Genomic DNA, 72089 nt, shown 5'->3' with positions numbered 1-72089 from the left:
CGTCACGAAACGACGGCTTCTGGAGAGCCATGATTTTAACCAAGAGCTGCAAGTACTGGACTCAAAGTGTCCAACACCTGTAGTGCGCTTTGCGCAGACGAAGACTTCATGTTGGTAAGTATAACGCGAATGGCACTCATGAGCGACCGCAGAATGTTGATGACCTGGAGATCATCAGCCAGCGTCGCTTCAACAGTCGCAGAAGGCGTTGCAGTCGGTGCGTTTTGAGGTAACTTAGCAGGGAGTAGTGCCCTCGGTAGCTCAGGCCATTCTTCAGGGCGGGCGAGCCTCTCCTCTTTGTTCGCTTTCCTTGTATCTGTCTTGGTGGCGCAGTGTGGAGATGCGGCAGCCCTTCTGACTGTAGCTGGCGTGTACCTATCTGCAGTTGCGGAATTTCTTGAACGTTTTCGGTGTCGATGCCGACGTCGCCGAACAGCGGTAGCAGCCTCTCGATGCGTTGAATTGTCCCGCACCATGCGTTTTAGAATCGTGAATTCCTTCCGCATCCGCGGGCAATCCTTTGATGAGGCCTTGTGAGGACCACTGCAGTTAGGGCACTTTAGAACATGTGCGCTGCAGGCGTCTTCTGAATGGGACTCGGAGCACCGCGGGCACACTACGCTGTTCACGCAGACGCCCTTCACGTGGCCAATCTTGCAACACTTGAAACACTGGAGGGGCTTCGGTACGAATGGTCGTACTGGATGGCGGACATGTCCTACTTTGACGTGGGAAGGAAGGCTGTCTCCTTCAAACAAAATCTTCACACAGCGTGTGTTTCCCAATCTGGAAATCCTTGTAATGAAATTGCCTTCTGTCGTTGGCTTTATCAGCGTTGGCAAGTCGTCATTAGGAATGGCAACGTCGACGTCATAAATGACGCCCGCAGTACCATCGCCGCCTGTAGGGATCATTGATCGCACCTTTACCTTGTCGATATCAGTTATATTACGTAGGTGTTGTAGGGCACTGCGATGTAGCACATCAACTGCCAGGACATTTTTCCGCGAGTTTATTCGCACGTCTTTAATCTCATTTGGTGCGATTCTCTCGAGTAAGGAAGAGAGGACCTGCCTGTTGAGGAGCCGCAAATTGGTCGTTGGGTCCACGGGCATAAAGAGCACAGTGTGCGGCCAGCGCAGCGGTGCACTCTTCACGGTAGAAGCACTTGGCGACGAAGATGCCTGCAGTAGTCTTCTTTTCGCTGATCTACTCATCACGACCTGGAAGTCATCGCCCGATGAGTCGTAGCTGTCCGAACATATCTCAGTGGCCTCGCTGTCTGTATCGCTTGACGCACTTCCACGTTTCCTGGACGCTAGCCGACCTGACGGCTGCACATCAGGAAAGTCCTCGGAGATTTCTTCATCCATTGCCGCAAGGAGGGAGCGGCAGCTCCCAGAAATGCAGGGAAACAAAGCGAAAAAGCGGAGACAAAAGCACAAGCGTTCTATCAAAGAATCACTTCGTCTTCCTCCCCATCCCTATTAAAAGATCCATATACCCCACAATTTTCATATCAATAATTCGATATTAAGCATATAAGATCCCACACAATAACCCATTTTTTCTTATATGGCATATGATCTTACTGGATATAGGAGTTATGGGGAATACGGGATTATTTAAGTAGCGATAGCTGAATAACTCAAGCAGGCTATGTGACTGTGTGAACAACCCGTACTGTATGGGATAGCAAAATATCATCATTATGATTATCCCGGAAGCAGTCACATCATATAGTTAACGTTCCGCGGAATTTCGCTGCTTGTCACACAAAGAAATCCATTGGGTACCTTCCTAGAATCTCTTTACGCCACTTAAGGTCATCTTGATTTGACGTCTTGACAATTATAAACAACAGCTCAAAGACTAAGCTAATTCTGTCTTTCCGCAAATTGAATGCCAGTGACTAAAAAAATTACTAGTGGTTTCTCAACCAGTCCTAAACCATGCGATTGCGGTTATTTGCCTAGCATAATTCGTAATAAAAAAAAACATTTTACATGACAGCTAGAACGAGATTAGTGAAATCATTTGCGCCACCATAATCTAATTATTAGGCACACCATAACGGAGGGCGGCAAAAAAATTTTGATCATCGTGGTGCATCAGCGCATGGTACGCGAGCATTTTCGCTTTGCCAACCTATTTGAAATAGAGTACCCGACCATGCGGTTTGAAATGTAGCGCTATAGCGGCTAAGCCAGCGTGGTGGCACAGAAGAACGGACACCATATATATATATATATATATATATATATATATATATATATATATATATATATATACAGGAACAATGGCGAGTAGTACAACAAAAGTATTTTTGCTGACGCAACGCGGAGGGTGTGTGCCTCAGCTCCGACCCTGACCTGCAGGCCAAGGTCATTCAGAAAGCTGAAGAAGCCGCCCAGGTCCAGGCGCTCGTGGCTGCCTAAGAACAAGGTCATCCGTCAATACCTTGTTTTCAAATAAAGTCTTTACTCACAAACTCTTTGCTAACGCACGCAATTTGTGAAACTACCCAAGCTGTTACCGGCGAGGCTGCATATATGTTTGTTCCTGCCAAATTCAATGTCGTGACTTCGATGAGCAAATTGGGATGAATGAGTAAAACATATAATTAATGAACCAATTTAAATAACACTGCACATGTGACAGTTTTTACTGCAAATCTTCTTCGCTTCCTTCAAAAAGTTTAGGTTGTCAATTTTTTATTAAAAATGGGCAAAAATTGAAAATTTCCCAAAAATGAAACTGTCAAGTTTACAACTCTGTAACTCAACAACAAGAAATGATAATATAATTCTGTGAATTGCGTCTAATAGCACATCTCAAGCGGACAAAATTATTATGTTACAAATGAATACCAAAAAATTTAGTAACATGGAAATACAGCTTTTGCAGAAACCTTGTAAACAACGTAACAATTTTGCGTGAGATGTAAAATGGCTTATCGAATTTGTCCGATTTGAATGATCTAATGGATGCCTTCTAGAGAACCGCGATATTTGTTCTTGATGCCGAGCTATGAATTCGTAACCTTCGTGCTTCTAGTTTTTTCAAACTTCCGAATTTTCGAAAAGTTTTTAACAAAATTCAGGACCTAAATCGAAATTCCGCTTGCAACGGTCACTAGAATTTAACTTTCTCTCTCAACTGCAACAAATTTCATTAAAATGGGACCACGGGTTATCTCAGATAACCGTTTTTGCGTTTTACATATTTTTCATTTTTACATAGACATTAGGATTATGAACAGTGTCTGTGCAAATTCTCTCGCTGCAATAAACTGTCTGTCCACCACAGCTTAGGTTCTCCTCATGACGGTGCAGAAACGACAAAGGAGTGCCCAGCTGATGGCGGTACCATAATGAGCAAACAAGCCGCTGGCGTAATCCGACCACGGTATTCAGAATGTAGCAAACAAGCCATCAAAGCCTACGTGACGTAAGCCTTCCCGCCTTTTTGATGTGAAATTCTGTAGAGCAGTGATTTACCAAATGATTAACGTTTGTCATTAGGACCGCTCAACAATACAAAGTGCCTCCACATCTTAATACATGCAATTGATACAGTGCCTAATGCTTGTGTTTCGGGAGTCTCTTAGCGTTCTTGACCACGTGTTTGGAGACGCACTGACCGTGAAAATGTGTAGCATGTGTTGGGTAAAACGTGTTAGCTCCCGGAACGAATTACGTATCAGGCAGATAAAGAGGGAAATGAATTGGGCTTAAAATGCATCCGCCATTAAATGGGCCCTCGATTACAAAGGTTTGCGAGGTGGCGTCTGCAACAACGAAAGAATAAAATAAACTACAGGCACATGAACGCTTTGCAAAGATATTTTTTTAATATTCATTATTGGCCAGAGAGGTGTTGCTTTGAATACGAAGGAATCATCAAAGCATGCAAATTGGCTTGTTGACATCCCCGGATAAGAGAGTTTTAGCATGAAATGGTAAAAGATAAAGAATCTAACGAGATAGTCCTAATAAAAAGTTACTACGGTTTATTCTGATTGTATGAAGATGTCGTATCAGAGGACAGTGATGGGGCGTGAGAATAGTTTTACTAGGAGATATTACTCCGGGAGGCGTACTGGTGAGGTAGTCCATCAAGGATGAGCTCGGGCCTTTAATACGCCGAAAGAATTGCACCTCGCTTCTTTGTTTGTTGCCCTGCGTTATAGCGAAGTGAGGAGGAGAGAGAGAGAGACAAAAGGGAAGGAGAGACAGGAAGGTTAGCCAGTGTAAGTACCGGCTGGCTACCTTGTGCTGGGGAAAGGTGTAAAGGGAATAAAAGGGGAAAGAAGAGAGAAAAACTTCACGCAGTAACGCGATGTTGCGTGCAACAACAGTCAAAGGCGGTCGCACAACTCACAGGCCCTTGAAAACTTCAGGGACTGGGAAATCATGCCGTTATTTTTCCTGCCGCCAATTTTCCAACAAGTGTCACACAGTCGTTTCTTTCTTATGGCCACGCAGGACACGTGCTAAGTGCTTGTTTGAACAAAGTTATCCCACAGACAATGAGACAGACACAGAGGTTGAGACCACCACAGAGGTTCCGACCACAGCACCCGATCCAGTGCAGGAAAAAAGAAAAAGGAGAAAGTGCCAAAGTTTCCTAACAAACGATCAATACCTTCTGAAAGCTGAGGTGCGTAATTTTTTGCTCCAGAAAGAGAGCGATCATTACATTTAGTATATCAATAGCATGTACGGAAAATGTTCATTTCTTTAGAAGAATCATGATCCTAAAATTAGGTGGCCAAGGATACCCTTAGCCCCCTTTCAATTGTACCAGATTGATAAATATTGGCTACCTGCTTCATCGAAAAACCTGTTATGAAGTTCTGGTATTTCTGATGTCCGTGTGATGCAATCTTTCAAAGTATATTTAGAATCACATTACCTGACCACCATTGAATAAAGCACCGAGATTCGAAAGTATGAACTAAATCTTAGTGTACTTCAAAATTATGGAACTACTAATTTTAAATAATGTAGTATTTACCTCTTAACGATGAATAGCGAGGTTGCATGCATACACACTAGTTTGGAGCAAGACGTTTTATGGAAGTTTAAAGTCCTAAGTTCAATTCGTTCTTGCTTAAGTGCGGAATACACTCACCCTGATTGTGTTGGTTTTTCAAGTCGAAATCCTGACATGCTATAATGCTTTCCCTTCACATTATAGCGAGATAGAGTATACAATTTTATATTGCAAGAAAATGTGCGAGAACGTTTGTACACAAAGAAATCCTAGAGTACTTGGAAAAAATATTGCACTTACGTCTTGCAGCACTCTCACTAAATAAATTGTTGGTGCAAATTAATTTCGACAGCATAATTTCAGCAAAAGAAGAACGCACGCATTCCTCGCACATGTTTCAGTATAAATGAAGCTCTTGCGTAGTAGTTCTATAAATGCTTCCAGCTGAATTTTATTCATAGCACTATCTTCATTTTCATCTCGTGTAATTTGCCTGTCTACCATACTGTTCACATGCTATGCTTGAGTGCATAAAAAAGCTGGGTAGGAGTATGCTAACTGTCAAACATCATGTAGTGTCGTAAAAATAACGAATGCTATGTTGGTGTTTGTCGGGCAAATAGGAGTGAGGACAAGACAACACGAAGAGTAGTACAATACACATGTACAGTACAGTTTGCCTTTAGGGCTTCGACGCACACTGTCACAGTTGAATGGCAAAAGACAAATTTGCCATGCCATAAATACTGAGCTGTACAAATATAAAAAATCATATCCCAAGACGCATTTGAAAATAATGCGCTATTTCACGAAGAAGTCCTTCCGCTTCAAACGTATGTACCATTTAACATTTATTGTACTTAGAGTTCTGATGCAGTATTTTGTGGTTTCATTACGCAGAAGAGAGGTGCACTAAGCGGAACTACAACTCTCGTTGAAATCATTTGTCGTTTCAGACGAAGCGTCCAGTGGCACATAATAAAATGCTAAAGAACGGGGTAAAACATGAAGCGTTCTATTGAAAAACATTTTCAATCGCATGCGCTAGTCAAGTAGGAGGCGTGGGTGCGTTAGGAACACGTACGAGCGCATATGTGGATAGTGGGCATCCAGAGTCGTTCGAAAACAAAGGTAGGCGTGGTTACAGTGGATCGGAGCCACTAGGCCCAAATGTCTTCTACGCCAGCACTTGCGCCATAAGGAAACTTATGTGGATTCGGCTTGTTTGCGCAGAAATATACGGAGCGACACCCCAATTGAAGACTGAAGAATTATGCGTTTAGTAACTACACCATCACACATAGCTGGTAGTCGTCATAGACATCGCGTTACCCCGAAGAAGGCCCTGTGCTGCGTTGAAAACCAGGCTGCCTAGTTTAACAGAAATGTAGCTGCCGGGGAGAGATTGAGTCGTCTTGAACTTCGCTTTCTACAGCTTAACATTCACTTGGTCGATTGTGTACGCTACAGTATGCCAGTGATCAGAAATACGGTTCGTGCCTACCTGCTTAGAAGATGAGTTCTTCTGCCACAAGTGCTACGTTTACTGCACACCACATCAACGATCTGCACAATACCCGCAGCATGCACGTGGTTTTGCTTCATTGAAGCTTACGCGGTGCGTGGTCCGCTTCATGCATACCTGCCTCTGCTTACCGGGCACATCTGCCATCAGTTGTCCTGATTTCAAAACCACAGCAGTGAACTCAGCGTCTCAGTAGCTGCATTACTTCATGACAGACTGATACGCTTAAGGTTCCCTCCAGCGGATTCCCGATAACACCTGCGTGGGTCCTGCCTTGCCAGTGTGCACATACGCAGGTACCCGGCATCAAAAAATTATGCAGCTTGCATAGACTGTGGTAACTAGTTAAAGCGAAATTTTTTCTACTGTTCTCTTTATTGTAGATAAATGGTAGTGGCGTTGACGGTAACCGTGTAAGTTGTTCAACGCTTGGTGCAATGCAATAGTGGCAAGGTCATGACCGTTCGCTTGAGTTCACTACTTGTGTTTATCGACGTATAGTACATAAAACACACAGCGAGAGGTGTTTGCTTGAGGCGTTCATCTTCGCCATTATTCGTAGCCAACGAGAACGTTGGCAGGTTCATTGGCGCACATGGAGCAGCCCACTGTGGCAGAAGTGTGGATTGACAGAAGTGCCGTATTGATGCTGCGACGTTACAGCACCCCAGAGGGCATTGTTGCTATAACGAGGGAGATCACGTTGAAAAGGTTTCATAAACCCTAAAACAGGCATGCTTTCTTTCGTCGCCTATTCTCTCTTAGAGCCCCGCTTTGTGAATTTAGCATAGAATAAAATACGGTACGCGTCACACTCAAGCGAGAACTTGCAAGTGTAAAGCTTGCATAAAAGAAATAGAAAAAAACTAAACTCCGCTCATATACATTAAATGAATTAAAACCTGACAGTTTTTTTTGCGATCTAATTCAGTGCGCCAGTGCAGTAAGTTAGTTATGAGATTCACTCGTCCGGGTCCTTTTATTGCGAAGTTGTGCAGAAAACAAATCCGGGCAAATCAAATTTTTATTATCTTACTACAAAATCTTCCTTTGTGACCCGGTTTAATAATAACACATTTTATCTCCTTTGAGATATATACTTGTCACTTTTAACGCTCATGAATAGTTGCGTGAAACAGTTTTCAATTACCAACAGCAATCGACCACCTTTCAATGCAGCAAATGGTCCATAACAACCCCACCTGTAAAATACTCTGCACTGTTGGCTCAGAGACGTCAGATGAACTCACCGTTTACGCTGTGGTTGCGCCAGATGGGACGCCCTGCGACAAGCCTGACAGCTCCAAGGTGAGGGATCTGTGCTTCAGGGGCCCTTATTTCTATCAGTCTTATTTCTTTTAAAGCAATGTCCATCACAGCTTCCGCAGCAACAAATTTTTCTGACACTCATTTATGGAAATTATAAGGTTGCACGGTTGATAGTGATCCTCGCGAGCATCGGGTCTAAAGACAAGGAGACTAAAATAAAAAAAAGCAATTGCAGGACATCTGAAGCACAAGTTTGGCGGCTGCCCCTTTTCTTTCAGTATCCATAACGATGCAGTTCAGAATGAAATATTCATTGGTTAAGCTAATGCGCAATTTGGCCTAATCACAAACGCCTGTCAACAGTTCGAACAACTTCACATGCAGGAGAAGCCCTTTCTTGTATATCTCAACGCTTCACTAGAGTTGGGCTAAAGAACAAAAAAGGCACGTCCTGACACTTTGAGGCATATGTCATAAAGTTGCCAAAGGTAACGTGAAGCTTCGGTTGCAGCAGCACGAACTATCAAAGGCATGTAGGTGTGGTACTTTAGTATATCTAAGGGTAAAGTGAACATCGCTCCTCTTGTAAAATGTGTTACCGCATCTTCCTTTTTAAATGTGGCAAAACATCGAAACGGCTGTGAAGGATATTTGAACCTGCTTGAAAGGCCAGCCTGGTTCAGCCACAAAACAATAGCTGATATAAAGCAAGAGCACTAGCTTTCAATGATAATGCTGAAATCAGATGTGCTTGTAGTATAGGGGTTATTGAACTGTATTTTGTCTCATTGGGAAATATATAATGTTAGAGACTGCAAAAACCACCGGTGACAAACGTGGTGTTGTCAAAGCGGTTGACCTTTCGATGGGTTAAGAAGACCTGCACGGAAAAGGTTAAACATAGACCTCTCTATCGACAGTGAGCTTTCTGTTGAGTTCTTTCTAATAACATTTCGCGACGGCAGACGCCCTGTATTACTCACAAAGACGCCTGAAGAATTTGGCACACTCAGTAAAACATGAGTTTGTGCGTTAGAACTCGAGATAAGGTGAGAAAGCTAAATACTTTCTTAAGCCATTGTAACGTTGCCAGACACCTGCATGCTTTTAGCAGTTGACCAAAGCAGCGACAAATGCAAGTACGAAAAAATTCAGCGCCAAAGCAATTCCGCTTCGCACATCGGTGAACTACCCGTTTTGCTCGTATTTCTCAATCTGAAACTCTTAGTGACCACCTGGAAACGTACAAAGCAATATCTTACAAATTTTTCAATGATTCATTACGAATGCTACTAAAAAGAGAAGTCACGCGATAAAATTATTGGCGGAGCAGTGCCGGTCAACGTATATAGCCGATGGCGGCAAGCGTGGGTTTGGTCCTTTCCGGCATTACCATTTCACTTCTACGCTGGAGAAGAGGTTTCCTAAACAATGAAGTGATTACGAAATGCTCATGGAAGAGGCACTGAACATTGTGCGTGGCAAGTTTTTTTTTTTTTTTTTCACACAGCAGCAAGATGTATTGACTTCACAAACGTCAGTAATGGAGTCTGTGCCGCCTTTTTTCTTCATATTGTGGTGAAGGCGCTGCTGGAGATGACGAGGTTCCTTGTCCAGGACCAAAAAAAAGAATGTATTTGTTCTGTGTTGTCCATTATCGCAAGACTCATCGTCAATGTAAAATCATGGCTCTAAACGGTTGTCGCAGTAAAAGGTGGTACAGTCACCGTAAGCTTTGAAAAAGAAGACAAAAATTTCATGGTAGGAGCAACAATGCTTGTGATTCAAAATGAAATAAAAGATTGCTAGGCGAATCTTACAAATCCACTCTTGGTGATCCCCAGCACATCCCGTCCACACCTTATGATGAAAATTGCAACCGTTCCTTTTTTACTGTATCCTATTGTCTTACCAGCATTCTGATCTCTGCTTCCTGTCTTCTTAATTTTCAGATCTGCAAAAGAGGGTTATGCATACAAAAAATAAATCCTGTACTCAAAACAGATTCTACGTAACCAACCTGGTATTAATTAAACGTCGTACAAAACATGAACTACTGAGCGTAAATTGCGCTTTATGTTTTAATGTGTGATGACGCATTTTTGTCACTGATGTGGATTTTTACAACGTAAACTGTAATGGGCATATTCCAATAGCCGTTACGGGTTGGCAATCATGTCCGCCGCCACCGCCTCCGCCACCAGTGCCCAGTGTACGTAGCAGGTATCGCCGGGGAGCGAAACAAAAATACCCAGTTCCCGCCTGGATTGAACCCGGGCCCGCAGCGTTGGAGTCAGCTACTCTACCACTCAGCCACGCCGGTTTTTTTTTTCTTTATTTCCTCGCTCGACACAGAGTTTGCGAGCTCAGAAGAACAGAATAACAAGATGATTGTACTTAGTGCCGTCAGCAGTTTGCCGACTACAAGCCATCAGTATTTCGGCACGTGCAACAACACTTACAATCTTGGAACCCACTCCGGTGCATACGTCTGCACCTTCTGCACTTCGACAAAATGGGACACAGATTCGCAAAAACATTCGCGAACTGGTCTAGCGTCAATATCTGCATTGCGTACCGCAGTCCGAGTTCGCCATATGCTGTGTAGGTAACGGAGCATAACCAGACCAAAAGACACACCATCGTTGTTTTCGACCGTGAGATAACGGAGGCCATGCGGACTTAATGGCAACCCTTTTTTTCAAGGTTCTCTTGAACCTTGAAAAACAACCCACTCCAGCATTCTAAAACGCATGCTCAATTGTCTCTGTTTCATTTTGCATAATAAACAATGTGTACCCCACGGAGCAAATCAACTTTTTTCTTCTAACCATGTTTTAACGGGTAAGGTTCCTGTGTGCAGCTTTAAAAAGAAGGTTTTAACCCCTGGCGTATACACCCCTCAGCCACGTCGGTGCTTGCTATCATTCCACGGAAAAGCGCCTTATAAACGCTTCCATGAGCTCGAGGAGACACGCGATGTCACAAGCGCATTGCGTCGCGTCGATGCGTGCGCATTTTGCATAGAAGTAGCATATGATTACACGAAGTAGAATCCCATGTAGCAGTTGCACAGGTAGTGCGAGGTGGATGACCACAGAAACTGTGCAGCGCACGACACAGACGTGACCCAGAATATGAAAAAAAGGTACGAACATATTTATTGTCCTAATCTGTGATCATCGTGGCGATGTAGGTACGCACACATTCGCGTCTCTCCTCTGTTATCAAACGGGCCCGTCAAGTTAGAGAATGAACGGCTCACACACCCGTAAATGTGGCCTCCTCATTACGACGACAAAAGTGAAATTGTACCTTAGAATGACGAGCGCCAACGATGCCAGTTGTGGTAGACGACGGCGCTCAAGTCATTGCTGATTATAATTTTTTTTGCACAATGGAGTCAGCTGTGAAAGAAGACGACGACAAACGCGCGAGCAGAAGCACTAGCGCTTTGCTCCAGACGGCCCACGCGAGCCTGTGGAAGGGTAACGAGGTGGAGTGCATAAAGAAGCCTTGACGTAGCCAAAGCGGCTTATAGGCAGGTGCTCCATTGTGTTGTGCATCATCTGCCGCGGAGCAGCGAACGGGCTACCGCCTTTTGGACCTTCGTTACTTGAGTGATGAGCGTCTTGGCAGCTGGGCCCACGAGAGCGGGTGGTCTATGTATAGGCCCAAGCAGGTCATTTCCCGTCAGGCGGCACGTCAGCTCGGACCAAAGTTAGATACGTGTTGGCAGTGCCGGGCCCAATGATGGCTTAAGGTAAACAGTGCAATTACAATATTTGCTGTGCCATTGTGTTTCCCGGCCCAGTGATAGCCTAAGATAAACAGCATGGAGCGAGTAATGATTTGGCTATTCTAATAGAGATCCAATGCTGGTCGTGTTTGCACATATAGCGAACAATACTAATACTGCCGTTCAACAAGGCGGGAATTAGCAGACCGACCATTCTGTGGATTTCCTATCATGAGTTACACAGGGTGTGCAGTAATCAAGTTTTTTTGTTCCTAATTCTTCTAATGTATTTTTGAACGAGTTGATAAGCTTAAGTGACGTTTAAAAAAGTCAATGAAAACGAAAACTGGGTCGCTATGCGTGCCTAACCACAATGCGATTATGAGGCACGTTGTGGTGGGGGACGTAGGATTTCTCCTAACCGCCCGTCATATTTTTGCGTGCACCCCATACGAAGTACACGTGAGCCTTTGCACTTCGGCTTCCCCGAAATGCGCGCCGCTAAACAGAAAGACCCATGCACAACGTAGCAAGCAGGGAAAGTAGTATATCGGGTAAACTAGCCGCTGCTTTATGGGTCGTGCATAGGAAACTAGAGCTTTCGATAAGGAACATCGGTGTTGCGCATTTGCCTGTGCATTGTAAATTTTGCATGGGCGCTGCGTGGCTTTGGAAGAACATGATTCTTGGAAGAATCAAGAATTGCACTATAATAGAGCAGCCGAAATCACCTTACATTGCCTCGAGGTGGAGCGCATGTATTAGTGAATATGCATGGCCTCCTGCGGCAGCCATCATGCTCCTATTCCAATAGGTTTTCTTGTGTGTTACTTCATTGCACATGTGCAGTAAGTTCATTTTACGGATGCCTCTAACAGAAAAAAAAATAGCTGAAAGTTTGCGCTTCTCCGTGCCTTTGGTAGAGCATGATTCTTGGCAGAATCAAGAGTTCCAATATCATATTTGTGACGTAACCGCTTTACATTGCCTCGAGACGGAGCGCATGTATTAGTGAGAGTTTTATTTCTTTGGTTAACCACGAACAAACGCTCATGCATGGCATAATGCGGCGACGTAATCATCATGTTCCTATTCCACTACCTTTGCTTTGTTTGTTACTTCATTGCACATGTGCACTACGTTCTCTAAAAGAAAGAAAATTTAGTTGAAAGCTCGCGCTTGGGTGCGAGTCAACACCCTCTCGTCCTTGCCTCTCTTTAGCAAAGTGCATTTTCACTTTTTTGCCTTATTTTCTGTCTTTCAACGCCCACCTCCCCTCCCCCACACACCAACGTAAGCCTGGTCAGTACTATGAACGAAGCGCCCAGGCAGCTGCATGCTGCCCTGTGGGATTAGCTGTACGCGCCAGCAAAAGGGAATGTGGTGGGGTCACTATTGTCTCTGTCGTCTGGCTCCGTCGCAACCGCCCGAGGATCGTGGTGGGGCTACGACCTGCGGGGGAGAGTGTGGCATTTGCACAATTTTCTTCATTCAACCTTTCCTCTTACCCTTTCCTTCTATGCATAGCTAGCATACTGCCTGTGTGGCGAATGCACTTGCAGTCTTGTCCGTTCTTGTCAGCTCACGCTATCGTGAAAAATACTCGGTTGCGGTCGTCATTGCTACTTCTAAGCCTACATCTTAAAATACGCAGCAAAGTGGCCACTGCTTTCTGTGAGTGTTAGAAATAATCATAGGCAAGGAATAAAAAGAAGTTGGCACTGGTGGCCACCGTCTCAGATTTGGGATGAACTCGGAAACACAGGAACGTGGATCGTACAAAGGCGGTGAGTGCATTTGCCTGAGGGCTTCATTCATAGAAATGGCCAGACCCGCGTTGATTGTTGTGGGTTTTAGGACAGAAAATTAGGCCGAAAAAAAGGCGAAAACGCACTGGGCCAAAACCAGGCAAGCATGAGAGGGTGTTGACACGGACAAGCGCAAACTGTGAACTAAATTTCATTGCAGCGAAGCTGTCTGTGGCTACCCTCCGTAAACATCGTGGCAGCGGACAGCAAACGCCTTCCGGCAAAGGCAACTTTATCGCTCTCACTCTGATGTAGGTACCTTGGAAAAAATTATGCTCAAATTGGACGCTAAGTCGACTATAGCAGTAGACCGACTTTCACTCAGTTGTAGTAATTAGGTAGTTCACAGCAAAGTTAGAAAGGTTACAGAATTCCCAGCTTCTGCGAATGCATGGGCACTTGCGGAGGGAGTATGGTTACAGAAAACGGCTGTAACTCTTGTTTAGTCGAAACTATCCCGCAACTAATTATAGGACAGTCAGCTGCACAGATGACTAACCTTACGCCGAGGTTCATTAACATTTCGTAATTACGTAGTTCATAGTGAAGTTGTAAATATAGTGGAATTCCAGTCTTCAGTCAACAAATGAGCTTTTACGGGAGGGAAACGGCCAGCCCTATGTTTTTTTCACTAAAATAAATGACCTGTGCTTCTAATTTTTATTCAGCTAATTAACAAGTATGCTCGACCGCAGACTACGAACAAACGTGATTTGATTCGTGCACCCCTTTGGACGGCGCTCCGGTCCACGAATATCGTCGCTCGCGTCGAGGTGAGATTTAACGGCCACTTGCGTCTAAGCGGCGCTGTTTCGCAGCTGCCTTGACAAAACCTGCGCCTTTAGAGCGGCGTCGCAAAAGCCTTTCGGCGGTAGCTTGGTGTATGTATGACGTATTGCGTGAAGAAGCGTGCGCCTGATAAGGTGGCCGAGGGGCACTTTGATACCACCATTTCGCTTCACCGTTTGTAATGGGAAGGCCACGCGTGATACGGACGCCTGAAGAGCAGCATCACATTGATGTGCGACCTCGAGAGCAGCGGCGAGAGGCGGACCGTCGAATTCGTACCCGCCCGGCGGCTTTAGAAGCAGGGCGCACCCGCCAAGCGGCACGTATGCGACGAGCAAAAGCCTACGATGCCGAGAACGCATCCGAAAATCAGCGCCTCCACCAGGATACGGTGCCGGGGTTCGACGGAGCATACTCAAGTTTTCAGATACACTTTCTCGATCTGAACTTCGGATAAAGCTATCGAGTATGTGATCGATATTGGTGGGGAGGCCGCGTTTACGGGGGTATGACCCATTCAATGTCTCACATGACGGACACATTTAACAACAGAGAGCGATACCGCATGTGCTTGCGTACTTATTGTGACGGTGCTCATTAATTAGGACAATAAATATGTTGGTACCTTTGTTCGAAATTCTCTGTCAATTCTGTGTCATGCGCTAAACAGCTTCGCCGGTCATCCACCTTCACAGAGGGGAATGGCTCATGATTGTTTTCTGTCAGAGGCGTCCATACAAGTAGCTTACTAAACATGCGCAATGAAGTAAAGAGCAAGCAAAGCTATCAGAATTGAAGCAAGACATTACGTCACCGCAATATGTCATGCATGTACCTTCCTTCCCTTCTATGCAAATAAATAAAAGTTTCACTTTTACATGCTTGACACGTCGAGTCGTTATAAAACGGTTCCATCAGATCTCTGGTAGTGCAGTTCATTATTTTGCCCAGTGTCTTGATCCTTCGAAGCCGTGGAGCACGCATGCAAAATCTACAGTGCGCTGGCAAATGCGCATTATCGTTGTTTCCCATCGTGTTTCCTTGCACGATCAATGAAGCAGCGGCTAATTTGCCCGATATACGATGTGCGTTAGCCTTTCTGTTTAGCGGGGCGTATTTCGGTGAAGACAAAGCTCAAGAACTCACGTGTACCATGCATGGGGTGCACGGGAATAAACACAGGTGAATAGAAGAAATTCTATGTCCCATACCACGACGTGCCTCATATTCATATTGTGGTTTAGGCACGTATGACCCAAGATTCTGGGTTTATGTTGACTTTTTAAATGTCAGTTCAGCTTATGAACTTGTAAAAAGTACATAAACAATCAGGAAGAACTTTGGTTGCTACAGGCCTTGTGTTGTTCCATGAAAGGCAACTTAGCAACAAATGCTAGCCAATCCACAGGAATGTCGGTCCGATAATTGCCGACTTGTTGAACGGCAATGCTACTATTGTTTGCTGCACATGCAAACACGACCAGCGTTGGATCTCTGTCAAGCGGCCATTCGATACACGCTATTCATAATAAGCCATCATTGGACCAGGACCAGGAATCAGAATGACACAGCCCATATTGGAGTCACGCTGTTAACCTTATGCCTTCATTTGGCCAGGAACTGCCAATAAGTATTGAACGTTGGCCGGAGCTGTAGTGGCGCCCGGAGGCGTCTGCATGAGTCAGCAGTGCATGAAATATGAGGAAAAGACTGCCAGAAAAGTTCTTCAATCAAGTTACGAAAGAACAACAGAAACACTCTTCTGGTGGCTGCGACCTCTAGTACGCTCTGTGCTAATGTGTGACCCCTCTCCCCTTACATGCCACTGGCTGCGTCTTTACATGTAATGTTTCTGATGGAAAGATGCAGCCAGTGGAATATAGAGAAGATGGGTCTCATGTTAGCATAGAGCATGCGAGAAGTGGCAGCTGCCAGAAGCGTTTCTCCTGCTCTTGGAAGTCACGAAAGAACAAGAAAAACTCTTCTGGCAGCTGCGGCCTCTTGCATACCCTATATGCTAACACAGCTGTACTTGCTAACAGCGTCAACAGCTTGTTAAGGAGAACAAAATGTCAAAGCGAATTGTTGGGCATATTACCAGAGCCCGGAGAAAGAATCGACTGCGATCGACTTGCATCTCAAACAATCTTCGTGCAGTTACTGTGACAGCGTATTCGGAGACTACATGGCAGCGCATATCACTGAAACGTACTATTAAGAATTTCAAGACTTCCGGATAGTTGTTGTTTTCTAGTATCTAGTCGATGTTGCCCTTTGTTGACCCCATGAAAACGTGAACACTAATTATCTTTGCTTAAGGCAGGATTTAGATACTTCCCTGGGACGTGAAGAAACCAACTTGACCACTTAATACACCTGCTACCTGGTTTTTTCTGGCCTTCTGCTTGAGCTCGTAGAAATTACGTTCTCAAGAAAGGTGCTGCCCACATAACATGTCCAAAATAAAAAGAAAAGTTTTAGTTCCAGCACCTTTGCTTTGATAAAACATCTTGCATTATTCTTACTTATTACTGAAAGATAGTTTCGCTCGGGGCCGCATTTCGATGGGGGCGAAATGCGAAAACACCCATGTGCTTAGATTTAGGTGCACGTTAAAGAACCCCAGGTGGTCAAAATTTCCGGAGTCCTCAACTCTGGCGTGCCTCATAATCAGAAAGTGGTTTTGGCACCTAAAACCCCAAAATTTTTTTTAATTTAATGTCGCTCGGCCACCCCACGAAATTCTAAAATTTCTACGCCAGCATCAGAGCTTGTCAGGATCAAGTTACTTTCGTTCTTATTTACTCAAAGTACACGATTCAAATCTGTATATCACCACTGGAAAAACCAAAGCGTTGCCCAGACGTATCTCAGTTTTAAGCTAACATTTCTGTGCGTCATATTCTTTGAAAGTTTTCCATTGTTTTCTTTTCTAGCAGTAATATTTGGTGCAGTTATTTAGTAGAGCTGATATGTTTATGTATTCTGTATCCTAGAAAAAGGTGGTGGTAAACAAATGCTATTGTTATGTCGTTATTCTGAATAGACGGTTGTTCCCCTGTTGTCAAATACAGTAGTCCTATTTATTTTCACGAAAAGGCGAGCCTTTTTGCTTATTTTCTACTGGTGAGTGAGAGTCTTTAGGTTCTCCATACTAAGTACCACTAAAGCAGTGTCGCCTGAATACGGTAAGTTGGTTACCCCTGTTGCTCCAATTTTGACTCTTCAATCGCGCACTTTCAATTCACAGTTTCTGAGCGCATATTTTGTGTATGAACATAAAAATTTAGAAAGAGATAATACAGCCTCACCAAAACTTTGACGACATTGTACTAGCCTGTCCTACGCTCGCACCAGTATTAATCTTAACAAATGCTTGTAGTCCCGCGCAAAGTTTTTAGAGGAAGTATAAGGTGTTGAGGAAATCCCGTTTTCGCAATATGCTGGCGAAAAACATCTGCGCTATTCATAAGTCACACAGAACCTTGCTTCTTTATCTCTTATGATAAAAACTATGTATACGCGCTCTATACTAATAGACATGACACACATAATAAGGAACTACATTCTATAAGAACTCAAATCATTTTTACGCGATATTTACGTGGGTCCTGCCACAGTATCATGCGGTTCAATACAAGTCACACTTCGGAATTGATGACAATAAAACAAGAATGCAGAGTGAAATAAGTTGATCCAAAATGTTCAGGCCGAATCATTTTCTTTTTTTTGGGGGGGGGGATTTTCTACGTATGCGCAAGAACTGTGCAACCTTCTCATCTCCGGGCAGCCTGCCGTCCTTATAAATGTTATGAAACAGGATACGACCATTATAAAGCTTTATCAATCCTTATCGGTCATCATCAACCTTATCAGACTCGATCCCAGCCTTATGGGCCCTTATCAGTAGGTATGAAACTTATTCCAATTGAGCCGATTCGTAGCTACCCCTATCTGCCCTTATCAACTTATGGGGCATGATCCGACCCATATCAACTCTTTTCGATCCTTACCGATCTTCTCGAACTTGATCAGACCCTTAACTCCCCTCAGTGCTTATTAAAATTATCAGAATTGATCCGACCTTTACAAGCCCTTATCTCTCTCTAGCACCTTATCCATACGCGTAGAGCCATTATCAACCTTGATGGGAACCTACAGCCCTTCATTGCTCGTCATCAGCTCATTGACTGCTTATGTGTCTCTGTTGCTTGACGACAGGCGCATGAGCCCTCAGAGATCGGTGGCATTTCGGTCTATGTAGGAACACTCCGACGGAGGGCGCATCCTGCGACCACGTCGGGGATGTGGCGTTCTTCGTATTAAATTTTGGCAAAGCCGGACTTTTTCTTATATCTACAATGCCCCTAGTCGGCTATTCATGTGGTCCTAGAGAATGCTTTTATTCCACCATCACCGAGTCTTCCAGCAATGCCTTCATAGACGCGGCTATCCCCTCGCATTTGTTTTCTAGCGCGGGTAAAACACATGCATATGGCTCCGATATATTGCCCTTCTGGAAGAGCGGGTGTTTGGTAAGAAACTTAGGTTCGTAGCATGGGGTCGCGGGTTCGGTTCTCCCCACCACCAGCTTTTTCCTTTCGAATTTATTTTGTTTTATACAATAATTTCTTTATAGTGGTTCATCTTACGTGACAGACAGATCGACGGACTTCCTTGTTAAGCATAGAAATGGTTACCCGTTTAACAACTCACATAACTGTTATATGTGCGTAACGAGAAAGATCGTCTAACAGCTGTAGTGTAGTCAAGGAGTTTTCTTTCCCGATGTCGAGGTCACTGACCAAGTGTTGGTTACAATCCCATCTAGTGCCCTCATCTTTTCCAGAAGCCGCCCTCATAATATTTCTCGGAGCGGTTCTTGTGCAGTTAACATTTTCCGTGAACCCACCTTCTGACTCAAGCTCATTACCGTGGCTAGGGACAGATACAAATTCTTAGAAGGGAGAAACGTAGCGTGTCGAAATCATTTAAATATTTCTGGCCATGGTACCCCACAGCTCGCTGGCGTCCACACTTTGTGGTAATATGCACACACACAAACATCAATTCCTACGCTTTAATTAAAGAGCCGACGTCATTACGATGGCGCTGAATGTTTCAAAACCAGTGAATTTGCTGCTCTACGAAACTGCTACGAAACTGTTCTGCTTGCATTAAATTATTCTTGGTTCACAGCAGAAGAAATGGGCTATCGGCAGTGAATAGGATGGAAAAAGATATACATCGTTTGACAGCTGCTTTCATATGGAACTTCTTGGTTGGTAACTAAGATTACCGCTATATCAGGCTCCTTTTATCTTTCTACTTATGTTCATGCTAGGTGCACCAATTTTTTTTTGTCAACTGTGCATAATTTTTGTAATGTGTGCTTAAAATAAGCATAGCATTTGCCCAATGTTATGACAGCTGTGCCTCGTGGCAATATTTCCCAATAATACCTTGGTAAAATCTCTGATATCTGTCGCCCTGTCCACGCAGGTGTATTTTTCAGTTATCTGGTATGAATAAGCTTGTCATAGAAAGTGCCTTGAACTCTCGGTTGTAACTGTATTTACTATACACAATAGCTGAAAGCTGGACGAGTTAGTACTTAGTAATGGCACAAGTAGAGCACACAAAAAGAACGCAGGATATGAATAGTTCGCAGACATGCGATTGTTCGCAAACTACCTTTGGTCTTTGTTCTTTCTGCATGCTGCTGTTTTACAATGAATATTTACCATACACGCATAAAACTCGTGAACCGAGGCTGGTGTGTACTGATGTGTGCATGTGTGTGTGTGTGTGTGTGTGTGTGTGTGTGTGTGTGTGTGTGTGTGTGTGTGTGTGTGTGTGTGTGTGTGTGTGTGTGTGTGTGTGTGTGTGTGTGTGTGTGTGTGTGTGTGTGTGTGTGTGTGGGTCGCGTTGGGACACTTCAGGACACCCGCAGGAGAAAACGTGTTTTAAGCGCTGTCTTCCACAGTTCGCGGTATTGTGAAAGGACGCAGCCTGAAAGTAGTCGTTCACATGATCGGGAGCATTGATGGAGACACATCAGCTTTACCACGTCTTTTTGTTTATCAAATGGCAAACTGACGCACACTGAAGTGTCTCCCTACGGTCATTAAGCTAGGTGAGTGTACTGAAACTCTATGCAGAGTAACCTCTCAATGCAAGAAAACCGCCATCTGTAAGTGAAAGATTTCTGATTTAGGCCAACATGGTCCACATTCTGTCTAAAATGATGCTGTATTGCACTTTTAGTCGCAGGATTTCCCCGTAAGCGTGTCTTCATCAGCAGAAGTTTGATGCGCTTCGACATTGGCAACCATAGGACCTGCGGTTCAGACTCTCACGCCTTTTGCTGTGTATAATTTACGCATGTCCGGGGAAAAGGAGATGAAGAGGGTTGAGCCGATGCAGAGTGCTTGGACAATTATGGTCCCTCGGCGCGGACGACACACTTCTATAGCCTTGAATTCACTTTCACAATACTGTTTTGATCGTATCGAGTGACGCCACTTTGTAGAGCTGAATGGTCGTTTGCGCGCACCACTACCGGCTTCGTTTAGAGTCATGGCTACTGCATTCACAAGTTTGCCTGCCTCCGAAGAAAGCTTCGAGATTTTGTCCACCAGAAAGGCAATTTTCGCTATCACTAAGTGATTCACTACGAAACACCAGGAAGGACAGTGAGAAAGACGTGAGCATTTGTTGTCGCAAACTGCTTTATTGACAATAAAGTACACCGATATAAATTAACATAGGGGGCTGCTGGTAACCTGCTCGTAGTTATTCTCTCACCTGCTCTCGCTGCTGTACGAGAGGACGAATAATTGAAAATTGTGGTGGGAAGTAGCTCACGTTGACTGTCGACGGTAATGCGCTTAGTATTACATTAATATAGCAACATATATCACTTCCCAGTCGGAACAAGTTAGGATAAAGTTTGTACAGCAGGATTTATCTTTCGTGCTTTCTTAGGAACACTCGGCGTCAGTTAGCGCCGTCGTCGCGAAGCCTGGGCGTCGCCTCTGAAATGCAATACGCGCGCTCGCGTGGCGAACGCTGCGAAACCCTTCTTGCGAGAACCAGACTCATACAACACGCTTCTTTCTGGACACACCTCGATCATGCTCACGGTACTCTACTAACTTTTCTAGAATTAACAAACTTCGGTCGGCGTTTTCAACTCACACACCATTTCTTCTATTTAACATTCTTTAGCAGCGTTACCTGCGGTGACCGCCCTTTATTTTTAGGATTTGTCATCTTGCTCTTTCTTTCCTTTTTCACCCTCTCTTTCCTCTCTTCCTTTTCTATTCTGCTGTCGCCTTCTTTATGAAGAGCAGGCAGGCGTCGTGCCCCTTCCGGTGGCAGCTGGCAGCCTCGTATACTCGCTTTCCCTTTTGTGCCAAATGAATATGATGTTTTCAAAACTTATCAAAAATAATAATATGATGTGTCGTTCCTTTTGCCTAGCAAATGCTGCCTTGCCTGCCGCGCGCTTCAACGTGTCGCACCTGCGAGCACATCGACCAACCTGGTCTCAGTGCACACACCTCTGCTTGGCCGCTGTACGAAAGGAAGGACGGAAAGCCCACCGCTGCCGCGTATCTGCGCTTTGACATGAAGTCTTACCTAGGAGAACGCCCTAGAGCACGCAGCCCATTGGCACTTGCACGACTACGAAGTGCAAAGAATGTGTGAATATATAGTACAGTTTAGCAAAGCTGGAAAATGCAGTCATACGTGAGCTGAGGGCTCGACGAGGTCTCAAGGACCCGGGAGCATTTAGGGAGTATAAAATTGGTTGTCCTTTATTGCGGCCAGCCGATCTGGTATGCAGACACGTCCCTTGATACGCTCCGGCCGCAACGGTCCCAAATCCATGGACCGCCCATGTACCAGCTTTGATCTACCTCCGGGCTCTTGTGGGGATTTTGCTTCACCATCCATATCCATTTTTATCAAGTGCTGTTGTGGGGCCTCCGCTTGTCAGCACAATCCTAAATGTTTGCAACGCTTTTCACAGAAAACATAGCAAAGGAAAAAATTAAAAAAATAAATTATGGGGTTTTACGTGCCAAAACCACTTTCTGATTATGAGGCACGCCGTAGTGGGGGACTCCGGAAATTTCGACCACCTGGGGTTCTTTAACGTGCACCTAAATCTAAGTACACGGGTGTTTTCGCATTTCGCCCCCATCGAAATGCGGCCGCCGTGGCCGGGATTCGATCCCGCGACCTCGTGCTCAGCAGCCTAACACCATAGCCACTGAGCAACCACGGCGGGTCTATAGCAAAGGAGCTATTGACTAATATATACGTTCTACATGCAGGACAGACCGAAGCCTTACTCCCAACGCACAGATAGCGTTGCGGTGGTGGTCTTTCTTCCGTGGAGTGGCGTGGACAGTAGTGGGTGCACATTAATGTATAGGTCACCCATGCTTTCATTGGAACACCGTTCGAGGGATTCAAGCGCAACTATATTCCTTGCCGTTAATATAAATCCATTGCCCCTAAAGTAAAACATCAAATTTTTGATAAAGGACAGCTTGGGGTCTGCAATCAATGCAACAAGCCGACCCCATCAATCAAGCCAGATGGAAGTAGGTAGAGGATGCTTCGCTTAAATGTAATTAAATTTAGACTAAGATCGAAGCAGAGATCATTGACCATTGATCATTGAGCTCAGAGTCCCTGAGAGCATTTAGCCAGAGTGCTTTATTTAGTCAACTCCTGAAGCTTCCTTGAAGCTATTACAAGAACCCACTCAGTGACGTGTTCGGAGATGCTGGGGGCGGGCGACGTTCTTGAAGGGAGTGGGAGGACGACTGAACGCGACCAGAATACTGCCATCGCATCTACCAGACCTCGCACAACACTGGCGTGGCGAGGAAATCGGGCACCGGCGTTGCTTGCATAACATCTTGATTGCGCACGATATGAGACCAATGGGAAAACCACGGCGTTGGTCCGCCCACAAAGAAATAACTGCGTAGTTTAGCTTGATTACAGTCAAGTCCACTCAGGTCAGTGTATGCACCTCATTGTGATAGGCAGACTGTCCCAGAGCAAGAATTTCATTGTGTGTGCAGAGCAATGCTGCCTGCAACAGAAAGGAGAACGCTGCTCCAGCATTACGGCCAAGTAATTCTGGTGGTTCTTAGTAGCGCATGTACTTTGTTTGTTCATTTTTGCACCCAAACGTAGTGCGCGTCCTTGAACTAGGAAAGAACACCGCCGAATAAGACAATCACGAGCGGGAGATCGACACACGACAAGCGCCACGACACATGATCGGTCTTGTCCTGTGTCGTTATCACGCTCGTGATTGTCTTAGTTGATGCTGTTCATTCCTAGTTCAAGTATCCACCATCTAGCCCAAATGAAGGCTGTTCTGAAAACGTAGTGCACGTCGCTCGAGGCATTCTGCTGTTCCATGCTCGGGTCACCGATAAGCCATCGATACCTAGACGACATGACGACGACAACGGCGCTGACGAATTGATGGCACGTCTTTTTGCGTAGTGTTGTTATTGCAAGAAACATGACATACTCTCTTCAACAACACGAAAGGAAACTACCAAATTGAGGTGGAAAGGCCGTAGTAACTTGCAACAAATGCTCATTATTAAACAGTTAAATGAGAATAAATGCCTTAGAGGAAGAGCTAACTATTACAGAATCTGCTGCGAAATTATAATTCATGCATGACGAGTAACTGCTGTTTCGAATCACATTCTGTGTTCCTTCAAACATTGTTAAAGGCTGCAGGTCATTCTAAGAAGTTTGGTTGATTCGCTCTGCAATCTATAAACTTGTACTTGTGTTTTTTTACTTATTTCACATTAACTAAAGCTAGTTTTCAAAACATTATCATGCTTACAGTCAGTTTTTGAACAAAACCGAAGGATATAAACTGAATTCAACTGCCATACAGACAATTTTTTTTGCTTCATGTAAATAAACGTACGGTGATATTCTCCTGTTGTAAATGCGTCAACGCACAACTGCAGCCATAAAAATGGCTGCTCTTTTCACGAGGTAGTGCCTAGAAGGGCAAGCAAAAACAAAACTTCAACGATAGTAGCGAACAAAGTCATCGGTCGAAAAATGCAATCTCTTTGGACGAGATGAACTGCTTTTTATCCCAATCGGCCCCAATGTCCACATCTGTGGACGTAACCTGTTTTTGCAAGCACAGCTCATTTCTGCTAACAGAAGCAGTGGGCATTGAGATTTGGTACAATTGAACGCGCTGCATAGCAAATATGTCATAATTACACTTTAATATGCAGCGTGATTCTACAGACAACCACTCTGCAGAAGGCAATGGCGTGTTTGGCGGGATCTTCCACGTTCTGCGTTCGGGCATACGTGTGAAAAGAACAACTTGTGCTTGCACCTAGTACTTACGGCGAGTAATTAAACTGTGTACGCACAATAAATTTTATTGCAAGAAGGCAACATGACTGAGGGCACCATCAAAGTATATTTATTACGCTGGAATTACAATGTCTTGCTCCAAAATGCGCAAAGTGAAATCCTACCATCTTATCTTTTTCTGCATCGCAGTTTGATATTCTTGGAATATTCTGTAAATTTTGACACGTTTATGGACAGTCCGTCATATTTAGTGCTAACTAACCAGATTATTTACTCACGCAGGCGCGAATTCAAGATTGTTGAACATTATTCCCGACGCGTGTGAAATATAAAAAATGTGTCCTTTACTCCTGCTTGTTATAGGTCTTGAAGTGACTGCAAGACATGCGATATGTATACATTGGTAACTTTATGTATAGTTAATAATTTGAAGTGTACGTTTTATTATTCTATTTAAGTTGTTTTCTAGTGTAGCTGTCTTTCATATACAGTCATGGTTTTACATTACCAGTGAGCTCTCTAGTAGCGATGTTCCTTACATGGTCGCAATTATAAACGACATTTAAATAATGAGCAATTCTGGACTTGTCGGTAACTGAATCTTGCAAGGAAAGATGCGTTGGAGATATGACGACAGCGGAATCGCTTAGATAGGTCATTCTAATCGCCGAATAATAACCTTCTATTTCTGTGTTGAAGCGGCTTCCCAGAAAGAAAGAAAGCGAGAACATGTGTGACCATGTGATCCTATGACGCAGGCAATTAACAAGCGGAAATGTGTGCTTGTCATTCGAGTCTTGCTCGAAGCGCTGACGTTTGTGAAGAACCGAATGTCAGGTGCAGATCCGAAATGGGGACCAAATGTCAACACTCACTGCTTCCGTAACGACTGAACATTAAATAGTATTTGTGGCACTCAAGCGTGTATTTTCTTTCACAAACGGTAAACTAGATTTTGGTATAAACCTGCCATGGCCTCTGAAAATGTTCGATAGTGAACTGTGCCGGCTAACATGGGCTGAAAACTGCGTTACGCAACTGGACACGTAAACTGCGAGCTGTATTTTAACAAAATGCTTGTGTTGCAGAAACCTTGAAGATAATAAGCTGCTCTCTAGACCTCGCACATAAAACAGGAGGAACGAAGTGGTTATTTCAATTTCAATTATAACGTCATCGCTTCACTCTCAGCATGTATGTATACGTCCTCAACTTCGTTAATTGTGAATCTTGCGGTGAAGTATGCAAAAGGCTGCTGCACCACCACATGTAAACAAGCGCATGCTTTGGCATTTATCTCCACAAACGGCTGCACAAGTTCTACTCAGATACTGGTGACCTGGTGGATAGCCATATTATATTGCGTCGATTTCGAGTTCTGCAGCTGTACTATTATGTGCAATTGAGAAAATTGTCATGTAGTTTCCCATTGCTTAGTTGCAGAGTTGTAAACTTCAGTTTTATTTCTAAACATGTGCGATGTTCAAAACATTTTATAGAAATATAGACAGCCGAAATAAATAATTCTCTACCAATAGTCACTAGATTTTAACTTCTTTTAGATGTTACAATCGTCATCGAATGTGGTGGAGCGTTTGCCGAGAAAAGCGACTTCTCCTTTCTCATGGTTTTACATAGGAGCTCTCGAGCTAAAGCTTCCCCTTAAATATTGTCATGCCTACTTTTTACAATTCCCACTGGCCTGTTTTCTCCTGTGAACAAATATTCAAAATTATCGGCAAGGGCAAGAATTGCCTTTCATTTTTAAAATGTTCTGTATTGTTATGCTGGTCCTGAGCCTTCCATACTCCGACCGTTATTAGTAGTGTACTTTCGAGGACGTATTCGAGCACCAGTAATTATGTTGGAAGGTTGATTGAGTAATGTATATTTAATTGATAACGCGTCTTAGTCACACACCAGATTTCGACGATCGAATATGACACTATCGTTCAGCCAGAGTGTAACCTGTTTTGGTGGGCAAATGTTCGCCTGATAAAGAATTCGTTTTCTGATGCGCCGTCGTAGCATATTTTATTTCTTCATCATCCCCACACGTGGCAATAATGAACTGTCTCCAGGATAGACCCTCTCTGGTCGGCTTGCCTAACGCGGATACAGTGTCCTTGAAAAGGCACCCGATTCATGGGGCAGTATAATGCGCCGTCACATTATTAACGTAGTGGAGGTCAGCGGGTCATATTGTGCTCACAGGCAGGAAGATAATCACTGCGGGGAAAACGCTGTGCTGAATATATTTAGTTTAGCCGGTTTGCGAAATCTCCGACTTGATCATGTGGATTGGATACAGTTTTTTTGTATCAAATGCTTTCATAAGATAACCACTGGAACGATGCAAATGAAATTTCTTGTATTTGAGAGGAAAAAGATTTTAGCAACTGCTTGAAGAATAAGTTTATTTGAGACCTCTTACTGCTGAGGAAAGTTTTCCCGAAAGTCGACAAACAAAGAGATAATCATTTTATGAGAAAATAGCTCAGAGGTCGGCCTGAATGCATGTTCTGACCTGCTACTCAGCGTTGGGGGAAGGTGAAAAGATCTAGAAAGAATAGAGAATACGTTGGTAATCTGGATGTAGATTGTGGTCAAAAACTAAGAAGCCTAAGAACATTGATCTACAACAGTTTACAGATCTGTAAATTTCCACCGAAAAGATGTTACCGCATTCCCTTAACTTGAATCTCTGACCGCATCTCAAGTGTTGAGATCTTATGAGTGTACATTTTACGTGACTCTGCAATACTAACGCTGATGCTGCGTGAGCGATTTTGATGGGGGCGAAATGCTAAAAAACACCCGTGTACTTAGATTTAGGTGAACGGTAAAGAGCCCCAAGCGGTCGAAATTTCCGGAGTCCCGCACTGCGGTATGTTTCATAATCAAAAAGTGGTTTCGGCACGGAAAAGATCAAAGTCACATTTTTGAATTTTTGCATGAGCCGTACATAAATCGTGCGTACAGCATATTTACCATCGGTTTACGTTAGAAAAGTTCCTTGCCCTTTCTGTGTTCGAAGAGGCATATTATCAAATAAACTGGCACTTGCCTAAAGTTCAGAAGTAACTAAAACATAAAATGAGGTTTCAAGACCTCTAGATGTACCTCACAATGACGATGAGCGCAAGAGGGGGCAATTATATGTTTGTTAGTTGGACCAGAGTGCGCGTGTATATCTTGGGGCTATTACCCAGTGTTCGCTTAATCGGGTTTCTAGTCGTTTGAGCGCGTAAAAATTCTAACAGTATTCTTGAAGATAGGCGCTTCTCTTTCGCGATTATGCTCGCAGCATCCCAATCGATGATATGGTTAGTAGTCATGTGATGATATGCAAAGGTCTAGAAACGCCATTAACCGGACACGGGGTAATCTTCCCCGAGATATTCATGCGCACTCCGGGCCGCATAACACACAAATAGCTGCCCCCTCTTGCTCTCATCTTCATTATGAACAAGAGACCCGTAGGGGTCCTGAAACGACATATTATGTTATATTTCCTTTTGAGCTTTAGGCGAGTGCCAGTTTCTTTGACAAAGTATCACCTCGCCTTACAAGCTGACAAAACAAATAAATATGTTTAGAGGGCAAGTGGTGCGAGCGTTGAAGGCATATCTAACGCAATTCAATGAGAAAATGCGTGTTAGGACCAACTATTCTTATGTGTGGGAAAAATAGTGCGGCAATGACGACCTGCAGCTTTGTTTTTAGAAAAGAAAGATTTTAAATAGACTCGCAGAAACTGAATTCTGGAGTATTACTGAAAGCACGACATTAAAAAGATGCTGCTGCCGTAAAGGAACAGCAAATTTTGGCTATGTACTTTCGTATAAACTTACGCGCGAGGTTTTCTGCAATAAATTTCTTTAATTAAGTTGCCGGCTTTACTTGTTCTCTTCGAGTGCAATTATTACGATCATTCGCATGAATGTGGAAGCTTACACGCCAAGTTTCCGTTATCCTTTCGAATATTTTCGCAGACGTTGATGTTAAGATGAATACAATTATTGTGTTTAAGATGTAGCAAATTTTTGCGTGGGGCGCCTATGGTGCGGGTGAATATATTTTAGTAAGGACTTGTCTCAAACAAATGTCTCCGTGTACACATTTCATTGCAGCAAATGGACGGGGAGAACACAGGATGTACTGTCCTTTACACGGCTAGCTCAAACACTACAAACCAGGAGACCGTTTTTAAAGTGGTTGCCCCGAAAGGAACACCGTGCGACAAGTCGGACCCTTCTAAGGTAGTGCTTTTTGCTTTCAGCTGCCCCAGTTTCCTGGAAGAGTTATTCCTCAATTTCCAGCAGTCCTTTCTACCTTCCAGAGAAATCAAATTTCTCGACTTTTCTTGTTGGTATCCAAATTTAGCTAAAGGGTCACTTCATTTCAAATCCTGAAAATTGATGCAGACAGCAATGAGAGATTGAAAATTTTGACGGCCCGCCAAGTTGCACTAATCCAAAAACATGCCCTACAAGTCATATTAATCTGCACGGGACTGGAAGAATCGCATTTTCCATGCTCATGACAGCGCTGGAGCTTCTTAAGGCTGTACTAGAGCCTAAGTTCAAGAAAAAGTGGATGATGTTATAACAGGGAGGATTGCGCCGCATGCGATTGAGTGCTTTTGAGTGATTTTGCTGCTGATGGCTGGCGTCTCATTTAGCGTCGCTGAAGATTCTGCCTGTTGTAATATAGCAGGCGAAATAGTGATATTGGTTAGCAATCGAAATTCGGTGCGCTGATGCCGGCATTTAGATCTACTCGAAGGCCGAATCTTGATTCCAATGCTACAAAACAACAGGTATTATCGAAATAACATTAACTGTTAACGTCCCGGGAGGACAGATCGTCTCGTTGCGAACATCGCTACGGTCTCGCAAGTGGTGCACGTCTCAAGAATTCAGTGGAATTGGGGAAGCCAGACCGCTGTGTCATTTGGGTACTTATTTAGTTAGGGAAGTATAAGCTTTACTGAAAGCTTCTCGTATTAACCTAGACAAGCTCCCGCTTTGCCTTCTGTTGGCAAACATATGCTGAACGGAATACTCGCACAAATCAACCGTGTCCGAGAGGCACCGCACCTGACGGAAACGAATTGTCTCGATTTGAATTGCCTTAGGCCAACATCTCATAAGCTTGGCAGCATCGGTATTTCCCAGTATTCCCGAAGTGGCGAGTAAATAAGCGCGTGGCATAAAGCCGGGAATGCGTAACAGAAATGTAATTGGGATACAGGCAGGATTTGTAGTGATAGTGTCTGGCTCGCATTGTGCGCTTGTTTCTGCTAATGTTCAAGTAAAAAAAAATAAAAAAACGACCCTTTTGTTACGCTGTAAACTGTTTTGACTTCTGAATATTGAGTTTTAATTACGCAGTAAGTACACCTGCAACAGAGGTCCCATGCACAGTAAGGAGCGCCACATGAAAACTATATTCGCGTATTTTTGCGCTTATAAGTAAGTATACATATCTCATCGCATGCGAAACTTCATGCAAAGCACTATTTGTGAATTTATACTTTAGGACGTAGTTGCATGCTGAAGCTTAAGATGCTGCTATTGCTGAGCGTAAGAGCTGTACAGTTGCCTCGTGCGTTGACACCTGTGAGGATCGTGAACGTATGAGTCATCGCTTTTTGAATTTTTGACGCTGAAAACGATCGCAATCTCTTTCCGTCACAGTGACTATGCAGCAGCTGTTCGACGGCTTTTGGGTACAGCGATGACTAATTGCTAAAGCTGTAGGTACGATGATCAGCAGTGTTGGTTTTGTCAACATTTCATTGTAGCGGTGAATTTTTCTAGCGCTATGTTTAGCTCTCACGAGATAAGCACCGCTGTTTCAGTGTATATTAAGTGAAGATTTATACATGGACAGATTAGTAAACAACGTGCGCTTATTGTATTTAATTTACACGTGTGCTCAAACGAAGCAGGTGCTTTACGATGGGTGCATCGAGTGGTCGCTGACAATCAAAAGAGGTCGGATGGCCACCCGTGTGAGCGTCTCCCAGGGCGCACCCCACTCGGCCTTAATGACGCGTAAGTCACAAGCATTTGGCAGCGTTTTTAAAAGCGATCTATATTTTGCTAACCAGCTCGGACTTTTCTGATCATGACTGCAACTACTTCTGCTGTCTTGCAAAGAGTACGCACGCAGAATATGAAAGAAAAATAAAAAAAATAAGTTAGTCCCACATGGTGAGACCGTATTTCTGACACGAGGCCCAGCAGCACGACACTTGAAGTGTATTGAACGACAGTTTTCCTTGTCTGTTCCTTCGGCCAAAAGTTGACGCACATCCTCTCGCGTCCGCGCTAGCTGGCACATTGAGATGCCTGCCACTTTCTGATATAGCGTTGCCCGCGGCAAAACACATTCGTATCGTCAGTTTCATTAAGCCAAAGGCGTGAGAAGCGCCAAGAAAATTTCAACCTTAGATTATTTTTAGCGTAAAACTCCTCTCTGCGTGCAGCTGTCCTCCAACCAATGCCTGCTTGTCTAATAGTTAGAATAAACTGCCGTTTCTATTTCGGCATAGCTAGTGAATGGTGCAATACAGAAACACAACCATTTCAAGCCTTTAAAATCCTCACGTCTGCGCTACATAAAGGCGAAGATTGCATGCAAGCACCCGCACGGAAACGTCCCTTAACGCAGTTTACAACATGTGCGCTGGATATTCCCAGTTATATTTTGCTTAGTCGCCCGTGTTTTCTTATTACTCTACTGACGTTTACTTCTTCTCGCCTGCTTGTTTCAGGCGTGCAAGAGAGGTCGATGCAAATAAAAGCAAGAAAAATACATCAAAATTTGAGTTAGCAATAGACTCAGTGCGGCACGCAATACATGCCTTTGCACTTGCACGGAGCCTGTATAGTAATACGATTTGCACCTGAAATTCATTCTGCACATGTTTTATAGAACATGCAGTTTTACTGAAAATGGTCTGCAGCGCACCCACAAATATTTTAGAAATGCTCTAACATTTCTCGTTACTGGCTGAATGAGCCCGGAATTGGCTGAATTACTGGGAATTAGCATTCCCGCTCAGCTTCGGGAATGCGAGTGGCAGAGTTCGCAGCGTGCGCCGCGAACGCGCGAACGCGTTCTGCTTCACGCTGGCGCGTCTGTCGCCGGACCAAAGCGAGATTCGCCGGTCGACGTCGTTGCCTTTCTGCGCCGCTTACCGAAGCAATTTTCTCAACTGGTGCCACCGCAAGCGCAGCAGTAGGCGGCATGTAAGAATTGCTGACGCATGTTGGAGCTGCGCTCCGTAGGCGATGAGGCGTCGCATGCCTCATAGGCTAATCCGACGCGAAAGGCCAACAATATGCGCCAATCGCGTCATCACCTCAGCAGAATCCCGCGATGGAGCCTGCTCGGCCCCAGCGCTGCGCTGAGCAGGGGCTCTAGCGCTGAGACTGCCGAAGCGCTCACTGTCGCCGCTAGCCAGTGTCATGATATGCAATACTTCGCTTAGCTGCTCCTAGATGGCGACCTCGGCCTTGTCAATAATTCATGTGTAATGCGGTCGCCGCGCACGTCACAGCCATTACAGGAAGCTGATCGCGGAACCCGGCACAAAACGCTTTCGCATTAAAAGAAGAAAAAGAAACCTTCCGAATCAACTGTCTTCTTGAAAGGTGGTCATGGGTGAATGGGCCACTTTGTAGAAATTCTAAAATAAAACGAAAACGTGAGTCGGTCATTGTCAGAAAACGCCATCTGGCGTTTGCCATTTTGCGGTATAAAATAAGTGTCTGCGACCTTTTTGATCATACTAAGTGCTGCAATATTGGTGAGCTCCGTGTTGTCTGACTCCGAGTGTTCAGCCAAAAGTTTTGCGAGTTTCTATTTCACGAAGGCGAAAATGGGCTATCGACGGTTCCTTGGAAGTAGGAAGATCTATATACTTTCGAAGGCTGTCGTTCTGTGGCACTGTTTCATCGGTAATATGCCTACCTCTCACTTCACGCACTCTGAATTTTTTTTCTCGACTTGCTGCCTATGTCTTCTGCCTGTAATGCCTAAAGCGCCTTACTTTGTTTCTGCAAGAATCTACTATGTTATCTGTCAGGTGCTAAACAGATAAAAACAAAGAGAGCCCAAGAGAACGCATTCATAAAAGGGCTACTAGCTTTGTGCTGAACGGTATTTGTTGTGTGTTCTTTCTGTATATGCATTTGTGCTTGTCACGAGCCCTTAGACGAAGACAATACACATGCACATTATGTCCTAATTATTTAAACATTTTAGCATGTGGCGAGTTTCTGTCATTCTAAGCAGTTGGGAAGGGTATCCATCGTTTATATTCTTTTTCTAATTTATATAGTTTGATCGTATTTTTTTATGTTTAACTTCAGCTGCTGTTTTATGGTTGATCGTGGGCTCGTTAGAAGCCATGGTTCTTCGAGTATCTCATATATAAATTAAGCAATTTATAGCGAAAAGACCAGTCGTTCTTTTTGTTTTTCTGTGCAGCGTAAAAGGAGTTGCCTGTACACACACTGTACATAAATGTAGCTCTTCCCGGTGTGTTCATATAATCACATACAAAGGGCTCTCAAATGATAGAAACAAAACAAGAACGAGCCGCAGCATAGGACGGTATGATTCAGGTCAATGAGGCGAAGAAATATATGCTTGTCCAAATATTTGAGAAAGCGTCTAAGTGCGTGAAAAATAGAATGCGAAACATATTTGATATGGCTGTATTTGAATTTGGACAAGAAAACGTCGTGGCATCACAGGCAATATCTGAAGAACAATTATTAAGGCCCATAACCTTCAGTCGCGAATTGAAGTCAAGCACCAAGCAGCTGCAGACGTGCGTTTGTGTTTCGGGAGATGCGTGCCATGTCCTAATCTCTGTTGATGGCTGACTTAAATCGTCTATTGAATAATGAATCTAGCGCCACAATTAATTTTTGCAGATGAAGAAAGGACGTATCGTAGTGTAATGGGGTCCTGTGTAGCCTCACACTCACTTTGTTGCCAGTGTTGCCGAATTTTCAGTAACACAGCGAATAACAAACGTGCTGTCGAAGGGTCGAATGCGGGATGACCTACAGGATTCCAAACCTTCTTACACAATTTTTTTACTTCATCCGCGGTAACCAACTTTTCTAGCCTACCCAGCCCCTATTACAAGCGCAATGCGCTTTTATTGATAGTCCCTTTATCTTCTCTTCCAACGGTCTAGCTTTCCTCGTGGCTCTTGTAGGAAGAAATGCATCACGTCACAAAATAAAAGTTATACAATGGCATTTATAGATCACTTTTAAAGGACGCTCGTGCCAAACTAGGGGTAATGTTACTAAATAATCGGGTGGAGAAGGTTGTGCATGACTCGACATGTGCAGTTAACAAAATGTGCATGTAATATGCAAGGCTTCTCAACTAGTCAATTGGAACTTGCAACAAAATATATAGTTTTATGCTTAAACTGTAGAGCCAGGGTACTAAGGCAAAATGTTTATTATCTACTGGTGGGTAGGTAGTATATGTTTATAGTAACTGCAGCGATTCAATAAAATTTCCTGCTCATTTGCTGCCGTTAATACATATACGTAGTGAATGTGTTGGTTGCTTTTTAAACCACCTGGTCATGTGCCTTGCTTATTCTTTATGATAAGGAAAAGCGAAAATAGAACGATGTCATGCACCTTCAGAACATACGTTCAGAGACATGTCTAGAATTAAAACAAACAGATGTTTGGGGCGAACAAGTGTAACAAATCTAGAGCTCATCTGTCATACTGGGATTCGCCGATCTGACGTGAATTGTATTTTTCTACACCCCTCTATTGAAATAAATGTGCTTATGGGCTGGGTACTTTTACAGATGTATATCCTTTACCAATCTAAAAAAAGTTTTTACAGTAACGTGTGTGCCGGTGGCAAATGTCTAAAATAAAAAATTCGCGGCAGATGCGTCCTATGGAACTAATTGGCTACGTTAATGCAAATGCAAACTTTCTAATGGTGGGATTTTTTTTATTGGAAAGGTGAATTTTATGTTATGATGAATAATATGGCCATCACTATATCCGCATGTGACGCACCCCTGCCATCCGTGATTTACAAAACATTCTGGGCAGATCATCGTTGCCCGAGATTGCAATCTCGCTGCTGACCACCAATGTCGACTTATACAACGAAATAGTATATCTTGTTGCAGTTACTCCTACCCGGTAGAGACTCCGAAGTGTCCCTACCCTAGTATGTCTTCTAGTTTTATTATTACACTGCTCCTACTGTACTGGCTACAACTTTGCTGATGTGGCTATTTATCAAGCGACCGTGCTCTATGGGAAGCTCGGCTGCTGATGCGCCTCATCGCTTTGACATATTTAAGGCTACACACCCCTTGTCTCTCCTTGGCACATTCAATATTGGCTAAATATAAATTATAGGGTTCTACGCACCAAAACAACTCTAATTATCAGGCACGCCGTAGTGGAGGACTCCGGAAATTTCGACCACCTGGGGTTCTTTAACGTGCACGTAAATCTAAGTACGTTCGTGTTTTTGCATTTCGCCCCCATCGACATGCGGCCGCCATGGCCAAGATTCGATCACGCGACCTCGTGCTCAGCTGGCCACCACCTTAGCCATTCATTATTGCTGATTGGCAAGAATGGACACATGTAAATATCACATAAGTCAAACGTAAACATTCAGCAAGGATCTGTCGCGTTGGGAACAATTGAATTCAAGAAAAGTTCGGCAGCATGTTACACTCTTGTAACGCGGGAAGGCGAAAGCCTGCTGCGCACTTGGGAATGCGCCGTCTCTCATCCTCGCGTTGCTGCTGTCGCAGTTCGGCTTCTTTGGCTTCTTTTCGACGCTAAGCTGCGGCTCCACGCACGGGTATAGCGAGGTGAGAATTGCGCCGACGACGTTTATCTTCCACTTTATGTTGCATCCTCTCAGCAGGGATCTGAAACGTGTGCTGTTCTGCGTGCTGTATGGATGATTTCAATGATTGTATACAATGTTCTCTTCGCTCTTCTGAGCCCTTGTAGCCTCAGCATTACGGGGTATGAGCCATTGTGTTTTTTGCTTGCTTACGGGGGTGTGAGCAATTGCTTACGGGGGTATATGAGCCATAAAGAAGGCCAGATATTTTTAAACCGACAGCTTTACTGGCCGCGAACTTGCGATTTCGCCGTCACCATGCTCCGAGGAGGCATATGACGTCACACCGCGTTCCTCGTCATACCGTGTTCCTCGTCACACCACGTTCGCCTCCGCTCGCTTCGCCAGCTGCGTCGCATGGCTGATAACATATCGGAGGACTGAAAAGGAGAGCTCGCGTGCCCCGAAACCACGGTTGAGGCGGCAGTATGGACAGCGACAATTGTGATAAGCAGCAGGAGGCCTGGAATCGACATCGGAACGAGATGAAGAGGAAACGAATTGCCCAGGAAACAGACGAACAGCGCGGCGAACGACCGGCTAAACGCCGCAACATAGCTAGAGAACCAGACTAACCTGGACTTGCAATCAAGATTAACCATGGCTAACCATGCTATGCCTTAGCTTTCGCTACGTATATTCTGGCATAGCCGAGCTAAGCCGCTAACAATTTTTTTTGTACTATCCGACTAGGCGCCGCATTTCTGGTCGTTGTATGCGCGATTCCAATGAATGTATGTACTGTACGCTTCTCTTTGCTGAGTGCTCGTAGCTTCTGCATTGCGAGAGGGATTAGCCATTGCATTTTTGCTTGCCTAAGGGGTATGAGCCATTGCTGATGACAATAGTTTTTGTAGCATTGAACCGGATGAAGCATTTTCTTTTTCAAAATTATCGAGGGATATGAGCCACTTCAGGCTTTCGCCATAAAAAGAAACGTCAATGAAAATTGATTTAAAATCCCCAATGTTTAGCAGCCCGGCCGGCCCCTTCTTGAGGGGTGGCATGGTGTGAGGCGTAGCAGTGCTTTTAAGAGTTTTATTTAGTGCTTTCACGCACGCGCGGAGACAATGTGCAGTCTTTGGCGCAAATGGTGTGAAGTGTTCAGAGCGAACAATTGATGTTTCCGGATGTATTTTGAATTTGCCAGGACTCCAAATGAAGCCACGGCCGGTGGTTGTTTTTTCTCTTCACGAAGAAGGCGTCATCGAGGCTTACATGGTGGTCTTCGGGCACCGCCCTACACTCTGTGTTTAGGTGCCGAAAATCTTTGTTGGGTTCAGGAGTTGAGTGGGAGAAGTTTCTAGTCTCGCGAATGTACGAAACTTGTCTCTTCGGAAACATATCCAGTGGCACCGCACACAGTGACCAAAATTTCTTTGCTAACTCAAGCATGACTCAGGAACAAGTTGTCTGCTGGGCAAAAGTACGTACCTTGTGGCCCTAGCTAGTAAAAAACTTCGGTGACTGTGCATATAAAAGAGGTTAAGTACTTACTGGAATCTTGGCGAAGTTCCAATAAATGTCATATGCAATAATACCACGCGAGACAGAGGCAAGACTCAAGCAAACGCATATGCATACTTATGTAATTGTCTGACATCGCGTTCACTTAGCTTCTCCAGCCAGTAGGTGACCCGAGTGTGTTTTATTCGAATTTGTTGGAAATGATTTGGCCTATTCATGTTTGTACGGAATCGCAATGGCAGATCTAGAGTGGTCCGTAAGCTCTGGCACCATGTGGTGTTCTGTGGACTAGAGCACAGGCTCACAATCTGCGCATGCGATGCTCCGTATTCCACCAGAGCAAAAGAGACCTCACAGCCACATGCGTCAAATACCAGAGTACCTCACGCTAAGGAGACACTGCTCTGTATCTCGTTTATACTTCTTTCGCTAACCTTTCATTTTCTGCTTGCCGCCTTTTGGTGCTTCGCGCGGCAAATCACGCTATTGTCTGATTTTCCATACCATAAAGATAGGTATACGCTGGAACTTTTCTATCGAGTGCACCAGCGTACGAGCGGCTGGTCACACTCTCGTGGCCATGATCGCGTGCGGAAATTAGGTTAACTCAAATGTGAACGCTTAGCACGGGTGAGCTTACTAAAATACCTTTTTTATCTTCGGCAAAAGGAACATTTCATCAAAGGTGTAATTACAAGATATATTGGAATTTATCGCTAACTGACTGTTCTCAATGCTTGAATTGTCGAATCGAGTTTGCGAGTAGGGATTGTAGCAAGAAAAAATACGGTAACACTACCGCGTCGACATTGTTTTAGAGCGCTTTAGCTTTCCACGCAGCGGTGGGGCGTAACAAAGAATTGCTCAAGGGATGTCTGATATCATTTGCTCCTTCCGCTCTGCCTACTTGGTCTTGTTTCCTGCATGCGGGATCCAGTTAGCGGCTACTTGAGGAACTGCGTTACGTGGTCTTTCGGTCGAATCCTCCAATTTCCTAGGAGGGGTGCCGACTGCTCCACAGAGCAGTTTCTGCTCGAGATTAGCTTTCAACCTGCCATGGGAACAAGTGCGCTCCGCGGAGAGAAGATAGTTTTGCTCAGAATTCTGGATTGCAAACGCAGTAAAAATGAAGCTTTCAAGAAAGTTGCATCCTTTCAATACACTATATGCGATGGAGGTGCGTCGACGTTAAATCTCGCAAAACAAACCAATATGCCTCAAACTATTTTTTTAAACAGGATAGTTTTTCCTCTACATTACAGAAAGGTTACATTAGATAATTCTGCGAATTCTCTGTAGCTTCTGCGGAAGACGAGTCGCATCACTTCGCATTGCAACTTGACTGCACAGTGGTTAAACAGACGAGGAAAGGAAGAGAAATTCTTGGCAGCAATAAAGCGCCACTTACGGCTTACCAGCAGTGCGCCCTCTCCCTACCGCTGGTTTCATTAAAATCTCTTGCCAGGATGTAGGCGCATTTGCCCGATATCACGCCTCAAAACATGTCACTATGGAGTCTTACCGTGGGCACCAAACTGGCCGGAGATCCCCGAAAAAGTGTGAGCATAGAAGCTATATAATCTTTCCATAATAATATAAAGAGGCTGTAGAACGTAAAGTCAAGACTTTGGCCTCCAAAGATGGAAACACAGAGTGGTATAAATGTTACGTAAGCATTGCTAAAGGACTTGCGCGACGTATCGATCGATGGACCAACCTCTGTCTAATGTTGGCTAGTCATCTTGGGCGTGTTAGGTGAACCGGTTAGTGGGAACAAGAAAAAATTTAAGAAAGATATGCCGGTCTATCCAAACGTCTGCCAGTCTGTCTGAGGCACTTTACCCATTTTATACAACTTTTCTTCAATACTGCAGAAGGAAGAATAATTTTCACGTTTATGGCATAGCATGATCGTTGTGAAAATGTTTTGTAATGTATGGGTGTATTCATTTGAGTGAACTAAGACCCGTAGTTTTACATTCAGCCTTTAAAGGCTAATTCTCATTCATTAGTGCAGCCATGTCAAAGTAACTACCAACCAATGGCACTAGCCGCCTGTATTCCAAATTTTTAGACTTGGAGTGGTGTGTTCGCCGATGAAAGGCAGAAATATGAACATCATTTTTGCGGAAAGCAAGCACTCCTCAAAGCTATTAGAATTTTACGCTAAGCAACTAAATATCTACATCCGAATGGCACGGTGTCTCATTTAACGGAGTAAAGGAGTTTTCGTAGTATACATTAGATCCTAGTTTTTTAATACAAGTTTTTGTTTAACTTTTAATATGTTTAGACAACAACAATTAAAATGACCCATGTTGTTGCGGTGGGTTGTCCTAAAATAAAATATTTTGTTTTGTGAACGTGTGGTTGCCCTATTTGCTAATGCTATTAATCAGTTTCAAGATTCTGGTTGAATAGATAAACAGTGATAGCTACGGCAGAAAAGAGACTGGCCCATTACAATTAGGTCTGACAATTAAGCCGTCACTCTGGAGCTGTTTACATGTAATGATTGGAAATTTCGCCTACTTGTTTTCACAAGACATGATATCAGATTTGTTCTCTTTCACACAGTGATCAGCCTCGAAGACGTGGCCACCGAGAAGGGCGTCACAGTTCATCCCGTAGTGCACCAAGCCCGTGAAGATGGCCCAGATAAGCTTGTTATTATTGAAGATGACTACACACTTAACCTCAAGAAGGCATCAGTCGTAGCAGACAAACTGCTTATCAGAGAAAGAACTGAAAATGGCATTACTGAAAGATACGTAAGTGGTGCACTAAAGTACAAGAAAGTTCTTTTATTTACCCAGGGGCACAACTACAAAAGAAAAAAGAAGACAAACTGACTCATGATTGCCGCAAAGCCAGAAGGCAAACAGTCGAGGAAAAGTTCACCGACGGTTACGATACTCCTTAATGCGAAACTTGAGTGCAGCTCTAAACGTGAGTTCATCATCATCATCATCATCATCAGCCTGGTTACGCCCACTGCAGGGCAAAGGCCTCTCCCATACTTCTCCAACTGCCCCGGTCATGTACTAATTGTGGCCATGTTGACCCTCCAAACTTCCTAATCTCATCTGCCCACCTAACTTTCTGTCGCCCCCTGCTACGCTTCCCTTCCTTCGGAATCCAGTCCGTAACCCTTAATGACCATCGGTTATCTTCCCTCCTCATTACATGTCCTGCCCATGCCCATTTCTTTTTCTTGATTTCAACTAAGATGTCATTAACGCGCTTTTGTTCCCTCACCCAATCTGCTCTTTTCTTATCCCTTAATGTTACACCTATCATTCTTCTTTCCATAGCTCGTTGTGTCGTCCTCAATTTAAGTAGAACCCTTTTCGTAAGCCTCTAGGTTTCTGCCCCGTACGTCAGTACTGGTAAAACACAGCTGTTATAAACTTTTCTCTTGAAGGATAATGGCAACCTGCTGTTCATGATCTCAGAATGTCTGCCAAACGCACCCCAGCCCATTCTTATTCTTCTGATTATTTCACTCTCATGATCCGGATCAGCAGTCACTACCTGTCCTAAGTAGATGTATTCCCTTACCACTTCCAGTGCCTCGCTACCTATCGTAAACTGCTGTTCCCTTCCGAGACTGTTAAACATTACTTTAGTTTTCTGCAGATTATTTTTTAGTCCCACCCTTCTGCTCTGCCTCTCCAGGTCAGTGAGCATGCATTGCAGTTGGTCCCCTGAGTTACTAAGCAAGGCAATATCATCAGCGAAGCGCAAGTTACTAAGGTATTCTCCATTTACTCTTATCCCCAATTCTTCCCAATCCAGGTCTCTGAATACCTCCTGTAAACATGCTGTGAATAGCATTGGAGAGATGGTATCTCCCTGCCTGACGCCTTTCTTTATAGGGATTTTGTTGCTTTCTTTATGGAGGACTACAGTGGCTGTGGAGCCGCTATATATATCTTTCACTATTTTTACGTATGGCTCGTCTACACCCTGATTCCGCAATGCCTCCATGAGTGCTGAGGTTTCAACTGAATCAAACGGTTTCTCATAATCAATGAAAGCTATATATAATGGTTGGTTATATTCCGCACATTTCTCTATCACCTGATTGATAGTGTGAATATGATCTGTTGTTGAGTAGCCTTTACGAAATCCTGCCTGGTCCTTTGGTTGACGGAAGTCTAAGGTGTTCCTGATTCTATTTGCAATTACCTTAGTAAATACTTTGTAGGCAACGGACAGTAAGCTGATCGGTCTATAATTTTTCAAGTCTTTGGCGTCCCCTTTCTTATGGATTAGGATTATGTTAGCGTTCTTCCAAGATTACGGTACGTTCGAGGTCATGAGGCATTGTGTATATAGGGCGGCCAACCTTTCTAGGACATTGTTCCCACCATCCATCAACAAATCTGCTGTTACCTGATCCTCCCCAGCTGCCTTCCCCTTTGCATAGCTCCCAAGGCTTTCCTTACTTCTTCCGGCGTTACTTGTGGGATTTCGAATCCTCTAGACTATTCTCTCTTCCATTATCATCGTGGGTTCCACTCGTACTGTATAAATCTCTATAGAACTCCTCAGCCACTTGAACTATCTCATCCATATTAGTAATGATATTGTCGGCTTTGTCTCCTAATGCATATATCTGATTCTTGCCAATTCCTAGTTTCTTCTTCTCTGCTTTTAGGCTTCCTCCGTTCCTGAGAGCTTGTTCAATTCTATCCATATTACACTTCCTTATGTCAGCTGTCTTACACTTGTTGATTAACTTCGAAAGTTCTGCCAGTTCTATTCTAGCTGTAGGGTTAGAGGCTTTCATACATTGGCGTTTCTTGATCAGATCTTTCGTCTCCTGCGATAGCTTACTGGTATCCTGTCTAACAGAGTTACCGCCGACTTCTATTGCACACTCCTCAATGATGCCCACAAGATTGTCGTTCATTGCTTCAACACTAAGGTCCTCTTCCTGAGTTAAAGCCGAATACCTGTTCTGTAGCTTGATCTGGAATTCCTCTATTTTCCCTCTTACCGCTAACTCATTGATCGGCTTCTTATGTACCAGTTTCTTCCGTTCCTTCCTCAAGTCTAGGCTAATTCGAGTTCTTACCATCCTGTGGTCACTGCAGCGCACCTTACCGAGCACGTCCACATCTTGTATGATGCCAGGGTTAGCGCAGAGTATGAAGTCTATTTCATTTCTAGTCTCGCCGTTCGGGCTCCTCCACGTCCACTTTCGGCTATCCCGCTTGCGGAAGAAGGTATTCACGTGGCACGTGGCAAGAAGGCACGTGGCATATGGAGCGAAGTAGAAATGTTTTGTTGTATAAACTATGTAGCAATTTATTTAAGTGCAGAAGATTGCAGCAGTTTTTTTCGTTGTACGAGCTATGTATAAACTATGTTTTCAGTTTTCCTTTATGTCTTGATCTTTGCGTAAAATAATGTGTTACATTAAAGAAGAGGAAAAGTGCTGCGATATTGTGATGTCCTTCAGCTGCTGCCATTGTTCACAAAGGGGGCGGAGGATCCCTCAAGCAGTCATTTGAACGGCTTTTCCCTCCGCCTCCTGTTACACTGTACTGTGACGAAGAAAATAAATAAATATATAAATAAATAAAGTACCGCGAGACTGCCTCGCTAATCTACAGATGCGAGAGCCAGCACGGGGGTGACGCGTGGGCGTGATTCACAGGAGCCGCCGCCGACAGACCTCTCAGCGACTTGCGCTCCTCCGGTGCTATCTCCTAACCAATGTGGCCGCGCTCCGCTTTCCTTCTGACGCTTTCGCCAAGCCCTTCTCCGCTTTCCGCCGCATGGTTCCGCTGCACCCTCAGCTCCGCTTTCCTCCTTTCGTCTTTCATCCACCGCTGCGCTCCGCATTCGCTTTCATCTTTCGCTGTGCTTTGTTCTCGCGGTTACGCCAAACTACGACGCCGTGGCACGTCGACACTCGCCGCGGGAACGAGCGCCTGAGAGCTGCGCTCTAAATAATGACGCACAATTCACGAGCCTCAAAGCGCCCGAACGCCTCCTCCAAGGCAGATGAATTGTTTAGGCACTTTTAAGAGATTCAGATACAACAAGTAGTTGCATTGTGGAAGACCTACCGTATACTGACAAACGTTTGCTGTAATGCTGTAAAATCTTGTAGCACGTTCGAACTGCATAACATAGGAGAATTAGCCTTACAAGTGACTGGTTCATACTGAATTTAGCTTATAGCAACGAATATTGCTTAATAATGAACACTCGCTTATCAACTTTCACTCCTCACTATCACGTATACAGTGAAAACAACTATATTGAAATATATGTTTATAGCCTATCAAACGCGAGTCATTCTAAGCATTGTAATTTTCTCGCTTTGTCATTATGTTTGCAGTGTGCTCTAGGGAGGGAAAAGAGATCGAAGCGGACTGATTGATTCAGGGTAGTTCTGTGCTTACATTTTCACCTGTTTATGTAAATAAGGTGTCAGATTAGAGATCTGATTCAATTGCCATAAAACACTATAGCACACATCTGTGCACGACAACCAATGTCAAATTTAGACGATGTGCTTCGTGTTAAAGTGTTAAATACACGTGCTTCTAAATACCACTCACACGAATACAACATAACTAATACCTCAGTCTAGCATAAATCTATGATGAAAGCTGAATAGCTCATTGCTCCAAACGTACTCTCGAAAAGTATGGTACATTGGCATAAATGAACAAGGTGTCAGATATAAAAAACTATAACCAAAAACGCTTGACATTCTTTTGATTATTTAGGTTGATGGCGCCTACTATGACAAATTTCTCTACCAAGATAAAGAGAAACAAGCCACACTACTTCTGAAGCCCAAGAAATCTGGAGGTTTTGATTTGGTCAGTTGCATGCGCAAGTCCCATGCACATTTTGATTCTGCATACGTGCAACTCACCTTAGCATTGTTCTTATCTGCTATATTATCACGTATAGTATGGCCTTCTCAATTTCACTCATGAAATCGAGCCCACTGGATATGACGAAGTGACGACATGGGGATCGACTGCGCATACAATAAAGGCGGTCAAATCTACTAACAATGCCAAGATGACTATGGGTATGTGCTATCACTTTTGTCTGTAACTTCATAGTTCTACTACGTAATAAAACTATTTTGGTGTCACTCTCAAAAAGTGCGATCTTTAGGCCAGCCACTATCAATGATTCTTCATCCTGCAGGTCTGTCTGTCTCGTTTGTTCTTCCAAACCATGGAAACTAAACATGTCCGTGGTATCAATTAGGAATTTAATCCCTTCCCTTATGAGTGTGGAGACCTCAACCTGTCCGTCTATGCCATGCTAACACTTGCATCAGAACACAACCATACCAAAACACTGTCCAGTGCCCGAAGCGTTCCCCTCTAGCGTTTGCGGTTGATTCCCGCAGTCTACTTTACACGTGCCCTGGAAAAGAGACAGTCCGGGAAAGTATACTTGGGGGCATGAAGTCAGGAATTGACCAAGCTAAAGGCTTTGAACGAGGTCTCGTACACAATATGTTTTATAATTTGTTTTGTACAGTATATGTGTGAAACTAGCCTCCACGCCTATATGTACATTTTATTCCTGAATTATTCCACATGGTAGCCCAGATGAATAAAAAGAAAGTCGTTCTTGCTCACATTTTACTAGTCCCCTTCCAACTCCGGCAATAGATTATCGTTATTTCAACGCTGCGTTCCAAAGGGGATTCTTTTCAGCTTGTACACAGCGAGCATTATTTGCTACCGTTACCACATACCGGTTGTTTACTTAAGTATTTGTTTTACCGTAGGGATGGCAATTTTAGCGTTTTTGTTGTTGCAAACGTTATACAGGTGTATGTTTTTCTCCTACAACACTACGAAAATGCGGCTACGAGCTTTTACTTTTAGTGGCTCCGTTTTTTATGTAATAAATGTATAGATATTGGCACAAATGTTTTTATGTTTACTTTGATGCATCAGCACTAGGAATTTTTTACCTTGCTTGCTGATACCTAAATGTTACGAATGTTCCTACCTTTTATCTTGGTTTTTGATTCTCTTGCGGATTTCCGTCAATATTGTCACTGTATAATTATGCAAACAATGAGGTGCAGGATAGCATTTGCCCGCCTTGATCACTACTCTGGAATAGGTTTTGAATAAAAACAATAAACAGTGGTAATGACCTGTGGGTTACAATTCAAATCCAAAGCAATATTTTGTACAATATCTTACAGGAAATGTATATGTTACTTCTCGTTTTTGATTTTTAATGAACAATGCTGTTTTACCGAGTTCCTTGCGTGTAAACGTAGAGGGATATTTATACCTAAAATTTACTGAGGTTTAACTAGGCCGTAGCAACGCCAGTATATCATACTGCTAGCATCCCTAAATTTCCTTGTTTCCTCGGAGTTTACGTGACAAGGGACACAATCAGCATTGTATATCTATGAATTCCTGCGCACCCATCACTAACATAAATTGCTGTACATAAGCGTGCCGATCTGTTAGTGCTAAGACGAAGAACTATTGGCATGGGTGAATTATAATGATTCAGTGTTGGTATTGTCTAGTTGCAAGGTACACATGCATGTACATATTATTCGTCATATAACGAGATAATCGATAGTTTTCTTTTTTGCCATTATTTTCTTTGATTACAGAGCCACCAGAATACGAAAAAGAAGTAGCGAAAATAGGCAAGTATTACAGCATTTGTGTGCGGAAATAGCACAGAAGCGTTCGGCCTAAAAGCATTTTCGTACGCCATCTTTCGTTCTCAGAACCACGAGAATCGGCTTCTAGTTTCGTCATAGAGACATACCTCATTCTCGACGACGTGCTAGTCCAGCGTGTGACGAGGCAAGGCAATGACGTACAGGAGTATTCAGAATTCCTTATGGCAGTGGTACGTAGCAAGAACATCTCCATTTCTGCCATTCGCATAATTTCTGCTTGCTGAGCTACATTGTTCAGTGCATTTCATTGCATGAACGAATCATTCGTAAGCCTTGAGTTAATGTAACCATGCCATTGCCAAGCCGTCATCGTCGTTGCTTAGTCGACATACATTCGCCGTCATGTATTCGTTGTCAGGCCGTCGTAGTGATGCCGTCGCGGTCCTTACATCGTCGCCATTTCAATTTCTACATCAGACTCTCGTCATGCCACCGTCGTGAGCCATCGCCATCACACAGCAATCGTCGTACCGTTGTTATCTTGCCATCATCGACCCGCAGGTCGTTTCACCATCATCATCATTTAGATGGCGTCATGCCACTCTGATCCGATCGCCACCACGCCACCTTGATCCTCGTTCTGCAAATTGCTCAATATAGGATCCTATTCGAACATATTATACACATGAAGTATACATATTTCGTATAGACATATTCATTGCACTATTCATTCATTGTAATTATATATATATATATATATATATATATGCTCCCTCACCAGATCAGGAATTGGCCTCTTTTATTGATATGATATAAGGAGATGTTGGCGCGCAATTTAAGGCGCCGGCTACTCCTTATCTCTTGGGAGGTTCCGTCATACATCATGCAGGGTTCAAGGTTACATATCAGATAATCTTGTCGCACAAGCACCAGGACTTATCACACCATGTTTCCATAGGAAGACTATGACGTAATGAACACATGGTACATACAATATACAATGTAAATGTTTTCACACTTATGTACACGAAGGTCTCAAAAGTACAAACGATACTGTCGCCTAATAACACATTGTCTAGTCAGCGGGCGGTACATACATCGTGTAAATCTATTATCACATACAGTCACAACAGAACAGGCAACATAACATAATTCCCAAACAGATGCATATATAGAGTGACATTGAAATGAACAGACCAATGAAAGCGCTAATAACGTCCAACAATACCGCTGTCTTCAAGAAAAGTCTTTAGTGCTTTTAAAGCGCTCTTCTGCAAGGCCGTTGTTGGCCAAGGGCCCAAAAGTTTCCTTAAACTGAAAGGTCTGCGGTCTAATTTAATTAGCGCTGATTCAAGTCGGCATCTTGGTGTGTCGTGATGTGGGCAATCTAGAAGGAGGTGATATAAATCTTCATCTACAAATCCACAATCACATTCGGGGGTTTCCGCTCGGCCAATTCTGTGTAAGAAATGCTTTGTGTAAGCAGTGCCTAGCCTTAATCGATGAATAAGCGTTTCCATAGTTCTATCTAATGACAATGAAAATTTGAATTCTATAAATGGATCAATATGGTATAAGTCAGAGCTCTTAGAAGTCTGGTCAAACCAAGTGTTTCTAGACATGATGAAAGACGTTGTCCTTATAATGCAGCGTAATTCATTCTTTGATATTGGGAGCGGAGCTGTATCATCTTTGAGGTGCGCTTGTCGTGCTGCTTCATCGGCTGCTGTGTTGCCAGGAATGTTGCAATGACCTGGCATCCACTGGAATGCTATTGCATGTTTCGCTTCGCTTGCCTTTGTGAGGCTTTTAAGTGTTTCATATATTATACTGTCGCTGAATGTTTTCCCCTTTGTGCTGCAGAGTGATGTTAGAGCCACCTGTGAATCGCTGAAAATTACCCATTTTTGCGCATCTGTTACTGACAATATAAATTTTACCGCACATAGGATTGCGAACAGTTCAGCCGTTGTGGACGAAGTCGCACGAGATAACTTAAGTGATTCTTGTTTGTTGAGGTGCGGTTATAATGAATGATGAAGTTGAAGAGGTTACTGTGCTGGAGCCGTCTGTATAGACGTGTGTGTATCCTGAATACCGCATATATATGTGGTATAGTGCTAGTTGTTGAGCAGCTTGAATGAACATGTGTCTTTTTCTGAATATCCCATCTACTGACAATTCGATTTTTGGAACTGTAAGCAGCCATGGAGGATATTCGATGTCCGAGTTCCAAAATTCATTTCGTGGCAATATGTGAAGATTTTCTTGAATTTCTATATGAACATAACTTCTATCTCGTTTCATTATGTCTAGAGCCAATGGGGGGTTTTTATGCTGGGTTTGAATTGGCCTTCCTGCTGGAGTATTAGGCCAACACCTCCCAAATGGCTCACTCAATTACCCAATGACCATCAGTCCCCAGCATCTGCGGAGCACCTGACCAGGGCGGCGGTCAGACCCGTAACGCAGCAGAGGGTGCTACGAATATCGGGGTCCGGACAAGCCGCTAATGGGAACTGACCCTTGCAACGTCTAACACCCGAACCCCCTCATGTGAGGCTAGGTTAGCAGGACTCTTTGAGGTACTATCACAGATTGTTTGGGATATCATCGGCTTTATTGTGATTAGAAGAACTGGTGAAGCTTTTACATTGCTGAATAACGGTTACGTCCTCTGCTTTAGAGGTCTCTTAGATAAGAAGCAATACTGCATAGGATTCCTAATCCACAAGGACATAGTGGGCAACATTGACAAATTCTACAGCAATAATCAGAGGGTAGCTGTAGTCGTAATCAAACCTAATAAGATGTATTGATTAAAGGTAGTACAAGTCTGCGCTCCATCATCCAGTCACGATTATGAAGTAGATCAGTTTTATGATCATGTTGAATTAGCGATGAGAAAATTGCAAACTCAGTATACTGTAGTAATGGACGACTTCAATGCAAAAGTGGGGCGAAAGCAGGCTGGTGAACAAGGAATTGGCAACTACAGCATCGATTCTAGGAACGCTAGAGGAGATGTGCTGGTAGAATTTGCAGAAAGGAATAAGCTTCGAATAATCAACACCTTTTTCAGGAAGCGTAGCAACAGGAAGTGGGCCTGGGAAAGCCCATATTGTGAAACACGAAATGAAATTGACTTCATACTTTCTGATGATTCCCGCATAGTGCTGGATGGAGAAGCGATAGGTAGGGTAAACTGCAGTTATCATAGGTTAGTGAGGGCTAGGATTCAGCTCAATTTGAAGAGAAAAAGAGCAAAATTGTTCAAGAAGAAGCAGGTCAACCTAGAGGCAGTGAGGGTAAAAGCAGACAAATTAACGCTTGTACTTGCAACGAAATATGCTGCCCCAGAACAGAGAGATGATAATGACATAGAGCTAATGAATGAAACCATAACTAGGTTGGCTTCAGATGCAGCAAGGTACCAAGGCAACCAGTAGGCAAGCCCTCCCAAATAATAAAGGACCTAATAAAGAAACGACAAGATTGATAAGTGTGCAGCTCAAGAGATAGGATAGAATCTGCGGAACTGTTAGAACTGATCAACAAAGTGAGAATAAGGGATCTTCGAAACTATAATGTGAGAAAGACTGAAGAAGCCGCAAAAATGTACGCAGCCCGAAATCAGCGAAAAAGAAACTTGGCATAGGACAAACCAAGGCATATGCACTGGACGATAAGCAGAGTAATATCATCAGCAATCTCGAAGATATAGTAAAAGCAGCGGAAGAATTCTATACTGACCTGTACAGTACCGAGAAGAGTCAGGATACTTCAATTAGAAACAGCAATGAACAGGATACAGGAACTCCTCCAATAACTAGCGAGCAGGTCCGAACGGCCTTGCAAGACATGAAACGAGGAAGAGCGGCAGGAGAAGAAGGAATTACAGTCGATTTAATCAAAGATCTCCGGAGGAGACAATGCTTAGAAAAGTGCCGGCTCTTTAGGCGAACTTGGCAGCAGTGACAGCTGATTGCCGCAACGCTAAAAACTTGATCCCTGTACTGCAGATATCACGAATCTTGCTTACCACCAGGAGGCTTGGTCTGCTTGCGTCGCTTCCTTGACGGTTCCTCCGCTGAGGACGTGATCATGAAAAGCGATACAAAAGCTGGCAACCTTCGCTGGACGGAAACTTGGCAGCAGTGACAGCTGATCGGCGCAACGCTAAAAACTTGATCCCTGTACTGCAGATATCACGAATCTTGCTTACCACCAGGAGCCTTGGTCTGCTTGCGTCGCTTCCCTGACGGTTCTTGCGCTGAGGACGTCAAGAGGACAAGCCGTACAAAAGCTGGCTGCCTTCGCTAGACGGATACTTGGCAGCAGTGACAGTTGATCGGCGCAACGCTAAAAACTTGATCCCTGTACTGCAGGTTTATGTGCAAATGATACATGCTTTGTAACTAGATAGATTACGCTGTCGCTGCAGTCTTCCTGTGTTGCTGCGTATTTCTTGTATAATTATTATACCTTCTTTCCACTGGTACTGTTCCTCCTTTGCGAAACCATGACCAAATCTAACAACTGAAAGAGAAAGCCAATGCGATATCTGAGAACTACGTGCTGAAATGAAGTCTTTTATGGACAGTGCTAAATTCATGAGCCATGAATTTGAGGACATGAAAAAGAGGCTTAGAGAAGCCACAGCAGATAGGGAAGCCTTGAAAAAGGTGAATGAATAGTTATCGGCAAGATGCAAGGAAAATGAGAACGTTATTCAACAACTTCAGAAGAGGGTTGTTCAATCGGAGCAATACTCGCGCAGGTCCAATATAGAAATTAAGGGACTTGTGGAACAGCACAATGAACGCGTTACTGAACTAGTTGGGAAAATTGGTGATGTGCTAGCGGAGCCCATAACTCCTTCTGACATTGAAGTTTGTCACCGTGTGCCTACCCGAGAAGCTGGCAAATCTAATATAGTTATCGATTTTAAGAACAGACGGAAGAGGGACAGTGTTCTTGAAAAAGCACCGAAGGCTAGGTTGCGAAACAATCAGGGTGAAATTCCTGATGATACCAGGGTATTTATTAATGAGCACCTGTGTCCCACCTTGAAACATCTTTCGCTGGCATTAGCAACAAAGCACGAATGTCAGTGGCGCTGTTTCTGGAAGCGAAATGGGAAAGTACTTGCACGCAAGACTGAGGCCAGTAGTACCGTCTACATCGCCTCAGAAACTTTGCTCTTACTTGACTACACGATGTATCGTGAGTATAGCTTACTAAGTGAAATCGCTCTGCCCGCACACGCAAGAAACATTTCCGCGCTTCACGTGAATTTCCGTTCACTTGCCTATAAGTACGACATACTATGTTTCTAGCTGAGTTTACTTTTCCATTTGACATCATCATGTTCTCTGAAACGTGGTATCAAGAACAAAGCGAAATGCTGATCATAGATGGTTACGCACATTTCTTTATTAATCGCACCAATAAACGTGGGGGTGGTGTAGCATTGCATGTCAAGCTCGGCATACAGTGTGATGTGCTTGAGGAATTCACCTGCATCACGCCACATTACGAAGTGCTAAGCATTAAATCTGACAATAATGTGTTGTGATGTACCGGCCACCTACTGGTAATATGTCTAATTTCTTAGAATTTACTGAAAAGCTCTCAGAGCATACTACTTTTCACAATTACAAAGAGCTTCTTGGTGGTGACTTCAACATTAACGTGCTTGATGAAAGCGCTCTAACTCGTGTATTAACTAATGTAATCAATTCCTCCGGTTTCTGCAGCGTTATTACGACACCTACTCGCGTGACACCATCTTGTAAATCAGGTCACGACAATTTCATTATTAACACTGCTGCAGAGATTTACACAGCCGGCACTATCAGCTATCATATCAGCGATCATTGTCCAATATTCATTATATGCTCATTTTATATTCATGAAAGAACTTTACCTGATACCATGTTCAGCTACAGATGCTTGTCAAGCGAAAATATGGAACACTTTCGCGCACTTCTTTTGTGCACAGACTGGTCTTCTCTTTTTGACAATAAAGATGCTAGTGAAGCATACGACGAATTTGGTTTCCTGTGTCGCTACGTATAATGTCATAGAATATAAAAAAACAACGCTAATCCTATACTGTGTCAGATGAATTTGAGAGCTATTGTGTATATCTTTTGAGTTGAATATTGGGGATCTCACTATTTTCATACTTGTTTACCAGGTCAGCCAGATTTTAGGCCAGCTTGACCCTCCCGGCAGTATTCTTTTGAAAGCCATTGAAATCAACAAAAGCGTAAGTTGCATCGTTAGCTACTCTGTTTTCTTCACAGTGGCAAATTTACAGGGGCCAGTCAATTATGTGGCCATCACGGAGAACAATATTGTCGACGCTGAAGGCACACTTAGGAATTTGGAAAAATATTCGAAGACGAAGAAAGAAATGCAGTCTGCCGATGCGGTCATCGTTTTAATAGGGTAAGGAAAACAGTGCAGCTGTTTCGCCTGTTAGAGTATGGAAGTATTGTGCAAATTGTGGTGAAGGCAAACTAATTTTTCCTGCTCTTACAAAGCATAAATTTCACAAATAATTTTCGCAGGCATCTAGTGATGTGTAATTTAATAAAATATGCATGTGTTGCAGAAGGAAACGCTAAAATAGTCAATAAATCTACTGAATACGAGTAATGTTCATACTATAGATGTGATGAAACCTCTTAGACATCAATTTTTGCCTCATTTATTGGATATTTGAGATTTCAGGCGAGACATGGAACGCAAGAGACCCGATGGCTCGACGATTGTGTCGTATGGTATGGTATACTTTGATATCTCTTTTTACATTCAAGACATTAATAAAAAGAGCCACAAGAAATGTTATTTCAAAAGTGCGTTCTCAACTTTCCTAAAAACTAGAGTGATCGCTAATAATTCATCTCATTTTCAGCGCTAGACACTCATCAGATCTGGCCAGACTAGATTGTATATAAAGTTATACCGTTAAGGGTCATTAGGTCAATTCAATTATTGTTGATTTTAGAATCGCACTTCAGTCAATCAAACAATAAATTAAGTTCGTTGCGAAAATTTGTACCTGTTTCCACCCCCTCGATACAGCTTTCGAGCTGATTTTCTAAAGAAGAATAAGATATAAGGACGAGTAAGCACGCTGTGCGAAAAAACTTCCATCAGGCTCTTATAATCCACCAACATGATACCGTTTGCATTCACAAGAAATTCTTGACGCCTAAATTCTGCAGCGTACATGTACTATCTTTGAAACCTCGCTAATGTGAGCTATTGAATTGGGAGCTTGTTTGTTGTATATCAGGAGCATTACCAGAATGCGTGGTCATTAAGTTGGTGTTATTCGCTGTTGTTTACTTGGCTCATTGTTTTTTCCTCGATAATTATGGCATTCATAACCATGTTATTTTTCAGGTTGGTGATGTGTATGACGATGGTACGGCAATATTTGCTAGCAATATTTTGGCAGCGAATTAAGAATTGCCGTGATACTCTGTTATTCTAAAATATGTATTAACCCTGAATACGTGATTTTTTAAACATCAGTGCTATTTTTATTATCACACACTCATATGACCGAACTGGGCTCTCATGTGCAGTCCTTCAAACTATTTATGTCACATTGCTTAAACTTGTCGTACGGCCTCGTACATCTTCGATGTGAGTAGAAGCAGGCGACTCTTAATAATACTTGGACTCCTAATGATAATGTACATTCAATAATAAAAATGCCTAAATTTGTCGCTATGTGATATATTACGTATAATGTGTGTCTTTGTATACCGTGTGCTAGGATGCATTCACCGTCTTCAGGAAATTTATGTGGAGCAATTGACCTAAACTACACGTATGTTGTATCTACAGGACTACATTATCTTTATCATTATCATCATCATCAGCCTGGTTACGCCCACTGCAGGGCAAAGGCCTCTCCCTAGTTGTCCCTGCAAACTTCTTCATGTCATCCGCCCACCTAACTTTCTACCGCCCCCTGCTACGCTTCCCTTGCCTTGGAGTCCAGTCCGTAACCCTTAATGACCATCAGTTATCTTCCCTCCTCATTACATGTCCTGCCCATGCTCATTTCTTTTTCTTGATTTCAACTAAGACGTCATTAACTCGCGTTTGTTCCCTCACCCAATCTGATCTGCTCTTTTCTTATCCCTTAACGTTACACCCATCATTCCTCTTTCCATAACTCGTTGCATCGTCCTCAATTTAAGCAGAACCCTTTTCGTAAGGCTCCAGGTTTCATCCGTCTACGTGAGTACTGGTAAAACACAGCTGCTATACACTTTTCTCTTGAGGGATAGTGGCAACATGCTGTTCATGATTTGAGAATGCCTGCGAAACGCACCCCAGCCCATTCTTATTATTCTGATTATTTCATTCTCATGATCCGGATCCGTGGTCACTACCTGCCCTAAGTAGATGTATTCCCTTACCATTTCCAGTGCCTCGCTACCTATCGTAAGCTACTGATCTCTTCAGAAACTGTTAAACATTAGTTTAATTTTCTGGAGATGAATGTTTAGACCCACCCTTCTGATTTGCCCCTCCAGGTCCGTGATTATACATTGCAATTGGTCTCTTGAGTTACTAAGTAAGGCAATATCATCAGCTAATCGCAATTACTAAGGTATTCTCCATTAACTTTTATGCCCAATTCTTCCCACTCCAGGTCTCTGAATACCTCCTGTAAACACGCTGTGAATAGCATTGGGGAGATCGTATCTCCCTGTCTGACGCCTTTCTTTATTGGGATTTTGCTGCTTTCTTTATGGAGAACTAGGGTGGCTGTGCAGCCGCTATAGATATCGTTCAGTATATTTACATATGGCTCGTCTACACCCTGATTCGGTAATGCCTCCATGACTGCTGAGGTTTCGAGTGAATCAAAGGCTTTTTCGTAATGAATGAAAGCTATACATAAGGGTTGGTTATATTCCGCACATTTCTCTATCACATGATTGATATTGTGAATATGGTCTATTGTTGAGTAGCCTTTACGGAATCCTGCCTGGCCCTTTGGTTGACAGAAGTATAAGGTGTTCCTGACTCTATTTACGATTACCTCAGCAAATACTTTGTAGGCAACGGACAGTAAGCTGAGCAGCCTATAATTTTTCAAGTCTTTGGCGTGCCCTTTCTTATGGAATAGGATTATTTTAGCGTTCTTAAAAGATTCCGGTACGCTCGAGGTCATGAGGCATTGCGTCTATAGGGTGGTCTGTTTCTAGAACAATGTTCCCACCATGCTTCAACAAATCTGCTGTTACCTGATCCTCCCCAGCTGCCTTCCCCCTTTGCATAGCTCCCAAGGCGTTCTTTACTTCTTCCGCCGTTACTTGTGGGATTTCATGTTCCTCTGGACTATTCTCTATCCCACTATCGTCGTGGGTGCTACTGGTACTGTATAAATCTCTACAGAACTCCTCAGCCACTTGAACTATCTCATCCATATTAGTAATGACTGGATTAATGACTGACTGGAAAACAACAGGATGGCCACCCTACCTAATTGGTTTTATTTCAGGGATAAATAAATTTGTACGCATATGTTGCTATACAACTCTATGTACTGGGTTGGCATTCTCACTTTTTCTCATTGAAAAAAATGAACGTCTTAAAAATGCTCAACGATAAAGTTTCTTAGTACATCAAATTTTCATAAAGAAGGTGTTCTTTTGAGAAGTATACATTAGATGTAATGTCCGCATGTGATCCTATATACTGCAAATTAGAATGTGTGCAATCATGTTCTGAGTAAACAGCGACTGCTTAAGTTCTCAGATTTGCGAGTTTTACCATAACTTATGCCATTGGTTTATATCCTGAGTGCAAGATAGAGGCTCACAATACATAAGCAATGCATGATTAGGCATCCCTACAAATTGTTTTTTCAAAGTTGTGTAAAGACAAAATCATCAATGATATCAAAGGCAAAATAATTGGATGCATCTTTGTTCAAGCTTTAGCGGTGGTTTTCTATATCAAAATAAATCTGTACCACAAGCAGCCTGCAATTAGGATATCATTGAAGTATCATTGGGCATTCTTCTAAATGGATTAGCTTGTCTATCAATAATATTGGGTGCTTGGGAGTTTTCTCACATATTCTAAGACAATATCTTCTGGGCCTGCATTGCCTGCATCAAAACATGTGGTGACTTTCAAACTTTCGACGAAGCCTCTGCTAAGCCCACAAAATAGTCCTGGCATGTGTTAGGGGAAAAAAGAATGCCCTAGTACTTATAAGACGTGCTCACGCACATAGCTCGCCTGGCACAGCTGTTCTTTAACTCGTCTTCATTGTGCGCTGTCATTTACGGCTACCTCATGAAAGTCTTTTGAAATAATCAAAAGGTTATAGATTGTGGTTTAGATGTGCTCTGGAGCGAAAGACAATCTAAGATGAAGTTCATCATAAAAATGTCAGGAGCACATTAACATATATGTGCTCAATGTAACTTAAGTTTTCTTGGAGCTTTTAGAAATGGGAAACGGTGTTCACAGCAGGCGTAAGTAACTGAATTTCTTTCTTGCGGCAAAACAGGTCTTGCGTATACAAGAGGAGCTTGCAGTGGACATGGTGTCATCGTCGCCATAGACCTAGGGACGAAATACACGGGGGCATTGAGCATTGCTCACGAAGTAGGCCATTTGTGAGTATTATCGGAACAAGATGCTATATTGTACCTTATTTTACGAAATTTCAGATAAACGCGGGCAAGGATATACGAAACAGTTTTCGAACCAGTTGGGCTGCACGCAAACGAATTTTCTCCTGCCATATATATATATATATATATATATATATATATATATATATATATATATATATATATATATACAGTCACGTGGTAGTGACTGCGATGAACACAGGAGCAAAACTGTACATCGCAAAACTAAATCTTCATTGGGCGAGCTTCAAGCAACAAACTAGAAAGCTTTCAAGAAAAGTAGAGAAATAAATGTGTGAAAAGACAGCAAAGAATCATGAAAGGAAAGTGTGCGAAACGGCCACAGGGAATTGACCGCAAAAATAAAAAAGAAAACAGCGGCAAAGCCACTTAAGATTGCTTACGCGTGGGAATGCGAAAGCGTTGCAGTCGCTCTGGCAAAATGTTTTCGCTTAGGTATTCCTCCGTATGTCGCCGTGCACGTTGCAAACTTGCACATCGTTGCTTTTTAGATATGATGGCGGTGTTACACTGCATTTGATACACTCATGATTTGGCGTCGATACTGTTGTTGTGTATGACCACCCATTACGCGAAGCGCAGCGGTGCCCTTTCGCCATGAAGGATTGTTAGCACGTGATAGAAGGCGATGACGACGGGGATCCGCACACCATGAAATATGTTGTGTAAGCTTTTAGGTAGAGCGAAAGAGAGAGAGAGAACATTTATTTCTTATGACGTGGAGAAAATTCTTGGTAGGGCGGAGCCCTTAGTTCAGGGCCCCATTGGCTCCCACGCCTTCGCGTGCCCACCGGATCAGCCGTCGCTGCTCTTGTGGGTCTAGGCTGACCATCGCACTCTCCTAGGAAGATGGTGAAGGTGAAGCAATAGCGGAGTAAGCCGGAGGGTGTGAGTACTCCCAGGTGGAATGATATATTGGGACCTTTGTTCCACAGTGGGGACATTATGAGGGATATTGTGTAGCATAGAATAGGTGAATATAAGAGAGACAAAGAAGGGAATTAATTTGCAGCAGTCGTCACGCGACGGCATCTTCTCAGCTAAGAGAATTTGTGGGGGGGGGGGGGGAAGTGTCTCGTGCTATCTCTGTAATGCTGTCGAGTTTCACTGTAGTTGAGTGCTTCTGTCGGTGCGTCGTCTGGATTCGACAGTTCTTCCAATGGAGCTCGGTTAGCCAGCTATCAGGCTACCGCATTAGCGCGTTCATTGCCATGGCGAGTGGCGTGTCCAGGTGTCCAGAAGGGACGCATGCTGTGGGTACGTGAAATACACAATGCCGGGTTGCCTGAGGCGCTGAGAAACTTGACGTAAACCTGAGTATTTCTTCACGTGTTTTGACTTTTTGCGCCTTCAGTCATTTTGCTAGCAGGTTTTGGTCACGTGAAGGGTCACGTTTTGGTCGCTCCACTGCCGGATTTCGGCGAAATGAGGCATATATTGCTTCGCATTAAAAGACCATGGATATTTAGAAGAATCACAAGAGAGAAACTCGAACGAAAATCTATACGACAACATCAAAGCCAGTGCCTAGCTGTTTGAGGCTGCAGGTGGTTGCTTAATAACAATGACATAACGGAGCAAATATCCGCAACAAAATGAGGCATTTGTCTGCTGCAGAGAAAATTCGAAAGCCACTTAGAGCATCTTTCTGGAATGCGGAAAGAGTTAACCAGTCAGACTTGTAGCTAACGTACACCTTTCAGAAGTGCTTTGATGTATAGCAGATGAAAGCATCCACCGGTCAGCGGTCGAGATAAACAGAGACGTTTAGAAGTTTGGCGCAAAAATTGTGCTGGTGCTGGGGAAAACACGAAAGAAGTTGACTGACCCTCATTCCTTACAAGTATAGGTAGCAGTACGAGATGAATATAGAAGTTTCAAGGAAGAAAAAAGAAAGAATAACGAGATGCACAAAAACGCTAGAACAATATTCTGTATAGCGTCCCTATTAAAAAATCGATATGCCCCGCAATTTTTATATACGATAAGTCGATATTAAAGATATAGGATCCCACACAAAAACCCATTTTTGTTATTTATCAGTTGATGTTATTGAATATAGGAGTTATAGGGAATACGGGATTCTCCCAGTAGGGATTCCTGAATAACGCAAGCAGGCCATGTGACTGTATGTGAACGCCCCGTTCTGAATGGGATTGCAATATATCATCATTATCGTTACCCCGGAAGCAGTCACATCCTCTAGTTGACGTTCCGCGGAATTTTTCTATTTCACACGCACAAAAAAAGAAGATCCATTGTGTACCTTGCTAGAATCTCTTCACGCTGCTTAGGGTTATCTCTTGACGTCTTGACAATTAGAAACGACAACTTAAAGACAAAGACTTAGGTCATTGTGTCTTTCCTCAAATTCAATGTCAGTGACTACGAAAGGTACTAGTGGTTGCTCAATCAGCCTCTAAATCCTGCGATTGAGTTTGTTTGCCTAGCATAATCCGTAATATAAAAACATTTTACAAGACACCTAGAATGAAATTGGTGCAATAACTTGCGCAACCGTAATCTGATTATTAAATACACCGTAACTGAGGGCAGCAAAAGAATTTTGATCATCTTGGTGCATCTGCGCATGGTACGCGAGCGTTTTCGCTATGCGGCCCATTTGAAGTAAAATACGCCACCATGTGATCAGCAATATAGTGCCATAGCGGCTAAGCCAGGGTGGTGGCACACACCAAAGGACACAACATGTATATATATATATATGAAGGATGACCACTAGTAAACAAAAGCGTTTTAGATGTTACCGGGGAGGCTGCATATATCTTTGTTCCTGCACAGCTTCAATGTCGTAATTTCAATGTGCAAATTGGGGTGAATGAGTCAGAAATATACATAATGAATCAATTTATATAGCTTTGCGCATGCGACCATTCTTAATGGAAATCTTCTTCGCTTCCTTCAAAGAGTTACATTCACGTGCGCAAAACACATGGGATAGAAGCGATGATCGTTGTGTGCTTGAAGGAAAGAAAGAACTAGCATTTTGAATGTATGGTTTGGCCGAAATTCTAGAATGTCAGGGGAATTTCCTCATACGCTGTTTTCTTTGTACGTTACTACACTTCTATTGAACCCTATATCTACTCGAAACAGGCACTAAGATAAGCAACTAAAATGACCTGTACAGGAGGCTTTTTCATCAAGTCATTCTTAACTTATGTAGGAACTTTATGTGACTTCCCTTAGGTTACAGTGCTGCTGACACAAACATAAATTTCAGGGTCAGGCATTTTACTCGTTTATGGAAATTAGGTTAAATATTATGGTAAAGCATAGAGAGGTGCATTTCTGGTCCTGTGTTATTGGTTCTTAATAATATTGTTATCTTACTGAGCTCAGCATCCTTTGTCTACTTCGGGCACATTAAGCTGATCTAGCTATATATCTATTATCTTATGCTGATCCATTGGCAAAGTTGTCTACTAGGTTGCGCCACTAGAGGTCATGATGCAGTGGTGGTCGTTCCATCGTCGTCATCTCACCTTTGTCATCAGACTGTCCTCATGCCGTCATCATTATGGTGCGAGTTGTCCAATACCTTGGACAACTGAGTATGTGGTTGTGCTCGTGATGTTGTCGCGGTCGTTCCATTATTGTCCCTGCAACTTTGTCTTCCGAAGCTGATCATGGCGTCATTGTAATAGCGCCGTCATCACCATGCCCTCCAGGTCACCCCATTGTGATCATACTATTGTCATGCCGCCGCCCTCGTTGCCTCGTTGTCTTGCAGCAATTTTCGTACAAGCTTCTTCATGCTGTCGTCATGTCGTCGTCGTTATGGCGTCCTGTTGATTCAATCGTCACCATTTTTATTAGTCATCCGACCCTTGTCAGGGCGTCGCCGTCAGGCCATCACCATCACTATCGTCACGTACTAACGTTGTCGCCAAGGCATGGTCGTCTTGCCGACTTCGTCGTTCTATACGAGCCGTTGTTCTTTTGTCAATTTTATCGTGACAATGCTGCCGAAACTAGGTTGTGATAAGCCCGCCGTTGTCATTGCAGTTTCGTCATTAGGTTGTCTTCAGGCAGTCGTCGTCGTACAATCCTTGTGATGCAGTCAGCGTCTCGTCATCCTCGTCAAAGGCTCGTCATTAGGCTATGGTCATAATGTCTTGGTCGTCAAAGTGTTTCCTTCGTTCCCTACTCTCATTCAGTCGTCCACGTGTCGTCATGCGCATAGAAAAGTGTGATAGAAAAGTGAGTCAATGCCAGAAGCAGTGGAGGTTGTATATAGCCTAAACAACAGAAGACCGAGAATGACCGCAATGAGTTTTAAATAGACGTGCCTTCAGTGGCACTCTGCGTCACTACATTGCTTGATTGCTAATTGCGCCAATGTCGACAGCCATCTTGATGTAGGTTCTCCTGCAAGATATTTTAAAGTCATTTCCAAACGTGATAGTGCCATTATCTTCAGTTTTATTGGCTGCGTGGCTTATACGTACATCGATATACATGTACCAACCTTGAACGAAATCGCATTATTAAGATTTACACATTAGGAATATGAACAGATTCTGTTCAGATTCTCTCGCTGCAATAACATGTATGTCCACCACAGCTTAGGTTCTCCTCATGACGGTGCAGAAACGACAACGGAGTGTCCAGCTGATGGCGGTACCATAATGAACAAACGAGCCACTGACGTAAAACGACCACGGTATTCAGATTGCAGCAAACAAGCCATCAAAGCCTACCTTACGTAAGCTTTGCCACCATTTTGATGAGAAATTCTGTAGAGCAGTGATTTACAAACCTACTAACATTTGTCATTAGCAGCGCTCACCAACACAAAGTACCACCACATCTTCATACATGCCATTGGCACAGTGCCTAACGCTAGTGTTTCGGGAGTTTCGAGTGTTGGCAGACGCACTCACAGTTAGAATATTTAGCACGTGGGCAGTATAACGTGAAAGCTGCGAGAAGGAATCACGCATCAAGCAGATAAAGAGAGAAATAAATTAGGATTAATATGCATGTGCCCTCGATTTCGAAAACTTCGGGAGGTGGTGTCTGGAACTGCGAAATTATAAAATAAATTACATACACATCAACGCATTGCAGAGATATTTTTTAAATATTTATTATTGCCCAGAGGGGTGTTGCTCTGAATACGAAGGAACCATCAAGGCATGCAAATTTGCCTGTTGGAATCACCGGAGAAGACAGTTATAGCATGAAAAGTTAAAAAAACAATCTAACGAGAAAGTCCTAATAAAAGTTTACTATTGTTTGGTCAGATTGTAGGAAGATGTCGTACCAGAGGACAATAATGGGGGGTGAGAATAGTTTTACTAGCAGCTATTACTCCGAGAGGCGTACCGGGAAATTATATTTCCACAAGCGCGAGCTCTGTCCTTTTATCCACCGAGAGAATGGTGCCTCGCTTCTTCTTTTTTCATTGCCGTGCGGGATAGTGAAGTGACGAACATTTGCAACAATACTAAGTTAAAAATCATGCCATTATTTTTCCTGCTGAGAATTTTCCAACAAGACTTTTACAGTTGCTTCTTTCTTATGCCCACGCAGGAACCATGCTACGTGCTTGTTTGAACAAAGTGATCTCACGGAAAATGAGACAGTCACAGAGGTTGTGACCACTACAGAGGTTCCAGCCACTGCAGGCGATACATGGCAGGAAAGAAGAAATAGGAGAAAGTGCCAAGTGTTTCTATCAAACGATCAATACCTTTTGAAAGCTGAGGTGTGTAATTTTGTGCGCCAAAAAGGCAGCGATTTAGCCTATCAATAGCATGTAGGGAAAACATTCTTTTATTTAGAAGAATCATGATTCTGAACTTAAGTGGCCAAGGACACTCTTAACATGCTTTAAATTATCCCAGATTAATAAATATTGGCTACAAGCTCCATAGAAAAAGCTGTAATGAAGTTCTGGTATTTGTGATGTCAGTATGATGCAACCTATGAAAGTATTTTTGGAATCATTTACCTTATCGCCCTTGAATAAAGCACCGAGATTCGAAGGTATGAACTAACTCCTAGTGTGCTTCAAAATTATTGCACTACAAATTCTACATAATGTAGTATTTACTTCTTAGCGATGAATAGCGAAGTCGCATGCATACACAGTAGTTTGGAGCAAGACGTTTTATGGAAGTTTAAATTCCTAAGTGCAATTCCTTCTTGCTTAAGCACGCAATACCCTCATGCTGATTGTATTGGTTTTTGAAGTCGAAATCCTGTCATGCTATACTGCTTCGCCTTCACATCATCTCGAGGTATTGTATACAATCTTACATAGCAATAAAATGTGCAAGATCCTTTGTACACAAAGAAAGCCTAGAGTACTTGGAAAAAATATTGCACTTACGCCTTGCAGCACTCTCACTAAATAAATTGTTGGTGCAAATTAATTTATACAGCATAATTTGAGCAAAAAAAACGTACACATTTTTCGCACATGTTCCAATATAAATGAAGCTCTTACGTAGTAGTTCTATGAATGCTTTCAGCTGAATTTCATTCATAGCACTATCTTCATTTTCATCCTGTGTAATTTGCTGTCTACCGCATTGTTCAGATGCTATGCTTGAGTGCATAAAAAAGCTGGGTAGGCGTATTGTAACTGTCAAACATCGTGTTGTGTCGCAAACAAAATGAATGCTATGTTGATGATTTTCGGGCAAATAGGATTGAGGACAAGACAACACAAAGAGTGGCACAATACACATGTACAGTACAGTACACCTTTAGGGCTCCGACGCACACTGTCACAGTTGAATGGGATGGGCAAATTTGCCATGCCATAAATACTGTACTGGACAAATATTAAAAATCATATTCCAAGACGTATTTGAAAATAATGCGCTATTTAACGAACAAGTCCTTCCGCTTCAACCGTATATACCATTTAACACTTATTGTAGTTAGAGTTCTGACGCAGTATTTTATCGCTTCATTACGCAGAACAGATGTGCACTAAGCGGAACCACAACTTTCGTTGAAATCATTTGTCGTTTGAGAAGAAGCGTAACGTGGCACATAATAATCTGCTAAAGAGCGGGGTAAAACATGGTGCGTTCTATTGAAAAAAAATGTTCAATCGCATGCGCTAGTCATGTAGGAGGCGTACCTGCGTTAGGAATACCTAAGAGCGCATATGTGGATATTGGACATCCAGAGTCGTTTCATAACAAAAGTAGGCGTGGTTACAGTGGAGAGCCATTACGATCAAATGTCTTCTATGCTAGCATTGGCGCCATCAGGAAACTTATGAGGCTCGCCTTGTTTACGGAGAAATAGACAGAACGACACCCCATCTATATCGACAGAAGAATAATACATTTAATAACTACACCATCACATATAGCTGGCAGTCTTCATAGACATCACGTTATCCCAAAGAAGGCCAATGCTGAGCTAAAAATCAGGCTTTATAGTTTAACAGAAATATAGCTGCCGGGGAAAAATTGAGTCTTCTTGAACCTCACTTTCTGAAACTTTAGCATTCACTTGGTCGGTAGTGTATGCTACAGCATGCCAGTGATCAGAAATACGGTTTGTTCCTACCTGCTTAGAAGATAAGTTCTTCCGGCACAAGTGCTATGTGTGCTGCGATCCACATCAACGATGTGCACAATACCCGTAGCACACACGTGGTTTTGCTTCATTGAAGCTTACGCGGTGTGTGCTCCGCTTCGTGCATACCTGCCTCTGCTTACCGGGCACATCCGTCGTCAGTTGACCTGATTTCACAATCACAAGAGTGAGCACAGCTTCTCAGTAGCTGCATTACGTCATGACAGACTGATACGGTTAGGGTTCGCTCCTGCGGATCCCCGAAAACACCTGGGTGGGTCCTGCCTAGCCAGTGTACACATCAGCAAGTACCCGGCATCAAAAAATTTTGCAGTTCGCATGGACTGTGGTGTAACTGGTTTAGGAGAAACTTTTTCCACTCTTTTCCTTATTCAATATAAACGGTAGTGATGTTAACGGTAATGGTGCAAGTTGTACAGCGCTTGGTGCAATGCGATAGCGGCAAGCTTGTGGGAACTGCCGGTGTTTATCGATGTACAGTACATAAAACACCTAGCAAGATGTGTTTGCTTGAGGCGTTCATCTGCGCCATTATTCGTAGCCAGCGAGAGCGTTGGCAGAGTCATTGGTGCACACGGAGCAGCCCACTGTGGGAGAAGTGTGGATTGACGGAAGTGTCGTATTGATGCTGTGATGCTTTAAAGCTGCTTTCTGCCTGCACGCCCGGCGTCAGGTGATTGCGTGGGAAAACGTGCTCAGTGCCTATTTTAATAAGTAAAAAAAAAACGGGCCGTACCTTCAATTTACATTTTTCCAGTTCGGCTGCGCCTATTGTCATGTCTGGTAGCACTTGCTTTGCCGAAAGGACCCAAAACAAGCATTGGTTATTCACGTACCGTTCCCATTCTCCCACGCTACTCCTACGTATGCGAGCTGCCACAAGCGAACAAGGTTGCTATTCGCTAGTCTTGTAACTGCCACTGGCTCTATAGGTTCAGCATCCTAGTGTACTAATTTTCTGCCTACTCTCGATACATCATTTCTTTCATTTTGTCTACTTTCTCCCTATCACTATATTTACCTCCTCTCTAGATTCTTGTGTCTTATTACAACGACAAGTGCTGCAGCTAGTGCAATACTTTTGCGGGGGGGCTCCCGTCTACATCACGCCGGAGGGCATTGTTGCCATAAGGAGGGAGACCACGCTAAAAACGGTTCATAGACCCTAAAACATGCATGTTTTCTGTCACCACCTTTTCTCTCTTAGAGCTCCGTTCTGTGAATTTAGCATAGAATAAAAGACGGTGCGTGTCACACACAAGCGAGAACTTGCAAGGGTACGGCTTGCATAAAATAAATAGAAAAACGTTAAACTCCGCTCATATACATTAAATGAATTAACACTTGACGGTTTCTTTTGAGATCTAATTCAGTCCGCCAATACAATAAGGAATGAGATTCACTCTTCCGGGTCCTTTTATTGCGAGGTTGTGCAGAAAACAAATCCGTGTAGTTCAAATTTTCATTATCTCGCTACAATGTCTTCCTTTTATGACCCGGAATGATAATAACACATTTTATCTCCTTTGAAATTTACAAATATGGTATTCTTGTCATGTTTAACTCCCACAATAATTTGCCTTAAACAGTTTTCTATAACTAACAACAATCGACCACCTTCGAATGCAGCAAATGGTCCATGAAAACCCTACCTGTAAAATCCTCTGCACTGTTGGCTCAGAGACGTCAGATGAACTGACCGTTTACGCCGTGGTCGCGCCAGATAGGACACCGTGCGACAAGCCTGAAACTTCCAAGGTAAGGGATCTGTGCATCCGGGGCCCTTATATTTATCAGTTTTGTTTCTTTTAAAGCAATGTCCATCCCAGCTTCCATAGCAACGAATTTTTCGAAAACTCGTTTATGGAAATTAGAAGGTTGCACTGTTGATAGTAATCCCTCGCGAGCATCGGGTCTATAGACAAGGAGACTCAAATAAAAAAAAGCTGTTCCTGGACACCTGAACCACAAATTCGGTGACTGCCCCTTTTCTTCCAGTATCCACACTGATGCAGTCCACAATGAAATATTCATTGGTTGAGCTAATGAGCAATTTGGTCTAATCAGCAAACGCCTGTCAACAGTTCGAGCAACTTCACCTGGCAGCAGAAGCCCCTTTTTGCATATCTCAACGCTTCACAAGAGTTGGGCTAAAGAACAAGAAAAGCACATACTGACACATTGAGACATATGTCATAAAGTAGCCGAAAGTAACGTGAAGCTTCAGTTGCAGCAGCACGAATTATCAAAGGCATGGAGGGGAGGTACTTTAGTATATCTAAGGGTAAAGTGAACATCCCTTCTCTTGTAAAATGTGTTACGGCATCTTTCTTTTTAAATGTGGCATAACATCGAAACGGATGTGAAGGATATTTCAACCTGCTTGAAAGGTCAGCCTGGTTCAGCCGTAAAATAAATAGCTGATTTAAAGCATGAGCACTAGCTTTCAATGATAATGCCGAGACCAGGTCTGCTTGTAGTATAGAGGTTATTGAATTGTATTTTGTCCCATTGGAAACTATATAATGTTAGAGGCCGCAAGAACCACCGGTGACGAACGTGGTGTTGTCAAAGCGGTTGACCTTTCGGTGGGTTAACAAGACCTGCACGGAAAAGCTTAAACATAGACCTCTCTATCGACAGTCAGCTATCTGTTGTGTTCTTTCTAATAACATTTCGTGACGGCATGCGCGATGTGTTGCTCACAAAGACGCCTGAAGTATTCGGCACACTCAGTAAAATGTGAGCTTGTGCGTTACGATTCGAGATAAGGAGAGAAAGTTAAACACATTGTTGAGCCATTTTAACGTTGCCAAACACCTGCATGCTTTTAGCAGTTGGCCAAAGCAGCGACAAATGCATGTACGAAAAAATTCACCGCCGATGCAATTCCGCTTCGCACGTCGGTGAACCACCCGTCGCGCTAATATTTCTAAATCAGAAACTCTCTTAGTGACCGCCTGGAAACGCACGGAGAAATATCTTAGAAACGTTTCAATTATTCATTACTAATGCTGCTGAAAAGAGAAGCCACGCGATAAAATTATTGGCGGAGCAGTGCCGGTCAAGGTATATAAGCGATGGTGGCAAGGGCGGGCTTAATCCTTTCCGGTATTACCATTTCACTTCTACGCTGGAGAAGCTGCTGCCAAAAGAATGAAGGGATAACAAAGCGCTCATGGACTAGGCACTGAGCATTGTGCGTGGCAAATTTTTTTTTTTCACACAGCAGAAAGATGTATTGACTTCACAAACATGACGCGAATTTTTCAGCGAAAACCGTACAGGCGCTAACAATAAGCCGCACAGTAGAGCTGTATGCCACCGCTAAGAGTAAATCTCGTACGGAGCTAGCTACCTTTGTTCCTAAATCACTTTACATGTAGCCACAATATCGAAGATGTCTTCTTGAAGAAAGGTTCAAGCTCTTAAAAAACACTTGCCTGTATACGTTCTCATAAAACGCAGCGTGATTTAACCCCGCTGCAAATAAGGCCAGGCAAAAACGTAGTACCTGAAAAAATCAATAACAGTTTTTCATAAGACATCTATAAATAGTTCAGGATATGCAAAGCCACGCTTAAAATAGACCCACAAACATGAACTGCGTGGCAGCTGGTGCGGGCTTCATCACACAAAGAAAGTCAGTGCTTGCAAACCTCAGCAGCTTTAACACACAACACAACAAAGAAGCCGCGAATGGTTGAAGCGCTAAGTGGCATTTGGAAGATAAGCGAAGTGTCTTTAACCCGTATCGTGCACTGCGGAAAAGCGGAATCTTTAAGTACGTCTTGATCAACTTCGTCGTTTGAACTCCTTGCGGGCAAGCGAGCGTGTTGAGATGATTGGCGCCTTTGGAACTGGCCATACCGAGGCGCAATAAGAATGCAGGTGAGAGGTTGCGCGTACAAGAAACGCACGAGAAAAAAAATTACCAAAGGGATCCCTTCGCATTTCCACACGTAAGCAGTCTTCAGTGTCTGTGCCGCCTTTTTTCTTCACATTGTGGCAAAGGCGCTGCTGAAGATGACGAGGTTCCTTGTCAAGGATAAAAAAAAATTGGTTCTGTGTTGTCAATAACCGCAAGACTCATCGCGAATGTAAAATCATGGACGGATGGTTAGACAAGGGAAACAAATTCGCAGCTCTAAACGGTTGTCGCAGTAAAAGGTGACACTGTCACCGTTAGCTTTGAAAAACAATACAAAAATTTCATGGGAGGAGCAACTATGGTTGTGATTCAAAATGAAATAAAAAATTGCTAGGCGAATCTTACAAATCCACTCTCGGTGATCCCCAGTACATTCCGTTCACACCTTCTGATGAGCATTGCAAGCGTTCCTTTTTTGACTGTATCCTATTGTCTTATCAGCATCCTGATCTCCGCTTCCTGTCTCTTTACTTTTCAGATCTGCAAAAGAGGGTTATGCATATAAAAAATAAATCCTGTATTAAAAACAGATTCTCTGTAGCACACCTGGTAATAATTAAACGTCGTATAAAACATGAACGAGTGAGGGTAAATTGCGCTTTATGTTTTATTATGTGATGACGCATTTTCGTCAATAATGTGGATTTGTACTGGGTACACTGTAATGGGCATCTTCCAATAGCCGTTTCGGTTGGCAATCAAGTCCACCGCCACCCCCTCCGCCACCGGTGCCCAGTGTACGTAGCAGGTATCGCCGGGGAGCGGAACAAAAATACCCAGTTCCCGCCTGGATTGAACCTGGGCCCGCTGAGTTGGAGTCAGCTACTCTACCACTCAGCCACGCTGTATTATTTTCTTTATTTCTTCGCTCGACACTAAGAGAGAGAGAAGAGAGTGAGAGAGAGAGAAAATAATGCAGAGAAAGGCAGCGAGGTTGACCAGAGATAGTTCCGTTTGGCTACCCTGCGCAGGGGGAAGGGTTTAGGGGGATAGAAAGAGAAAGAATAACAAGATCATAGTACCGAGAACCATGAGCTGTTTGCTGACTACAAGTCGTCTGTACTTCGGCATGTGCAACAACATTTCCAATCTTGGAACCCACTCCGGTACGTACGTCTGCACCTTCTGCACTTCGGCAAAATAGGATACAGATTCGCAAAAATATTCGCTAGCTGGGCTAGCGTCAATAACCGCATTGCGTACAGCTGTGTGAGTTCGCCATATACTGTGTAGGCCACGGAGCATAAACAGACGAAAAGACACACCATCGTGGTTTTCGACCCTGAGATAACGGATGCCACGCGGACTTTCTTTCGTCATATAACCTAATGGAAGGATCTTTTTAATACGAGTAGTTGAGTACTAGTGACATAAATTATGATGATTAGTGCTCTCGTCATCGGGCTAGCACCGGAATGTCGCTGGGGGTCTCAAATCACGTCATGCATTTACCTCAATTTCTCGGTTACTAAAGCTCTGTTCGCGATTATATTGGCACCTTACACGTTCTAGAGCATTGCTTTATTACTTTCACTTGACTTCGTAATAACATTTAGTGTCCCTTTAAGTGTAATTGCAATTTCGACTAAGATGAAAGCAGAGAAAATGAGAGCATTTAGTCAGAGTCCTTTATTTAGCCGACTTCTCAAGCTTTCTTCACAACTGTTGCAAAACAACGCGCGGTGACATTTTCGGGGATGTTAAGGACAGGCCATGTTCTTGAGGAGAGGGGGAGGGCGATGTTGTCGGTGCAGGGCAACTGAACGCGAGCAAAATACTGTCACCGAAGCTACCAGACTTCGCACAACAATGATGTGACGAGGAACTCAGACACCGGCGTTGCTTGCATAACATCTTAATTGCGCACGATATGAGACCAATGGGAAACCAATGGCGTTTGTCCGTACACAAGGAAATTACTGTGTAGTTTAGCTTGACTTCTGCCATCAAGTCCACTCAGGTCAGTCTCTGCACCTCGATGTGAAAGGCCGATTGTCCCTGAGCAGGAATTTATTGTGTGTGCAGAGTAATCCTGCCAGCAGCGGAAAGCAGAACGCTGCGCTAGCGTTACGGCCTTGTTATTTTGGTCGTTCTGAGTAGTGCGTGCACTTGGCTTGATCATTTTTGCACCCAAACGTCGTGCGCATCCTTGAACTAGGAAAAAATACCGCCGACTAAGACGATCACGAGCGGTGAGTGACCAAGGACAAGCGCCACGACACAGGATCGTGCTTGTCCGGTGTCTTTCTCCCGTTCGTGATTGTCTTAGTCGCCGCTGTTCTTTTCTAGTTCAAGTATGCGTCATCTAGCGCAAATGAGTGTTGTTCTGAAAAAAGTAGTGCACGTCCTTCGAGGCATTCTGATCTTCCATGCTATCAATACCTGGACGACATTGCGACGACGGTGGCCCTGACAATGCGACCACACGTCCTATGCCTAGTGTTGTTATTGCAAAGACCTGACGTACTCTCTTCAACAACACAAAAGGAAACAACCAAATCGATTTGGAAAGGCCGTAGTAACTTGTAAGAAATGGTCATTATTAAACAGTTTAGAACGACAGAAAGCTGAGCTAGTTGGTAAGGATTCGTTATGCAAAAAAGAGGTGAGGCGTGCAGACAGAACACAAGAGTAGAGAAGGGGACAACACGAACGCCGACTATCATCTGAAGGGAGCAATGAGGCGAAAAGAGAAAGAAGACACAAAACTCATCTGCACAAGCTAAGGATTGCCACGTGTCAGCCAGGTCAGACCGGCACATATACCGCACACGTACGGTCAGACCGGCACATGTACCCGACTGACACTTGGCATTCCTGAACTTGCACGGATGAGTTTTGGGTCTTTCTTTTTTCGCCTCAGTGCTCCCTTCAGTTAACAGTAGGCGTTCGTGCTTCTTCGTTTGTTCGCACTTCTCTACTCTTGTGTCCCTTCTGCACGCCTCACCTCTTTTTTGCATAATAAACGGTTCAATGAGCATAAATGCTTAGAGGGAGAGCTACTTATTGCATAATTTGCTGCGCAATTATATTTCATGCATGATGAGTAATCGTTGTTTAAACTCGAATTCTGTGTTCCTTCTCACATTGCTAAAGGCTGTAAGTTATTGTAAGAAATTCGGTTGACTCGCTCGATAATAGACAAATTTGTACTTGTTGCTGTTTACCTATTTCACGTCCACTAAAACTGGTTTTCAAATGATCATCATCCTTATAGTTAGTTCTTGAACATAATCACACGATATAAATAATTCGACGGCCATACAGTTCCATTTTATTGCTTCATATAATTAAACGTATGGTGACATTCTCCTGTTGTTGTAAATGCGTCAACGCAGAACTGCAGCCATAAATATGGCTACTCATTTCATGAGGTTGTGGCTAGAAGGGCAAGCAACAGCAAAACCTCAAGGATAGCTGCGAACAAAGTAGTCGGTGGAAGAATGCTATTTCTTTGGGTGAGATGAATAGCTTTTTATCCCAATCAGCCACATTGTTCACATCTGTGGACATAATATGTTTTTGCAAGCACAACCCATTTCTACTAATACAAGCAGTGGACATTGAGATTTAGTAGAATTGAATGCCCTGCAAAGCAAACATGTCATAATTGCACTTTAATGTGCAGCGTGGTTTTACAGACGATGACTCTGCAGAAGGCAATACCGTGTTCGGCGGGATCTTCCACGTCCTGCGTTCGGGCATGCATCTGGAAAGAAACACTTCTATTTTGACGTAGTGCTTACGGCCAGTAATTCAACTGTGCACGCACAATCAGTAATTTTAATGCAAGAAAGCAACAATACTGAGGGCATCATCAAAATATATTTATTACTCTGCAATTATAATGACTTACCCCAAAATGCACCAAGTGAAATCCTACCTTCTTTTCTTTTTCTGTATCGCAGTTTCATATTCTTGGAATATTGTGTAAATGTTGACACATTTTTGGACAGTCCGTCATATTTCGTGCTCAACGTACCAGATTATTTATTGGCGCATGCGTGTATTCAAAATTGTTGAACATTATTCCAGACGTGTGCGAAATATAAGAAATGTATCCTTTACTCCTGCTTGTTATAGGTCTTGAAGTGACTGCAAGACATGCGATATGTATACATTGGCAACTTTATCTGTAGTTAATAATATGAAGTGTATGTTTTATTTTTCTATTTAAGTTATTTTCTAGTGTAGTACTCTTTCATACTAAATCATGGTTTTACATTACTAATAAGCTCTCTAGTAGCGAAGTTCTTCATGTAGTCC

The 72089-nt window shown here is 43.3% G+C and overlaps 1 protein-coding gene across 2 annotated transcripts; it reads left to right on the top strand.

Annotated features, from left to right (window-relative positions):
• Window positions 1–45702: 45702 nt before the first annotated feature.
• On the top strand, window positions 45703–68400 carry LOC129380719 (uncharacterized). 2 transcript variants are annotated; one of them, XR_008608909.1, is made up of 7 exons: window positions 45703–45823; window positions 51796–51867; window positions 56155–56263; window positions 60891–61031; window positions 61862–62036; window positions 65522–65650; window positions 68302–68400. XR_008608909.1 is itself a non-coding variant. In XM_055062528.1 (6 exons), exons 1-6 carry the CDS (start codon window positions 52342–52344, stop codon window positions 68326–68328), a joined length of 624 nt encoding a protein of 207 aa, XP_054918503.1. In that variant the 5' UTR covers window positions 52120–52341; the 3' UTR covers window positions 68329–68400. The 2 variants fall into 2 exon arrangements, 1 of the variants encoding a protein (XP_054918503.1); XM_055062528.1 differs by lacking the exons at window positions 45703–45823; window positions 51796–51867 and adding an exon at window positions 52120–52384.
• Window positions 68401–72089: the final 3689 nt, after the last annotated feature.

This window comes from Dermacentor andersoni, chromosome 10, assembly GCF_023375885.2.
Source record: "Dermacentor andersoni chromosome 10, qqDerAnde1_hic_scaffold, whole genome shotgun sequence".
In the NCBI taxonomy this organism is placed as follows: Eukaryota; Metazoa; Arthropoda; class Arachnida; order Ixodida; family Ixodidae; genus Dermacentor; species Dermacentor andersoni.
This window is presented reverse-complemented; position numbering and strand designations above follow the sequence as displayed.

What these genes read in the sequence shown, in the direction of transcription:
- LOC129380719 (XM_055062528.1), top strand. Translation starts at nt 52,342, where the DNA reads ATGGAACGCAAGAGACCCGATGGCTCGACGATTGTGTCGTATG. An exon ending in GCTCACGAAGTAGGCCATTT is followed by an intron (nt 56,264 to 60,890) that starts GTGAGTATTATC and finishes TGTCCACCACAG; the next exon opens with CTTAGGTTCTCCTCATGACG. An exon ending in GCCATCAAAGCCTACCTTAC is followed by an intron (nt 61,032 to 61,861) that starts GTAAGCTTTGCC and finishes ATGCCCACGCAG; the next exon opens with GAACCATGCTACGTGCTTGT.